Consider the following 72089-nt stretch of genomic DNA (forward strand, 5'->3'; position numbering starts at 1 on the left):
TCTGTGAAAATTGTTGTATGGGAAGCAGAATCGGTGAGTTTCCCCTCTGGTGTAAGAGGACGAAACAGATATTAGAGCTTGTGCACAGTGATGTGTTTGGACTTGTGAAGGTTCCATCACTGGTAAGTCTGTGTACTATGTATCATTCATAGATGACTTCTCAAGGAATACATGGATATATTTCCTTAAGAAGAAATCTGAAGTCTTTGACAGTTTAAAGAATTTAAGGCTCTGGTGGAAAATCAGACGGAGAAGAAGATAAAGGTACTGAGGACAGATAATGGTGGAGAATTTTGCAGCAAGGAATTTGAATTATTTTGTAAGAAGTGTGGTATAGCACGGCAGAAGACTACTCCATATACACCTCAGCAAAATGGAGTCGCAGAAAGAATGAAGAAGACGTTGATGGAAAGGGCAAGAAGCATGCTCAGTGGTGCCAAGTTAGGACAGGAATTCCGGGCAGAGGCGGTGGATACTGCATGTTACCTGATCAACAGATCACCTTCATCAGCGTTGGAGGATAAGACTCCACAAGAAGTATGGACTGGTAAGAATCCCTCTCTTTCACATCTAAGGGTATTTGGATGTGATGCATATGTACATGTTCCAAAGGAGAAACGAACCAAGTTGGATAGTAAATCTGAAAAGTGCATCTTTATTGGGTATAAGGATGGTTTAAAGGGTTATAAGCTTTGGAACCCAGTCACACGGAAGGTTGTGTACAGCCGAGATGTGTTGTTCAGAGAGGTAAAAGATGTTATTCAACATGAAGTCCAACCAAAGGAACCTGAGAAGATAGAGTTTGAGCCAAAGGAGGAAGAATCAGACTCTGCAGCAGAGGAGGAATCAGAAGATGAAGAGCCACAAACTCCGGCTGTGAGAAGATCAGTTCAAGAAAGAAGGCAGCCAGAAAGGTATAGTCCATCTGCTTTCAGTTCAAATTTTGCTTTGTCTGTTACTGATGATGATCCCAGAACTGTGAAGGAAGCAGTGGATTCAGAGGATGGAAAACTCTGGAAAAAGGCCATGGTCGATGAAATGGCATCTTTGCACAAAAATGAGGCTTGGGATCTGGTGGAGTTGCTGGCCGGAAGGAAACCCATTGGCAGCAAATGGGTGTTCAAGAAGAAGACAAATGCAGAAGGAAAGGTGGAGAAATACAAAGCTCGGCTGGTAGAAAAAGGTTATTCCTAGGTGTCGGGAATTGATTTTGGTGATATTTTTTCTCCTGTTGCCAAGGTAACTTCTATTAGATTACTTTTATCTGTTGTTGCTGCTTTTGATTTTGAGGTAGAACAGATGGATGTGAAGACAACATTTCTTCACGGGGATTTGGAAGAGGAAATCTACATGAAGCAACCTGAAGTCTTTGCGGTGAAGGGTAAGAAAGAACTGGTATGCAAGTTAAAGAAGTCTCTGTATGGGTTAAAACAGTCACCAAGGATGTGGTATCAGAAATTTGATACATTTATACGGGGACTTGGCTTCACCAGAAGCAAATCAGATCATTGTGTGTATTTTAAATTAATTGGTGACCGTGTTATTTATCTGGTCTTGTATGTGGATGATATGTTGCTGGTTGGAAATGACAAAGAAATTATCCAGGATTTGAAGACCCAATTGTCCTCCAAATTCGACATGAAAGATCTTGGTGCTGCAAACTATATTTTGGGCATGGAAATTAAAAGAGATCGGTCAAAGAGGAAGCTCTGGTTAAACCAGAGGAAGTATGTCGAGACAATACTCCAGAGGTTTAATATGCAGGATAGTAAACCGGTGAAGGTTCCTATTCCTGTAGGTGTGAGGTTATCTGCTGAACAGTGTCCCAAGACACAAGAAGAGGAAGAGGACATGTCTCGTGTTCCATATGCAAGTGCAGTGGGTAGCCTAATGTATGCAATGGTCTGTACTAGACCAGACATTGCACATGCAGTGGGAGTATTGAGCAGGTTTATGTCAAAACCTGGGAAGGAGCACTGGACAACAGTGAAGCGGGTTTTCAGGTATTTGCGTGGCACTAGTGATTATGGTTTGTGCTAGCAAGGAACACCAGGATTAGACAGAGTGTTGGATATTCATGGCTTTGCTGATGCAGACTGGGCTAGAGATCTGGATCAGAGAACATCTACAAGTGGGTATGTATTTAACCTATTTGGAGGTGCAGTCAATTGGATGAGTAAGAAACAATCTGTAGTGGCACTATCAACTACAGAGGCAGAATACATGGCAGCCACTCATGCAAGCAAGGAAGCAGTTTGGTTGCCGAGATTGTGTTCAAGTATGGGGTTAGTACAGGGAGCTATAAGAATAGACTGTGACAGCCAAAGTGCAATTTTCTTGGCAAAGAACCCTGCTTATCATTCAAAGACAAAGTACATTGATGTTCAGTATCACTTTGTGAGGGATATGATAGAAGACAGAAAGGTGTTGCTGGTAAAGGTGGACACTTTGAAGAATACTACAGATACATTGACAAAATCTGTGAGCTCTGAGAAGTTCTCTTGGTGTAGAGAAGCAATGGGAATCTCAGGGCTGAAAAAATGACTAAGCTCTCTTGTCGCCCCCTGTGGAAAGAAAACAACAAGTGGGAGATTGTTGGGTTGCGTTATATTATTTCCATGTAATTAATAGGGGGTTTGAAGGACACCCGTAACCCCACTTTATGGGGTCCAAGGCAGCGCCCCGGAAAATTTTGGTTTTGGACCATATGTTAGGTTGGGCGGACCCACCTATGGTTTTGTGCATGATTTTCGCACATGTTTTTTGGACACGATGGTTTTTCGGTCCATGCTATTAGACGCGATGGTTTTCGGTCCATGGTATTGGATGCTTCGGCATGTATAAATATGTATTGTAACATTGAAAGGAATGTAATGAAAAATCAAGCTGGTAGTCCCAGTTTTGGGATCCAGGGAAAAATCTCTGTGCATATGTGTTTTATGGGTTATGCTCTCGCATTTTTTATTTTCTTTGTCTAAGAATTCGTATGCAAGTAATTTATGTACAGGGTTAAAACCTACATTTTTCTTATTATATCATTCATAGAATAATCATACTTTTTATCATCATTACATTTTTTCTTTCAATTTTCAAGGAAAAATTCCTTACCCTATTCCCATGATGGTTCACAACCAACGATATTGCCTTTTGGTGCCATCATAATTTCATGATATCTATAAGCCATAACCAATCATTTTCAATTACTTCAACTCACCACATTCACAACAAATATTATCTTTGTCCCTTGTTCAAGTGGACTTGGTCCTTTTCCACATTAGTTATCCATCAATCATTTAATTCAGTTGGTTTTCTTTATCTTATTATTTTCCTTCTAAACTTTCCCAAGTAGACCATCAAAGCTAGACGCACATGGTGATATTAAAATAATTCATTGTGACTATTCAACGGCATAGTCTGGTTTAGTATGGGCATAATTAAAATAAACAAAAGATAATATGAAATTTACATCACCAATATTACAGTAGTACTTCTCTGACATGCCTCACTCATGAGTTTCTCTCAACTCTCTTCTTGTATTTTACATCCCCTTCTATTTGTCACATTGCAGTTAAGGTGTCTAGAGATTACATAACGGATTTTTCTCTTTCATCATGATGAACTAGTACTTATCACTCGATTCCTGAATATACAATTAGGAATTCTTATAATTCATAATTAACATACATTCCATGCATCTATCACTTTTTATCTTAGGGCTTCTAATTCTTCCACAACTATTATTATATTATCTTTTCACTTCTTCCAGAATCATAAGAATCAAACCACTAATTATTACATTTATATAAATTTTATAAGACAAGTTTAATCTTCAACCTTTTTATGTTAAGTTCTCTTCCCAGAATAAATTTTGACATAAGCTCGTCATTTAGATCGCACAAATCATCTTCTCTTCATGATTTTCCATATTACTTCCACAAGATTAACTATCAGTAGGGTTACTCTGTACTCCTACAACCAACTGATTCCTCACCCAGATTATATTGATATAATAATTGATATATATATATATATATATATATATATATATATATATATATATATATATATATATATATATATATATATATATAACTAATGACAACAATGTTCCTTCCTTCGTGGGCTCAAAAAACCTTATGTCGTTCACATAACTTGGTGCTTGGATCTTTGGTTGAATAAACCTTTTAGTTATGTAGGATTCCATCTTGCATTCTTTCATATTCTCTTAACTAGGCATTTACCTACAAGAATAATTTTGATATGTTATACTAATGCTATTGTTTCTAATACATTCCAAGCCTCAACAAGGGCTTTCTTTTGATATGTACACAAAATTGTAAAAAGGAATGGCCTTATTATTATTAAGGAGAATACACCTTTTTGTTCCATCACCCTCTCTTCCTGGATGTGAGTATAGTAACCTTTTTTGGAAGCCCCTTTATTGTTGGTTACTTCTAGCAATTTTGCTATAGGAGATGACACTTCATCCCCTAAGTGCACTCATATATAATCTCTTCCCTTAGGGGTATAACAAGCTATTTTTCCTTTACTGCGTTCTTCATCTCATTATTATATGTAATATCAATACTAACTTATTAAACTTTTCAACTCTAGGTTACCCCTTAGGTCTCAGAGGTGAACCTATAGCTCTGATACCACCTGTAACATACCCCAAAAAAAATTAGTTTTTTTTAATAGATGTGGGAATTCACTTTCTAATAGGTGTCATTCTTTAATTATTTACCTATTAATTATATATATTCTTACCCATTTGAGTTTTAGTTTCATTAATTTCCCAAGCACATGATCTAGGCTTGTATGCGACATGAATTATGTGTCAATGGTGAATGAAGGCCACCATTACAACATTGAATTTAAATTTTGGCAAACACACATGCACACACACATATAGATAAAGGAATTAGTCTCAATAATACTTTGAGCCATCATGAAGATCTTCCAGATGCAATCCATTGAGGTTAGATCACGTTGGAAAGTGCACGATTCCAAATATACAACTCTTAGGTCCTAAGGTTTCACTGATGGTCTGATGACGAAAAAGGTAGTTTTTGTAATACCCTCACACTCTAGTGCATTTGGTTAGTCATTCTCTCTTGGCTTGTAGCTGAAAATAACATTGCAAAGCATTGGGTGATCTGGATTTGAAATTTCTCTTTCTAATGTTGTTCATTGCACATACAAGTGATTATTGTGGGCCCTCTTCTTTGTTTTGAACCCCCTATTACTATGAGTCACTTGAATGACCTTTATCTTTTTTGCTATGGATGTTTTAGATTTAGTGTTAGCGTTTTCGACAGCTAATGTTATCACAATATTTATGTAACTTCATTCAATCTTTCCAAAACTAGGGCTAGTCTTGGGATCTACCTCTATAATAGGAAAATTGACAACCTTTTAGTATAAGGTTCTATATAATTTATAATAATTCATTCTCGGAACATTTTGTCAGACATGGATTGTAATGACTGGAGTCTTGCAAGAGTACTTGGGGTTTGATGTTGGCATACCGACAGTTAGGCTCGCCTCTATCGTGGCTTCGAACCTTCCTTTCTATGCTTTGGTTCACAAACGTATTGCTATAAAATTGTCTTTTTCATAGCTAATTTCATGGTTGCAACATTTTTTGTCTTAACCCTTACAATTAATCTTTCTTATAACCTAAACAAGGTTTTGTCCCAGGGATGTTGATTCAAGGGCGATCAGAATGAGAGAGCAATTTCCAGTTCAATTTTTCTTAATGATTCATATTTATATTTACTGACATTTTGTTTTGAGACTTAGCTCACTATCCGAACTTTCCCCTTTATTTATATGTTAGTTATAACTCCCTTTTTCTTTCTTCTGCAATCTTCTTCAAAGGATTCGATAGCTTATCCTCCTAGGTTCCTATTAACATTTTTATCCTTTGCTCATTGCAAATGTGGCCAAAATTTATTGTTGAAATTTTATTTACGGTTCATTGAATTTCCATGCCAGTCAAAGGTTTAAGTCTTAAACCCTTCAGGGTTAGGGTTATTTAAATTTATATATACACAAGTTTAGGATTGGTGTTAATTAAACTGGCATATAGCCATATTTGGTCTTACTTAGGGTTATACAATGTAATTCTTATATGTTACTATCGTTAAGTTGGGTACTTAAATTTTGCGTCTTAATCCCCAAAGTACTTTTTTTAAATCTATTTGATATGGGTTTGTAACCCTAAAAAAAACCAAATACATTTTGGATTATTCTCAAAAGGGTTGTTTGTTGTAATCCTATGCTTTCGTTTATAGTATTCAATAATCAATTCTCTCTTTCTTAAGTCCCCATGTTATTGTGTAAATATATATTTAACTGTATGTATGTATTGCGGATGTCATGTTTTAGACAAACAAGTTGTTGAATGTGTTCCCTTTTCCGATTTCATTGTTTATGGTAGAGAAGTGTATGTAACTATGGCTAAAAAAATTTCCCGTATTTGATCAGACTCATTTCTTTAATACTAGTTTCTTTTGCACATATTTATATTTGATTGTAGAATCTATGTTACATGTACAACGCTGAAATTTCTAACGATAGATATTACCCTAGGATATTTATATAGTTTGTTTCAATTTTCCTTGTACATTCCTACTCACTTCCACAAGGTGTTAGTGTTCATTGCTATAATCTTCCTAAGTCCATAACATTGTTTTTTCCTATCCATGATTTATATTTTAAATGTATATAACATTCGATATCTATCTAGTAATGTAGGGACTGGTCTTAGGCTGTTGGCTCATGATGAAAATTGATTTTATTGTTATCAAATGTAAATGCATAAATCAACACTATATTCCTTTGATGGTTACATAGGTATACCAATTACGGTTTACTTTGTGCATGAGATGATTCTGATGTTTAACTTTAGTGTATATATATATATATTCTTTGTTATTTACGAGATGCGCTTGGAAGTTTAACTTGTTTAATTGTTGCAGTTCTTTTATGTTCTTCATATATAATTATTATCTTCATGGGAGGTTCAAGAGGGGCTTGCACCAAGCCTATCTTACTCCATAGGATTTTATTAATAGGCTTAGAATTGTTCCTGATTTTTGGTTCCCACTAGCTAGGCCATGGGTCTAATATGGTCCTCTAGTCTCAAATACTATAACCAATTAATATTATTTTAATTTATACTCACAACTGAAGCTTATTTTCCCATAATTATGATAACTCTTCCAAACCATTTGTTATGTCATCTACAATATTCAACCACACTTCTAACGTTTTCATAGAAATAATTTATTGAATTGGTTATAGAAATAATAAGAAATAAAAATTACAGAAAGACATGATCTATAGGAAATATCAACCAAACTCACACATAAATACTTATTTGTTTCAAAAAAAGTTAGGTTGCCATAAGAAATCACTAAGGTAGGGAGAATATTCCTCACAACCATTGATCATGATATTCCACTATAACTCTTCTCGAGCCTGTTCTCCTTCTGAGTAGTCTTTCTTTGATAAGACCACACAGGTTTGCAAAGAAATTCCACTTTCTCCAACCATCTCAAGAATTTCTTTTTCATAACTTTCTTAGACTAATAGTTTTGTATAGAAATTCCACTGGCCAAAATCAGCTCAAGAAATTCTCTGTGGAAATGTCCTACCTTACCTCAACATCATCCTATCTAAGATAATGATTTTTCTTCTACTCTTTTTTGATTGCCTTAGGTTCCTCCTCTACCCTCTTGGTTCTCTTTTCCCAACTGAAATATTTATCTCTAGGGAGAGGAGTAATTATCCATTAACTACCTAATAGGTGAAATATTCATTTAACACTTTCCTCATTCTTGTAATTCCTTGGTTGACCATAAATAATCCTTTTAATTTAATTAAAAAAAATATTAATGTCTAACATTATATCATGACTTCTATTGGCCCATATTTTGCCTAGTTAGTTTTAGTAAAAGCAAATTATTTTGTTTTTACTATTCACTAAGGAGTATTATAGATTTGTACTTTACTAATCTATGTTTTAATTTGAAGAAGTTTATTTTGAGGAGATTTTATTGTGTAGAAGGCACTTCGTCCACACCTTTGCACTCTGCATTGGTTTAACTCATATTTAGATTGGCTTACCTCAGACGATATTAAATTCTCATTGGTATAGAATGTGGAATGTGGAGGTGCGAAGGAGGCTTCCTAAGCTCTACAAAATGAAAGTTTCGCACAAGGAAAGCTTTGCACTATGAAACATTGACTATTGTATAGAAAAATTAATAAACAATGAAATGTCAAAATATTTCATAAAAGTTTAACCCATTGAACTAGAACCACCAATTGTAAAATTTGAAGAAGTGCATAGTGCGGAGTGTGAATGTGGATTTCATTATGGGAAGTGTAGAGGTGTGAAATAACTTCTATGAAGGTGGCTTTCATTGTGTGAAGTTTAGAGATTTAGAGGAAGCATGTGCAGAGGTAGAAATAATGACAAACTGCAAAAATGATTGCAAAAATGGAGCATTCTTGAATAATGACAAAATTTGAACCTCGTAAAAAGAGGTAGCGACAAAATGAAACCATTATTACTTGTGCAGAAGAAGAATCAGGGCATAAGACTATGTGGGGAGATCAAGTAATTGCTAAATTTGTTCTATAAATCAAAACATTTTGCCTTAATTAATTTTTTAATATGCACTAATCTCTGGTGTGATAAGTTGATTTTGTTTATTTTACATTTCATGAAAATGTTTTTGTAGAGCAAAAAAAATATGTCTATCAAATAACATGAAAATTGATGATTTGTAATGTGTAGAAAAATTGTACAGAAAGGGGATATGTGCACAAATGAAATATTCACAAAAAGCGCAACCAAATAACTATTGTATAATCATGTTTAAAAGTATTCTTGTGTGAAATTGAAATGTGTGCAAGAAGTTTGGAGGGGAAAATGTGTTCTCATGTGCGAAAGTGGAATAGACATATGCACTTTCCACATCCCAGACAAGAGTTTTTGGAATTCGACTAAATATTTTATACAAATATCTTTGATTATTGACCCAACAACCTAGAGACCCTCATATGCCCTACAAAGTAAAAATAGTATTATAGTCATTTCTCAAGTAAGGGATGTGCAAAGAGAGAGCCTATGTGGACATATGGATGTGGGTGGATAAAGTTTCTCCCTCACATATTCCTCTTCTTCACATCGTTTCAATCTACTAGAATAATACTAACTATGGAACTTGATGAACCAATGAACATTACACAATGTTTTAGAGTAAATGCTATGAATCATTTGAGCGATATTGTCTTTATGTCAAAACTAATTATTAATTCATTAATATTTATTTTACAGTAATGTATGTAAAGGCACTCAATATTTCTAAAGAAATTTTATGTTCCTTGCTCTGAACACTTGTTCTCTCGCACAACATTTCTTCCTTGTATGCCTTAAAAAGACACTTCATTTAATATAACTATTCAATTGAAAAATGTGAAAGCACAAATGGACTTGGTATTCGATAAACTCAAATAATGAGCATGCGGACATAATAGTGGGGATAGCTAATCGTCGACCCTTGTTTTGTACCATATATATACGTAACCCAAACTTTTCAGACCCCAAAAGTTAATTTCTCAATCAACTAGGTAATTGATTAATATGTAGGGTGCAAAAAGGTGTATGTAAATGCAAAACATTGTGAAAATAATTATGTTCCTTGGTCCGCACACCCATTTTCCTACACAAAACTTCCTCCTCACATGCATTTGTAAGCCAAAACTACTAATTAATTAATTGGTTAATTTGTTTCCCAAAAAATGTTTAAAACTTAAACACTTCATCTTAATGCTCGATGCATTTCGTTCCAGGGGTTTTCAATGCATTTTTGTGTGCGTGAGACTTATGTCCTTATATTGATGTTTCATAGTTTAATTCTCCATGCGTGGAGACTAATACAACACACCTCCTGTTTTAGAAACTTCGAACATTTATAAGGTCAAATATTTACATTAATCAATAATATGTAGTCGATGAGTATGCCTAAACCGAGACTTTGATTTCCCATAATTGTATATGTTGATTCCATAGGTAATCTCATGTTGATAATTTTGGGAACAGTATGGAATCTATTTCCTACATAATTTTTCATCCTTCCCACTGGCAACATCAAATGGACTTCCTTGCCATTGAGATATATTCTTGGGACTATGAAATCCTACCAAGGTACATAGAAAAGCTAAGCCATGAGGCTAATAAGCTCTATTTTGGTGTGTGAAGAAAAGTTACGTGGGGAGTGTCGTGGAAAATATGTATGGAGAATGTAGGTGCGGAGTAAGGTAAAAAATTGCGTACGAATTTTTCACTATCGAGAATGCAGAAGTGCAAGCTATGGTAAAATTTTGTGTATAATTAAAATAAAAATAAAAAATGGGAAGATGGAAGAAGTTCTCAATGTGCTTTAGCTGCAACTTCGCATTCCCACATAAATTCATCAACCTTTGACAATTTTTTTAAACCACATTTTATTGAATGAGTAACATTCCATTTGGTTCTTTTACCATGTTATCTCACTAAATTATTAAAGGAAAAAATATTGTGATATTCTTCCTACATGTTGTTCAAATTTGATAAGCCATATCAAGTATGAATGATTGTCTATTAGCGTTATTAATAGGGAGAAGATGTCGTCCTGTTATTCAAATTCGATAAGCCCTATCAAATATGAATGATTGTCTATTAGCGTTATTAATAGGGAGAAGATGCCATCCTGTTATTCAAATTTGATAAGCCATATCAAATATGAATGATTGTCTATTCGCATTCTTAATATGGATAAGATGTCATTTCTAGTGTGTAGGCACAAAGGTGCTTCTCTGCAATTCTCCGCACCTTTGCATTCGTCGTCGCTTGAATGGTATGAAAATGGTTGTGACGTGAGCTAACTTCAGGGTTATATGAACACAAATTTTGTAAGTCAAGACTTGTGTTTTGATGGGGATTACTCTCCAGCATTGATGCCCGATGTTCCAAATGTAGGTTGCATGAAACCTAAATTGGGAAGGTCTCTCTTATCCGCTCATGCCTGGGTTGTGAGCACTTAGTGCTTGTCTGAATCGAAAAACTCAAACAAATCAAGCTACATATGGTAAGAAGGAAACACTATCATGACACTAGATAAATGTCCTGAGTAGATCTAAAAAGGAGATTGTGAAAATAAAAAACAATCTAAATAAAATGATAAAGTTCGAGTGGGAGATAAATATTGGACGAACATGTGATAATGACGAAAGGAAGAAGAGATGAACATAGAGGACAATGTTATCCTTAAGGGGGGAGAATTTAATATCCCAATTTTAGTTAAAAAAAGATAGGTTACCTCTAAGAAATAGTTAAAAAATTGTTGTAACTAAACTATTCATCAGAAAAGATCTAGAGGGATACCCAATAAGTACAGGGGCTTGTATTCTTGATGTAGGGTTTGATCCATGTCATTGTCTTGGATAAAGTTAGAGTGAATGACTATTTTATTTTTTTGGAGATTTTTTCATTTTCTTTAAACACTTCACATCCTATTCCAAAATTCATTTGAAATTTTGTGATTTAGTCATTTATGAGAATGATCTCGTAAGGAAGTTTTCAAAATTCAATTGTTTATGGATAAAGAAATCCTAGAGTTGTAATTTCTTAGATTCAATAATTAATGGGAATGATTTTTTCCTAAACTTCTTAAAACAATTATTTGCGGGCACAAATTCACCCTAAAATTTTAGAAGCGAGGTTATACATGCATTATTTCACCCTAGAACTGGGGTTTCATAGATGATGAACCTTTTTCTTTCATAATGAAGGGACATAAAGATTTGTAGAAAACTTTGATGTGGGTGGAAGTGAATAATTGTGATCAATTTAAGCAAGTAGAGTCTTGTTGCCAAAATTAGTAGTGGAAGAAAAAGGAGAAAAGGGAAGACTATTCAAGAGAAAGGTAAGTTTAATATTTGTTAATTTCTTGAAAATATTGCAATGTTTTTGTGCATAAAAAGATAAAGAATATATACTATTTTCTTGAAAAATATTTTCATACACATCTTTTGCATTAAAGGATAAAAATCTATATTATTTTTCTTGAAAAAAAATCATTTGAATCTTGTGAATAAAAAGATAAAGAATCCATGCTATTTTCTTGAAAAATATTGCATACAAATATTTTGCATAAAAGGATAAAAAAAAAGGTGTTGTATGATTCTTATGCATAAAAAGATATTTTAATTATGTTATTTTCTCGAAAATACTTGAATGATTCTTATACATAAGTGATAGGTTAATCATGCCATTTTTTGAAAAGGTTTGGAGGATTCTTAAGCATAAAAAAGATAGGTTAATCATGCTATTTTATTGAAAAGATCTTTATTATTCATATATATAAAAAAAGATATGTTAATCATGCTATTTTCTTCAAAAGAATTTCATCATTATTATTCATAAAAGAGATGTGTTAATCATGATATTTTCTTGAAAATATTTTCATGATTTTTATGCAAAAAAAAAACAAGTTAATCGTGATATTTTCTTGAAAAGGTTGCATGAATTTTTATGCATAAAAAGATAAGTTAACAATGTTATTTTCTTGGAAAGTTTTCATGGTTGTTGTATGCACAGAGCTATGGTTAACCATGCTATTTTTCTTTAAATTGATTTTTCCAAAGAAAAAAAATTCATGAATTCATGTTATCTATGTTTATTTTCCCAAAAATATTGCATGGTTATGTGTGTAGAACGATAAATTTACTGTGTTAATCTCTTTGAAAATATTTTATATAGTTCTTGTGTTGAAAAATATTTCAAAGATAAGTTAGCTACGTTCTTATGTATAGAAATATAATTTTAGCATGGTGATTTATTGAATAGACGAGGTTTTGTAATTGCATGCACATCATTTATTCACATTCAAGCTAATATAAGCATGGTTGCATTTGAGAGACATATAAAAGCCATGGCTTTAGAATTGCATGCACATGCATATTGCAAGTAATTATTATATAGCTAAAAGTGGTATTGTAGTTGGAATAAGGATGGATAGGGGAGATTTTATGCGTTCAACTAATGCATATGAATATGCATGCTTGATGTATTTGGTGTATATGTGATATTAATAAAACATGTTTTTATAATTATATGTATTTTAAAGTATGTGAAATTTGAATAGAAACACATACTTTATATGTTTATGCATTTATTTCATGTAAGATAAGTAGGTGTGATTTTTATATGCATTGGAAATATAAAAAATCAAATATGCATTGTAAGTATGTGCTTTAGAATAAAAACAACAAGATTTTAGTTGTATTTTCTATTATTAACTAATTTTATTATATTGGTACAAACAAGAATGGTTTTGTACTTGATGATTCATGTCAAAGTAAAAAATTAAAGATAACTTTTAACATTATTTATGCATTTGCAAGGAAGTGGTCTTGCACTTGGATATGTGTGTAAAAGTAAAATATTAAGCATGATTTTTTAATGGTATTATGCATATGCAAGAAAGTGAAAGTGAGAAGATGTATAACACGTAGAAGGTTATTAGTGATAACTGGTACAAATTGATTAGTTGGATTTTGATAAATGACTATTTTACCTAATCATGATGTTAGAGTTGTTGATGATAGAAATTCCAGGAAAGAATCATGACTCATACAAAGAATGGATTGATTGTAGCAACCAAAAGATGGATGATAAATAACACTATGGCAGACAATGAGGTCATTAAGTTTGACTATTGATTTTTGTAGAGTTAAGGATTGCAAAACGCGGTTTACAAGGGGTAACTTACTATAGGGAACAACCATGCCACAAAGATACTATGCTTGTGAAATGTGGGGTAAAGTGTTTGAAGAAACATGACATCATGTTGAATGTATTGACCTATAGATAATCATGTTTTAGTTTAAAGATTATATTTCCTTCTAAAATTTCAACAATGGACAAGGGATGGACTCCCTTGCTTCCATTGAGTGCGGGGTGAACTTCATCACAAAATGTTTAATAAAATAAATGTTTATTTGTTTTTCCTTTTCGGTTTCCAGGATATTTCAGTGTCCATATATGTGTTTTCCTATTCGTATTATTTTATTTGATGATATTTCTACCTTGCATCATGTTGAAACTTACATAATCATCAATGTGTTATTAATTAGCTTAATTAAACATAACAATGTTAATGATGAAAAAATGTAGCAAGATGCATTATGTTAATAAGTTAAAATCATGGTTGTTACTACATAAAATTCGTTATTCATTTTTTAAGGTTACTTCACTTAGTGATCATGATTATATCATTTGATTATTGGTTAAAGAATATGAGATAGGTCATTTTATACAAATATCTTTGATTATTGACCCAACAACCTAGAGACTGTGGTCTACCCTACAAAGTAAAAATAATATTATAGTCATTTCTCAAGTAAGGGATGTGCAGAGAGATAGCCTATGGAGAGATATGGTTGTGGGTGAAGAAAGTTTCTCTAATGAACATCACACAATGTTTTAGAGTAAATTCTATGAATCATTTGAGCGATACTGTCTTTATGTCAAAACTAATTAATAATTCGTTAATAATTTTTTTATAGTAATGTATGCAAAGGCACTCAATATTTCTAAAGAAATTTTATGTTCCTTGCTCTAAACACTCATTCTCCCACACAAAATTTCTTCCTTGTATGCCTTAAAAAGACACCTCATTTAATATAACTATTCAATTGACAAATGTGAAATCACAAATGGACTTGGTATTTGATAAACTCAAAAAAATTGAGTAACATAAAAATTGGGATAGCTAATCATCGACCCTTGTTTCGTACCAGATATATACGTAACCCAAAACATTCAGACCCCAAAATTTAATTTCTCAATCCACTAGATAATTGATTAATATGTGAAATGCAAAACATTGTGAAAAAATTATGTTCCTTGGTCCGCACACCAATTTTCCTACACAAAACTTCTTCCTCACATGCCTCAGTAAGCCAAAATTACTAATTCATTCATTAATTAATTTGTTTCCCAAAAAATGTTTAAAACTTAAACACTTCATTTTAGTGCTCGATGAATTTCGTTCCAGGGTTGTTCAATGCATTTTTTTGTGCCTGAGACTTATGTGCTTATGTTGATGTTTCATAGTTTAATTCTCCATGCGTGGGGACTAATACAACACACCTCCTCAGAAACTTCGAACATTTATAAGGTAAAATATTTACATTAATCAATAATATGGAGTCACTAAGTATGCCCAAACCGGGACTTTGATTTCCCATAATTGTATATATTAATTCTATAGGTAAGCTTGTCTTGATAATTTTGGGATCAGGATGGAATCTATTTCCTACATAATTTTTCACCCTTCCCACTAGCAACATCAAATGGACTTCCTTGCCATTGAGATATATTCTTGGGACTATGAACTCCTACCGAGGTACATAAAAAAGCTAAGCCATCAGGATAATAAGCTCTATTTTGGTGTGTGAAGAAAAGTTACGTGGGGAGTGCAGTGGAAAATATGTATGGGGAATGCAGGTGGGGAGTAAGGTAAAACATGCTTAGGAAGTTTTCACTATGGAGAATGCAGAAGTGCAAGCTATGGTAAAATTTGGTGGAAAAATATAATTAAAATAAAAATAACAAATGGGAATATGGAAGAAATTTTCGTTGTGCTTCAGTCGCAACTTCGCATTCCCGCATGAATTCATCAACCTTTGACAAAAATTTTAAACCGCAATTTTGTTGAAAGAGTAACATTGCATTTGGTTCTTTTACCATGTTATCTCACTGAATTATTAAAGGAAAAAATATTGTGATATTCTTCCTACCTGTTGTCCAAATTCGATAAGCCATATCAACTATGAATGGTTGTCTATTAGCGTTCTTAATAGGAGAAGATGCAATCCTGTTGTTCAAATTCGATAAGCCATATCAAATCTGAATGATTGTCTATTAGCATTCTTAATACGGAGAAGATTTCATTTCTAGTGTCTAGGCACAGAGGTGATTCTCTGCAATTCATTGCACCTTTGCATTCTAAGCCATATCAAATATGAATGATTGTCTATTAGCATTCTTAATAGGGTGAAGATGTCATTTCTAGTGTGTAGGGACAGAGGTGCTTCTCTGCAATTCTCCGCACTTTTTCATTCATCATCAGTAGAATGGTAGGAAAATGGTTGTGATATGAGCTAACTTCAGGGTTATATGAACAAAGAATTTGTAAGTGAAGACTTGTGTTTTGATGGGGATTACTCTCTAGCATTGATGCTCGATGTTCCAAATGTAGGGTGCATGAAACCTAAAGGAGGAAGGTCTCTCTTATCCACTCGTGCCTGGGTTGCGAGCACTTAGTGCCTGTCTGAATCAACAAATTCAAACAAATCAAGCTACATATGGTAAGAAGGAAAGACTCTCTCATGTAATAAGGTGACTTATGTGTCAAAATAACTCTAAGGATGTGAGAGAATTGAAAACTAAGATAATATATGTATGTATTAATTTGAAATTAAAGAGGTAAAAATATATGCACTAATATATTGTACAATTTTAGAAAGGTGATTATTTTAAAAAATGGTATTAGTAATTTAGAGAATTTTTTTATTCACTTGGCTTAAACAGATTTCAATTTTGAATTTCATGATTTAGATATTAGTTTATAATATTATAATAATAATCAAAACCAAAAAATATTTCATTTTAATTGATTTATGTTAATAAGTTCTTTATATAATAAATAATAATAATAATAATCTCTATTTAATTAAAAAATAATAAATCAAATCAATTTAATTTAATTTAATTTACTTGTGTTTGTATTTATATAATTATAAACAATATTTAAAAAAAAAGGAAGAATACTTCCAAAAAAATCATAATATAAATATCACATTAAAAAAATAATAATAAATAATAGTATAATTAAAAACAAAAATATATTTAGATATACAATTATTATATACACTCGGATACACACCTCGGCCATACATAGTAGATCAGTTAGGGCAAACCCCAGCCCTAAATGTTGATCCCACAGGGTTGGATAACTATGTTGAGACATATGAATCGCAGGCCCTAATATGCCGATTCAACAGCTTTTGGCCAACACCTACGAAGCTATTTCATTGGATTTTTGTCAATTGGACCATGGAATGCGAGATACACCTATGCTCCAAAGGTTTCTTCATAGTCAGATTTGCATCCAGGGAAGCCAGAGATACAATCCTCAATGCTGGGCCTTGGTTTTGGGGAACGGCGGGGCTGTTCATGACCCCATGGTTTACAGATTTCGATCCAAACAAAATGACAGTCTCCAAAATGCCGGTCTGGGTCCGTTTACACAACCTTCCCCTACACTTCTGGAGCGAACGAGTATTAGAAGGAATCGGGAACAACATAGGGAAATACATCAAAACAGATACGGAAAGGATTGATGAAAGGATTTTCACTTATGCACGAATTTGTGTGGAAGTGGATCTAAGTAAAGGGCTACCGGACAACATAAGGCTGATCTACAAACAACAAAACTGGCTGCAAACATTAGACTACGAAAATACTGCTTTTAGGTGCAGACTCTGTAGACAAACAGGGCACCTGCAAAGCACATGTCCAGAAGCTAAAAAAGTAAACAGCAAAAGGAAGCAGAAAGGAAAACAGAAGAAAGGATGGCTCTTTTCCCCTCCGGTCTCAGAAGATGAAGAATCAGAAGCCGAAGAGGAAGATACCACCACAGAAAAAGGGGAGGTCTCCCAAGAAATGGGAAATCAGAAGGGAACCACACCAGACAACAAGACATCACAGCTTTATCCAAATCAGGCAGAGAAGACTACTGACGACCAGATCATGGGAGGGATAAAGCGGCACCATCAATCAGACACATCAGATTCAGACAAGGAATTAGGCACACAGAAAGTAGAAACACAGCTAGTCATAGCCTCGATCGAGCCCACTCAAGGAGAGTGGCGCAAGGTCGAAAAGAAAAAAGGAAGGAAAACCTGAAGTGATTCTTAGTTTTCCTTTACTTTCACTCCTCTCCTCTCTCTCTCTCTTCTTTTCTCATCATTTTTTGCTCGTTAGTTCTATAACGTTGCGAAGGGTGCCATGGCACTTGAGCCCACTGGGCAGCTTACGGAAATGCATCATGCATCTGCAATTGTAACTTTTCATTTTTTAATAAAAGGTTACAGATTTTTTCTTTGGAAAAAAAAATACAATTATTATATACACTAAATTAAATTAGGTTAGATTTAACCCTATAAAATAAAATAATTATTCATTTAACCATTAAAATTCTTCCAAATAGCAACTATGTCTGTCCTATCGTTCGTAATATTTCACAATTCTTCCAAATAGCAACTATGTTTGTCCTATCGTTCGTAATATTATGCATTCGTAATATTTCACATAATAGTGTACATCAGCAAAGCTTGTAACTATATCAAGAAAAAGTAGGGATTGACCAAAGGTATTTATAATTGTATTTTTGAATGATAAATAGAGTATAGATAGGACCAAATAAAAGTTTTAACCATAAAAAACTAAATTTTTTCAGCATATATACAATTTTTTTTTAATGATATATAATATATATTTAATTTACATTAAAATATTTTACATCACATGTACATGGAGACATTTTAGCACGCAAATTAAAATGATTTTTTATTATTAATATATTTTTATGTGTGAATATTAATTCTTATTAAAATATTTTATCAATAACCCATATTGAATATTTTTTATATACAACATTAAAATGTTTTATTTGAACAATTTTTTTCTATATATAAATATATAGGAAATTGATATAAACATAAATTAGTTAACATACATCAAATAGTTTATTTATCTTTAGTTGAAATATTTTTGAAAGGTATAAGATTTAAACATCTTACTCATACATCTTTTTTATATCTATTCATTTTATTTTATTATAGTTAACAGTATTTTTCTATTTAGAATATAATTTTTATTTTTTATTTTTATTTTAAAGGGGAAGAGACTTATGAACAAACTTACACGATAAAAAATAAATTTGGAAAACATAATGCAAAAATGAAATAGAGTAATATGGTAATTAAAATGTCGCTTCAAATTGAAATATTTAGAATGTCATCTTCATACGATGAAGAATTTTGTGGAATTATTTTGTCAAATTTTTTTCCACTTTTAAAATTTTAATAAAGAGCTATTAAAAAAAAAATCATTTTTTAATCTTAATACATATTCTTTGTATATCATTAGGAAGCAGGGAAGTACTCTTCATAATATTCAATTGTTTATTTGTAATAGATGGACAACAAATTGGATATGGATGATCCATCTATCTTTATAGATATCAAGTTGAGAACATATATTAGTAGCTCATAGAGCAAGGATGGCTATACTCGGAAAACTCCGAGACTGATATGAAGCGAATGGAGACAAGTTATGCCTGAGAGCATTTGCTGAAATATGTTTGTGAGTCCTTCCATCTCTTTTATGGCTCTCTCATCATGTTAGGCCCGTGGGATTGACAGAGAGGGTAGGGATGGCTTTACTGGGAAACTCTAAGCTGAGCTTATATAAAGAAAATAGAGACAAGTTATGCCTAGAGATGATGTTGAATCAGCCTTGTCCAGAAAGGGGCAAGGAAGTACTCTTCATAATATTTAATTATTTATTTGTAATAAGACTAGATTTACTTAAATAGCCTTTTATCTATTTTTTATTCAACTAATTATTAAGAAATCACTTCATAACACCTTTGATATATTCTTTATTAAGAAATTATTTTATAATATACTATTAAGAAACAATCTTATTAATTACCATTTATTGGTTGACCAACTACAAATTAGGGTTTGAGACTTGTCTATCCTTTCTTGTTCAAAAAGAAAGAGTTTTTTTCCCATTCACCTCAATTGAGGATGGGTTCCTTTACTAACAGCTATGTTGATAAACAACATCTACTTACTATTCCATAATTATGGAATTCTGATTATAGTTATGTTTAAACAACATCTACTTACTATTCAATAATTATCAAGTTCTGATTATAACTATGTTCCTAAACAACATCTACTTATTATTCAATAATTATCCAGTTCTGATTCATGTGGTATTAGCTATATTCATTAACAACATCCACTTATTATTCAATAGTTACTTAGTTCTGATTCGATAAAGAAAAAATCAACTAAATTCAATATGGAAAAAAATGGGGAGTATCCATCTGATCATTACAGACAAATTACAGATTAATATAGTGAACTAACACTATTCACCACCGCGATTCAACTAACGCTCGCCCTCTATCGACCTCTAATCTTTATACAGTGAACATCCTCAAAGATAAGTCTGGCCCGGACACTGCACGGAGAGGGGCCGGCTCTCCTCAGGATTCCTCCGAGCCGACTGGGACCATGTTCAAGATCCACCATCTAAACCCAGATCAATACTTTCTGCTCCATTTTTGGTGCCAATGCTATGTATCATCATCACCATCTCTTCCTGCAGCGAATATCACGGCTATCTAGTTCCCACACGTTTCTTAACGACAGATTAGGCGGAGGATGAGCAAATGACTTGACATTGGATTTTGGGTGATATAACCTCTGAGATCACAAAGTGTAGTGGCCCCATCGATACATGGGCACCATCTATCAGTCTCACCACGATCATCTTGCTCACAAGCAGAATCTTTGATTTCTAAAGCAAATTTCAATAAAATGCAGATCTGACAATATTACCTTTTCCTTAAAATACAGGTCTCACAATACTAGCCAGAGTTAATATATCTTTATAGTATGGCCACAAGGGATGATGGAGACAATAGTATAAATGTCCAGCCCTTTATACTCGTGTTTCCATCAATCACTTCAGGTTAGATGTCACAGTTTCTTTGCACTTTGCAGTCGTGTTTAATATTCTACCATCGGGTGTTCAGTATTGTCTTGATTGTCAGTAATCAATACTGTGACAAATTCAAGTATAGCTCTAACCACTCTGCATTCTAGGACAAGGTATCTAGCGTTTTCGCCAATTGATTCCGTTCATCATTACCATGTACGAAAGCATAATTCCTGACATGGTCCCATCATTTGCCTTCTCGTTCCCAGTATAAGTCCAGTTCATACGAGCTGGCGGAAGTAGATCGCCATCCATTTTCATCAATTCGGTCCAGCGAGTTAAGTGAGTGTTTCTCCACAATTAGGTTGCCTTGCCCAGGTTTAATAGGAAAGGGGCACGTTGAGCTCTCTGGGCGTAATTAAGCCTAAAGCTTTTTTTATTGTGAGGTAATACTGTATAGATGTATTTTTATTGTGAGGTTTTATGAGCTAACACGGTATAAATGTATTTTTATTGTAAAACTTTATAAATTAATATCGTTAAACTTTTAACTAACACTGTAAAGATATACAGATATATTTTTATTGTGAAATTCTACAAATTAATACTACGGAGGTTAATAAAGACTCTATCAGCATTCCCGTGCACCTTTGCACCCTAATGTGCAAATACTAGTATATCTATATCTATATATATATAACGACGAAGTGGTTTCCTGTATTGTAGGTATCGTAAACAGGTAAGCTATTTAAATTAATAAGAATTAAAAGATTAATGCCTTTGTGTTATTATTTGTTGGAGTTTCACGTTAAATACCGCGTTATTATAGAATTTAAAGTTAAGTTCCATGTTATTATCATAACACCATTTCTTATCTCACATTTTTTCTTCTCATTTTTTATACAAAAGAGTGAATTCTTATGCTAATTTATCTCATATATGAAAAAATGATATATTCCTTAAAGAGACACATCAAATATCAATAGAATTTACAAAATACAAGATAAAAAACATTTAAAACCATCTTGTGAAAAGCATGGTTTATAAATTCAGTGGAAATTGATATTTCTTGCTAATAAATTTAAAATTTGATTCTATATGTGTAGCCTGTGCTTCTCAAAAGTAAACCATGTTATTTTATTTGTTTTATCAAGATGATCCAATCTATCTTTTCTCCACATAATGTGATTATATTTGTTTTCAACAGCTTAATTTAAAATCAACATTATATATAATACGACATCCCTAGCTATGCTATATGAATATATTCACGCTTCACATATTTCGTTTTTAAATAGATTTGTCTTTTGTTGAGATTTTATGTATATATCTTAATATACTGAAGAAGCATCAAACCAACAATGACATCATTGGCATTGAGCCGACGATATTCAGTAGCTTGTTGAATGGGTACTGTTTCGACCGGATTTTGTTTTGGACTTTACTATGTAAATAGCAATTATTTTCATTGTTGGCAATTAACATTAAGGGCAAGCAAATAGCAAAATTACCTATAATTTATTGCAAAACAATCTGGAACATGACCTACAAAAATGACATGCAATTTCCTGGAATGAAATCTAATTTGATGTATGGAGAATCCCAATAATAGAGAACTAACCACTGTCATATACGATACATCGTCAAACTACGGGATATCAATTGACGCCTTTCAAAAGCCAGTTCCTCTAACTATGTTTGTGGGGAGGGGGAGCGCTCACCAGATTTCTGTTGCTAAGGATGAATAAAGCCATAATATGAATTTCCATAAACAAAACAATGAGCAAAATGATACTATGATTCTTTCTCAATTGAATGCATTACACAATTCTGATACAATACCCTAATCGAAAGGTGAAACAATAAATATTAGTCGTGGTTGTTAACAATTATTTTATAATTCAAAATCCATATTCGCAAATTTTTTATATTAAGTGGAAAACATATTTCTTCATTCCCGTGAACTGTAGGATGTATAAGAAAGAGTGTAAATATTGATGCTCTCTTACAACGTTGTAATGTCCATGCATGAGATCTAAAATTGTAAAGCCAGTGAGTAAATGGGACAAGAGCGGCAGTATATAACGTTTGGACGACCTGGATTCCCCACCTTGAAGTACCCCTGTGCAAATATAAATATGGTATTACGACACTTAATCTAATATAATTCAACTCTGAGATATTCGTTAATATTTTAGGCAATGGTTTAAGAAACTCATTAATATTTTAGACAATGCTTGATTTAAGAAACTATGAGTAATCAAAGTGAAGCAAAGTGTAATCTTTAAGGCTTAAATTATGAGTAATGGTTTAATCAAACTGAAGCTATGAGAAATCGTTAAGGCTTAAACTCTACATTTTACATCCCCATTCTGGCTTTCCCAGCACGTAGCACTTGACTGAGTGCGCTTCCCTGCCACACTATCGGATCGACAATTTCCCACCATGAAATCTCTTTATTGTGCAATCCATGTTTAACAGATGAATGTAAAAGAATATACAATCCACTGCGACTTTTACCTAAGATCTCTTTATTGTGCCATCCATGTTTAACAGATGAATGTAAAAGAATATACAATCCGCTGCGACTTTTACCTAATGATAGATGAGATTTGTACAATCTCTTCAAGTGGCCAAAAACCTCCAATGAAAATAGTTGCAACTTAAAGTAGTAACAATAGTGGTCGTGGCTTCCTCAACCTCTATAGCCTGTAGGTGTTATGTGATGACGGCGTAAGCTGACAATACCCACTTTATGCAAATGAAATTGCATGTCACTGGGCCCGGCCCTTAATCACCTGATTTATGGTGAAGATCTTCACAAATTAAGGTTTAGGCTCCTAATTAAGTTTATGCAGAAACGTTACCTTTTCGCCAATCCACTAAATTTGCACATTTTCCGATGCTCACCTTTATCCGTTCAATCTTCCACCATCGATTTCACTTCCTCAGATCAACAGCTGCTTCGCAATTTCCATTCATCCTTTGGAACTCAAATAAACTTCACTCCAGTCCATAAACTTCTCGGGGTTGCTCTTTCCCAAGCTTTATCAGCTTCAATCTTCGCGTTTGATTTTCTACCCAATCCGATGGTCGATGTTACACCCGATCAACAAAACTAAGTGTTGATCCTTTAATCATCGCAAATTGCAAATCACATTTTCTTAAGGCCAAGTTCATTCCCTCATGAAATATTGCGATGTGAAACTAATCGGCAATTCCCCACCGTTTGATCAAAGCACACTTGATCCAATGGTCAACAACGATATCAGACGGACCACTTGCCCGACGTTTACCTGACCTTATGGAGCTGATAAGGAATATAAATCCTTGATCTATAAATGTTCAGGTCTAGTTTTAAAATTAAAGTTCGATCACTTTATGACTCGATATCCGTTGGATATACGAGGCCATCAAATCTACGAGTTTGTGGGTCTTCACACAAATTAAAAAATAGCTTAACCTCCACATTTGACTGTGACGTAAGATGTTGAATATGAGATTGACAACTAGGAGTGTGTGTAGGACTTCAAACATGATCAAGGAAATCTGTACTATCCTACCTCATAGTTGTTGATCACCGTCAATCTAACAGATCTGTCGATCTGATGATCCAAATCTATTCCTCTGCCATTCTTCTTCCACTAACACTTAAATTAATTTCCTCCATTCATTTCTTTTACTTTATGTTGTGCGAGTTAATCTTGATCACCCATCTCCTTCAACATTGTTCATTGATCTCATAGATCCAACGACTCCTATGCATGTTTACTCCCTTCCTTCATGCCTTTACTTTCTTTGGTTTTATGTCATTGCTTCAGTGTTCTTCTGTGGTTTCATGTTTCTTCGAGGTTTCTGGTTTTTAGTTGTTCTACAACACAGCGCAATCCCGAGCTTAGCTTTGGGTACTCTTATTCACTACCATCCTTGAAATTCACTTGGATCCTTTGATCGGATTCATCGATCAAACCCCGATCGTACATACTCCCCTTCTTCTCTGTGTTCTGCTCGAACTTCACCTGCATAAATATACTATGCAGAAACTTCTAATTCACACACAATTCATAACTCCAATAATCAATACACACCACACCATTCAGAATCGAATTCTTTGTATTGATAAATAAACATTTACATAAGAATATCTTTCTCTCTCTGGCTTGATATTCTAATCAATGGCCTCTGTTTTCCTACCTGCTCATAGGCTTACAGTCAAACCTCTAACTCACAACCTTTAACTAGCTAACCAGCTAACTATCTAACTTGACTAACTCTTTTTATGCCTTTTAGACTTACATTTATACAAAAGAAGTATATAACCAATTTCTTGTTCAGATCCTTAATAATTTCAACTAAAACCTAAGAATCCTCCCAACCCTATAAATCATCAACTAATTCCTAATTCAAAATCTACAATTAATTTCCAAAGATATCAATCCCTATGAACTCTTAACTATCTTGATTCTCTCATGTTCCCCTTCATTCGAGAACATTTCAATATGCCTCACAATACTTAATTAATTCCTATTTTCATTAAAATCACTCAAAATCCTAAATAATTACATTAATTTGACACTTGGGAAACCAACTTCCATAAAATACAAGACCCCCCTATGTCTACTAAAATACAATGATTCTTCTGAGCTGAATGCTTCTGCATCAGACTCCCAAAGTAGAAAATATTCATGATCTCCTAATCATGTGCCTTCATATGCTGATAGAAAACCTCCAGGGTCCCAAACTTTATTTTGTAACTTCCAAAATGCCTTGCACTTTTGTTGTTGTTGTAGGTCTGTTGTCTTCTATTTCATCTTCCTCTCCTTGTCAATCAGGTTAAAGTTATGATTGATCATTCTTCCTACTGTCGTTTACCTAGACTGTTTCGTTATCAACTACCATAGTTCTTCAATCTCCATTTCCAGCACATCCTTGGGCTTGTCCATACTTTGCCATTTACTGCTATCTCTATCTCTTTGCTTCAGGTCATTGTTGTTGTCCACTAACTTCAACACCTTCACATTCTGCATCTCACTGTACATTGTCCATTCATATTCAAACTGCCAATTACTTTCCTAGACCTTTTCTACTTCAGCTTCTATTATTACTCTTGATATTGCTTCAAGTATTGCTGTAGATATTGCTTCCACCCAAGCTTCCTAAATATCCTTGAAGATATCTCCCTCTGCAACATATAATTTATGCTCCTTGTCTACAACAAAACCTGTAATCATAAAACAATTGTTAAAATAAAAATCATAAGGCTTGTGTTCCTTTTCTTCCTTTGGCAACAATTTAGCTTGCTGCTCTAATTCTTCCTCCTCTGTCAGCACATCAGTATGTTGTTCTGAATTCTCAAAAGAATTCACGAGATTGTCAGCTAGTCTCTTCTCCACACCATCTGTTTCAATGTTGTCTTCCTATCCTTGTCCACTGTAGTGAACTTCTTCATATTCATTCAGTTCTGATTTTACAACCTGAACACTTACTTTTTGGTTTTCTAGCCTTTTCTCCAAAAGACTTAACTTATGCCATAAATTTGCCATCTCACTTGGAATTTCTCCTAAAATCTCTGTACAATCCTAGCTATCTTCTTCTTTGTCACAAGTATAACTTCTAGTTGACACTACTTCTTTATTCTGATCCTCCATCTTCGTGATAGTTTTAGATGTGTGTCCATCACTCCCCCTTTGGCCATTCAAGAAAATCAATTCCTCATTGGTCTTACCAATAGAAAATTTCTTATCATAAGGCATAATTGTCTCATCTCTACTGAAGATATTTCCTCCACTAAGAAAGGAATTTATGAACTCCTTATGCTATAATAACTCAACTTGATCTTCATTTGAAAGGCAGTCATCATCATACTTTACTTGGCAACTTTCAGCTTCATTCAAGACAATTCCATAAGATGGTTTGTCTTCTGCAATACTTGCATTCACACACAACTTGTCAGTTGTAAAACCACAAGACCTCATGATCTCATTTGATGACTCAATCAGCAAGTCCTCCCATTGTTCCAAGTTCTTTACATGACTCAGAAATATTTCAATAGTCTTCTCGTCAATCTCATCAAGTCCTTCACTTGATTGCTAGATATCCTTCTCTACTTCTTCTTGCTTTTGGCCATCCTCATGAGTCCAACTTCCTCTGCTTTCAGTCCTTGCAATATGCTGAAAAGTAAAACCTTTTCCCAACTATGTACAGGTATTTATATGAGACCTATCTATCTTATCTTCTTTCATAATAGAATTTAGATTTTGTCTTTCTTCTTCCTCCTTTTTGTCAATATCAGCAAATTGTCCTTCTTCACATGTTTCACCTACAAACATAGATAAATTATCAGATTTAAAATCATGTGACCCTTTGGTCTCACTTGAAGTTTCAGTCTTAAAGCCTTCATCTTCACCCAGAACTTCACCCTGTTCTGGTTCACAAATGGACACTTCCATTTCCAACTCATCTTCTCTGAGTTCTTCCACCAGGCTCTTCACTTGCCTCTACTATAGCCTTCTCTGTAACTTATCCCACTTTACTAGCTTTTTCTTCAAGGCCCAACTTAGTCTTTGGCTTTCCTCAAGTATCATCATTAATATATTGAGTTGTTCCTTCATCTCAACAATATCTTTGTCAATTTCCTCTTGACTCATTCTCTTGCCATTTAACTTGGCATTCTCTTTCTTCACCATTCTTTTGTTGTGGTCTTCCTCAGAACCTCTGCTATGACTATCAATAGCCATCTTCTTCTCCACCTCTATGAGTTCTTCACTCACTCACCATGAGCTACATTAAAGCCTCTGCAACAACAAGTCCTCGTTGCTGCCACTTACCTCACCAAGATTTCCTCTATACTTGGTCTTTTGGAAAGCACTTGGTTCTCTATCTCTGGAACCTCTTTTGAGCACTTCCCTCTACTCCTTCTACGCTTCGATTCATCTACATCTTCTAAGAACACAATTGTTCTCTTGTATTTCAATCACAATGAAACACTTGGTTCTGACCACCTCTTCTTTCACTTAGAAATTCTTATTAGTTTCCTTCATTACTTAGCAATTCTACCCACATCCTCTGTGGAATTTCCTTTGTGAGCTGCAACATTACCTCTACCGTAACAAGTTTCCTTCTTGCTACATATGCCTCACTAAGCTTCTCTCCTCTAAGCTCAGCCTTTTAGCATTTCTCCTGTTCTTTCCTCTGGAACCAATTTAGCACTCCTTGCTCTAGGTTGCTATAGTCTTCTCACCTTCTTATGCTGCTATCTTCAAGATCTCTGCATGATCTTGTTCTACCATTCTCCTACACTTTGAATGGATTGTTCTCTGTTTCTTGCATCTGTAAATTCTACTACACATTATCTTTGTGTGCCTACTACTTTTCAGATTAAAATATGATCTCATCTTTCCTGCATACACATCTTAAAATATAACTCTATTCTGAATTCCTCAAAGACATTTTACACATAATTTCCTTATTCTTCTCTGATACCAAATGATGCCAACCTAAGTCAACAATACCCACATTATGCAAGTAAAATTGCATGTCACTGGTCCTAGGCCTTAATCACCTGATCTATGGTGAAAATATTCACAAATTAAGGTTTAGGCTCTTAATTAAGTTTATGCGGAAACGTTACCTTTTCGCCAATCCACGACCTTTGCACATTTTCCAATTTTCACCTTTATCTGTTTTATCTTCCACCATCGATTTCACTTCCTCAGATCAATGGCTGCTACGTGATTTCCATTCATTCTCTGGAACTCAAATAAACTTCAATCCAATCCATAAACTTTTTGGGTCCGATCTTTCCCAAGATTTATTAGCTTCAATCTCCGCCTTTGATTTTCTACCCAATTCGATGGTTGATGTTACACCTAATCAACGAAACTAATTGTTGATCCTCTAATCGTCGCACATCGCAAATCAATTTTTTTTAAGGCAAATTTCATTCACTCATGAAATATTGTGATGCAAAACTAATTGGCAATTCCCCACCATTTGATCAAAGCACACTTGATCCAACAGTCAACAACAATATTGGATGGACCACTTGCATGACGTTTACTCGAACTTACGAAGCCGATAAGGAATATAAATCCTTGATCTATAAATGTTCGGGTCGAGTTTTAAAATTAAAGTTTGATCACTTTATGAGCTGATATCCGTTGGATATACAAGGCCATCAAATCTATGAGTTTGCGGGTCTTCAACTAGCACACGGATTAAAAACAGCTTAACCTCCATAGTTGACTGTGACGTAAGATGCTGAATATGAGATCGAAGGTTGGGAGTGAGTGCGGGACTTCAACCACGATCAAGGAAATTCATACCCTCCTATCCCGTAGTTGCTGATCACCATCGTTCTAACAGATCTGTCGATCAGACGATCCAAATCTATTCCTCTACCATTCTTCTTCCGCTAAAACTTAAGTTAATCTCCGCCATTCATTTCTTTTACTTTATGCTGCGCGACTTTATATTGATCACCTATCTCCTTCAATCTCGTTCATTGATCTCATAGATCCAACGACTCCTGTGCATGTTTACTTTCTTCCTTCGTGCCTTTACGTTCTTTGGTTTTATGCCATTGCTTCAGTGTTCTTATGTGGTTTCGGGTTTCTCGAAGGTTTCTGGTTTTTAGTTGTTCTGCAACATAACTCCTTCCTGAGCTTAATTCCGTGTACACTGCTATTCTTGAACTTCACTTTGATCCTTTGATCAGAGTCATTGATCAAACCCCGATCCTACATACTCCCCTTCTTCTATGTGTTCTGCTCGAACTTCACCTGCATATATATACTATGCAGAAACTTCTAATTCTCACACAATTCATAACTCCATTAATCAATACACACCACACAATTTAGAATTGAATTCTCTGTATTGATAAATAAATATTTACATAAGAGTATCTTTCTCTCTCTGGCCTAATATTATAATCAGTGGCCTCTGTTTTCCTACCAGCCTGTAGGCTTACAGTCAAACCTCTAACTATCTAACTTGACTAACTCTTTTTATGGCTTTTAGACTTACATTTATACAAAAGGAGTCTATAACCAATTTTTGGTTCAAATCCTTAATAATTTCAGCTAAAACCTAAAAACTCTTTCAACCCTATAAATCATGAACTAATTCATAATTCAAGATCTACAATTAATTTCCAAAGATATCAATCCCTATGAACTCTTAACTATCCTGATTCTCTCATGTTCCCCTTCATTTGAGAACATTTAGAATATGCCTCACAATACTTAATTAATTCCTATTTTCATTAAAATCACTCAAAATCCTAAATAATTACATTAATTTGACACTTGGAAAACCAACTTCCTTAAAATACAAGACCCATATGTCTACTAAAATACAATGATTCTTCTGAATGCTCTTGCATCATTATGGTAGTCGACATTCCAACAATGAAACTCTATGTCAGAGACAAAGGGAAACACCCCCACCTTTTTTATTGTGATACTTCCCCTTTTAGAGAAAAAATATTTACAAAATATTTATATTAATTAAAAAGAAAAGAAATATTAACTAAAAAATTATCTAAATATTAATTAAAAAGAGAAGAAATATTTAGAAAACATTTATATATTTGTTTCATACAAAATATTAAATAACTAATATAACTTGTTATATACACTAATAACTCATTATTATAAAAATGTTTTGAAGCACCCCAAAACAAATATTTATTACATAAAGGATGTTTTAAGTCCAAAACAAAGTGGATTAAAATAGCTTTGTGATAATACAATATGAAAATTGTTTATATATATATATATATATATAAATATAAGTAAAAGATAATATATTTTAAAATATAAATTTTTAGATTAGTTTAATTTTTTTTATTATTTATGGTAATTAATATTTAATTATGTTAATACTTGTGTTTATTTTGAAATAGGGTTTTTTAAATATACTTTAATTATAATAATTATTAGGTGGAATTTAATCTCAAAAAATATTTTAGCATATTGTTATTAGTATTCACAAATAAAAATTTTAAACTTATCTCCAAAGTAGTATCATATTTTTTTTTAAATTAGATTCATTAATTAAAAAAAATCCATAATTGATTTTTAGAGAATATGGTATTAATAGGTCATAGTTGAAGCATGGTATTATAACAAAGTTTGTTAGTCTCTCTTAAGACATGACTCTAGCAATTGATTTTCCTAGTGACCATTATTAATTTAACACTGACCAATACCACTTATAATGTTTAACATTGAAAAATAAACATTTATTTTTGAATATGATTAAAAAAAAAAACTTAGGTTTGAAAAGGAAATATCTATTATGGAGTGTGTGTGTGTATATATATATATATATATATATATATATATATATATATATATATATATATCGAAATTTTGATTGGACCATAACTTGAAGGTCTTATTGCAATCTTTGCACAATATAATGCAATGTGGAAAAATTCCTCACATATTTTATGCCATAATTAATGACTTGGTTGCAATATTCATGCATGATTTTTATAGATTTGTGTAGTGACTCTTTATTTTTAGGCTTTGAAGAAAGCTCATCCAAAACAAAATCCCTTAAAATAGCTCATACCATGGAAAATAACATATCAATTAAATCACGCCCTAATTTAAGCAAGTCTATACATACAAAATGGCTAGGAATAAGATGCAAATAAATATCCTCACAAGGACTTACTTCCCACCCTTATTTAAGTTTTCCTTAGCACTTACGGAGGAGTAAAATTGTAAATGTGTAGAATTATTATAGTAGTTACTACCAACCAAATTTTATACAAGTCCTTGTGCCTCAACAAGCATTTACTTTTTCCACTTCACATCCCAAATTATTAGTTCTTGCAAAAGAAAGACTATAGAATTTGATTTTCCTATTGACAATTATTAATTCAGCATTGAAATATAATTTTTTAGGGAATCTTTTCAATAGTAGAATTTCCAACTTGAGCGGTAGGGACCAAGGTGCTCCACTACACTTGTTTAGAGATTAAAACTATCAATGATTAAAAATATTGTTACATGTTTTTTTAAAATGTATATATATTTAATTTATACATTATTATTTTTAATTGCCCCTCCACTCATGTTCTATTCTCCGAAGACATGTTAGGGGCAAAAATTTGTACAAGTTGAATATTAGTATGGAGAAAAAAACCTATAAACTCCAAAGGGCAAGATCTTTGAATATCTAGAAATTGATGTTGAAAGAAGAAAAACATTGAATATCTTGAAATTCTTGAAATTGATGTAAATAATGACAACTCGTTTGATTTGATCCTAATCCTTATCTAGGTTAATCCTCCAAAATTATGAACTCACCTCTTAATATTAAAAGAAAGTAATAATAATTTAAATTAATATATAATTTAATTAACTTTTATAAAAACTTTAATTATAACAAAATAAGTTGTATTATAAAACAAATATTTTTACACTTATTATTAATGGATACCTATGAAATCTTGACTAATGATGATAAATTTGAATTTAATCAATATACTTTTACCAATCAAAAACACGTTAATAATTTTATTAATAGTTTCAAATCATATTAAATATGATATATTTTTCCTTAAATCAAGAGAGCCTATCAAACATAAAAAATTATGATGTCAATAATCTATGTTTCAACGAGAGTAAAACTCTGCATTTTAAGAAACTAGACAATAAAGTGGATGCGAAATTACGTTTAAGGAAAGTAGATAATAATGTGGGTGCGAAATTGATAGAGTTCTACTCTCGGGAGAACATATGAAAACAAAATGAGACAGTGAAACGTTGCCAGCCAGTGTACGTAAATTTGACAGTAGCGGCAATGACAACGTACTGGAGTTCCTCAAAAGAAAAGGCATTGAGAAAAGCAAAAGCTCATCGCCATTGATTCATTAAAGTCTTAATCACAAATTTGAACAAATTGTTTCTCATTTTAATCTGTCAATTATTGCCATTGATTCACTAAAGTATTAATCCAAAGCCTCAATCATAAAGTTGAGCAAATTGTTTCTCATTTTAATATGTCAATATGAGAGTTAAAAAAAAATGGTTCAAACTCGATGGATTTTTTTAGTGACTCTTTATTTTTAAGCTTTGAAGAAAGCTTAGCCAAAACAAAGTTCTTTAAAATAGTTCATATTCTGGAAATAACATATCAATTACTTCCCACCCTAATTTAAGCAAGTCTAGACATACAAAATGGATAGGAATAAGATGCAAATAAATATCCTTACAACGACTTACTTCCCACCATTATTTATGTTTTCCTTAACACTTATGTAGGACTAAAATTGTAAATGTGCAGGCTTATTATAGTAGTTACTACCAACCAAATTTTATACAAGTCCATGTGCCTCAATAAGAATTTAGTTTATCCATTTCACATCCCAAATGATTAGTTCTTTCAAAAGAAAGACTATAGAATTTGATTTTCCTATTGACCACTATTAATTTAGCATTGACATATAATCTTTTAGGCAATTTTTTCAATATTAGAATTTTCAGCTTGAGTGGTAGGGACTAAGGTGTTCCACTGCACTTGTTTAGAGATTAAAATTGTCAATGATTAAGAATCTTGTTACATGTTTTTTTCAAAATATATATATGTTTAATTTATACATTATTATTTTTAATTGCCCCTTCACTTAGGTTATATTCTCCAAAGACATGTTAGGGAAAAAATTGTACAAATTGAGCAATCTTCATAAAATTGAACATTAGCTATAAGAAAAAATACTATAAATTCGAAAGGGCAAGATCTTTGAATATCTAGAAATTGACGTTGAAGTTAAAAAGCTTTGAATATCTTGAAATTTTCGAAATTGACGTAAACAGTGGAAACTCGTGTGGCTTGATGCTAGGCGTTGTTCAAAATAATGCTCCAAATATATGGACTCACCTCTTAGTATTAAAAAAAAAATTAAACTAAATATATAATTTAGTTCATTTTTATAAAAAAAAAATTAACTATAACAAAATAATTATATTATAAAACAAATATTTTTACACTTACGGTTAATTGATACCTATCAAATCTTTACCAATAATGATAAATTTGAATTTAATCAATATACATTTACCAATCAAAAACACATTAATAATTTTATTAATAATTTCGAATCATATTAAATATAATATGCTTTTCCTTAAATCAAGAAAGCCTATTAAGCATAAAAATTTATGATGTCAATAATCTATGTTTCAACGAGAGTAAAACTCTGCATTTTAAGAAAGTAGACAATAAGGTGGATGCGAAATTGCATTTAAGAAAGTAGATAATAAAGTGGGTGCGAAATTGATATAGTTCTACTCCATGGAGAACATATCAAAACAAAATGAGACAGTGAAACGTTACTAGCCAGTGTACATAAATTTGACAATAGCGGCAATGACAACGTACTGGAGTTCCTCAAAAGACAGGACATTGAGAAAAGCAAAAGGTCATCGCCATTGATTCATTAAAGTCGTAATCCAAAACCTCAATCACAAAGTTGAACAAATTGTTTCTCATTTTAATATGTCAATTTGAGACGATGATCATGGGACAACTTTGATTCATTAAAATTAAAAAAAAAAAAAATGTTTAAACTTCGTCAAGTTTGTGGTATTGTTATTAGCCCGAATTTAATAACGTTTGTATCCGACATCATCTACAAGAAACAAAAAACCCCTAAAAATTTGAGATGTTGTTAAGAGGGATTGTGCTTGAAAGAATGTTCCTCAAGGATTAAGCGTCAGACTGGGACATGACCTGCTCTGCAGCTTTACTTCTGTCCGATTACCAATAAGTAAATGGAATCTACAAGGACAAGAAAAAGATGAGAACAACGAAAACTTCGAGAATTTTGATTTTTTCTTGGTCCATTGTCTTGTCTAATCTGTCGGACCTATCTCCACTCTCGGCAATAATTCATCACCCCACAAAATACTATTATCAATCTAATTCATCACCCCACGAAATATTATTATCAATCTAGCTGTGTGCATATATGAATGTCACATACATTTGCAAACATTTGCGACAATATCTAATTCCGCACTCAGATGCAGATGGCCCACTCTTCTAAATTCCTGATATAACGAAGACTGCATTCGCCAAAGTTGACTGTAACCGGAGAGAGACGAAGAATAGATACACAACTAACGTCCACCAAACAAGTCATTTATTTTGCCCATAAAGACAGAAGATGGCTAATTACTAATCTATGATTGAAGAAGATTACAGGGCTATGTTCAGTTCAAAGTCTAAGGATAAATAGTGATTCATTCCTTGCATAAAGAAAAATTTAAAAGTTAATTACTTTTTTATAAAAAAAATATTTTTTTTTGAAATATCATTACAATTAGGTTACATTATTGTCGGTGAAATCATAATTTTACATGGTAACGTAATTATTGTGTGTGAAATCATAATTTTACATGGTTCAAAATACATATCTCAATGTAAGAATTTTTGGTGAAATTGTAATTTTTGATAAAAATCCGTACTTAAATGTTTACAATAATATATTTTATATGAGCTTAACATGTCACTTGTCTTTGTAAAGGATAATAGTTGTTCCTCTCAATCACTCAAGATAAATCTAGCACATATTGATTTTTCATTTCATCTCTCAAACCATGAAAAGATAGATGATAAATAGGATGTTAGAGTACAATCCTTAATCCATAGATCTACTGATTCCTTAGGGATTTAGTGAAATTGTAAATATGAAAATATGAGATATATGAACCATTAGAATAGGAAGAGACATTTGGTATTGGAAGTTGAAAGCAAAGGGAACTGTCTCTTGTATGCATATGTATGCTTGTTTAATGGAAAACCATTTATGTTAAGGAAGTTATGTCACCTAACCTGACATGGTATCAAAGCCAAATTTTCCAATTTTTATCTTCTTTGTAACTACTTACTGTTAATTCAATGTCACCACAAGTCAAAGACCTACACCTAGTAGATTCCCTACCATCATTGTGCACATATCCAGGTTCCTCACTATGTGCCTTTCCATTTAATATTCCCTCTCTCAATGGGTTCATCGGGATCAAATCTTGATTTGTATTCATTTCTTGGTGTCGGAACTATCTATGTGCTTCTTTGGTATCATATCTCTACTGTTTGAGCTACATCTTCAGTTTTGGGAAGACAACCCCCAATTTCCTTAGCGCCACATAATGCCATTCCCATATCATTAACCATATAATATGAATATCCCATTTGGCACAAAACCTTGCTCCAAATAGGTTTATAACCTTTGGCCCACAGAGTTACCAAGCAAGGAGAAAAACCTTTGATCTGCTCTCTCTCACTACGATTACTCTTATTTATTTCTACTCAAAATGGTGAAAATGATGTGAAGTGAGTTCCCTTGGCAAGCTATATGAGTACACTCCCATTCTCATTTTCCATAATTGTGGTGGCGTGGACATGTTGCATATGAATGTCCCTTTGGCGGTTTGATGATGTGAGACATGTGCATGCATTGATGTTGAAATTTCTAGGTTACTTGCCTTTTCAAATTATCTCTACAGAAGTGCATTTGCTACTCATGCCATAAAGATTCCAATTGTGACAAATTTAATCTAACTTTAGAAGTGTTTTTTTAAGAAGTTAATTCGGTAATCTTGTCAAAATAATTAGTATACAGTCCTATTACACTTTATTATTTTTTGATTTCATGAATATGTAAAGAAATGAGTATGGTAGTGGGTTCATGTTTAGTGTTCATGTGTAAATGTTCATCAATCGATCTCTCTCTATATGGTTATATGATATCTCATTTTCTTTTGTTTATTATCTAGCTCCATTTATTTACTAAATGGAATTATCAAATGAATTGATTTCTCATTTTATTTTTTCTATTATCTAGTTCCATTTACTTACTAATTGGATTTATTAGATGGACTAATGTCTCACTTTTTATTTCCTATTATCTAGCTCCATTTATTTACTAAATGGATTTACTAAAAGAATTATTTTCGGCGTAAGGGAACCATGTGATACTTAACCCCAGCTGGTAACCATTGCCATTGTATGAGAGTTATTGGTAGAGAGCTTTGTTGAAAATGAATTATCTCATCCCTATAGTTGGATTAGTACTACTTGGCAAAGAGAATTACAAAGAATGATCAAGAAGATGAGGAATACCCTCATTTTTAATGGCTTTTAGAAAGACATCTACAAACGAGAGGACAAAAATTCACTTATGAAGCCCACATCATATAAAGAGCTAGTCATTTGGGAGAACAAAGACAAAAAATCCTTTTACTTGATTGTTTACATTGTAAGTGAAGAGATGAGTCCTCATATAATTTCAATTACAAAACCTTATCATGCATTGAATAAATTGAAGGATCTATATTACTCACACTAAGAATTGAAGATTGTTTAATTGATGGTAAGTGTAACAGTCCAAAAAAAAAAAATATCTAATTTAACATTAATTTAAATGAGAGTGGCGCTTACCTAGCCCAATAAACATGTAATTAATTAACTAAATTCAAATTGAATGAATAGTGCTTACCTGTTTACCTGTGGTCGAAGTAGGCTTACCGCAACAAGGTTTTGGGGACGACTCTCCACCCAACCGTAGGCTCAATTGTGAAACGTCTTGCTACAACTGGCCACCCCCGAGCCCTCAATCAACGTACTACTGCCAGTGACTCATAGGTCTTAGTATACCATTCTCCCAAGAGAATGAAAGACAGAATCTCGGAAAGATGGAATGCAGCCCTCTCATCTTCCTCGCCATCTATTAAATAGAACAAACATTGGACGAGGAACCACATGCACACACTCCATGTATCGCATGCAACTTTCTTTTGATTTCTTTCTTTTTGATAGTTTCCTTTTCTTGTTTTATTTCCTTCTTTTTGATAGTTTCCTTTTCTTGTTTTATTTCCTTCTTTTTGATAGTTTCCTTATTCTTATCTAGAGCTTTAGTATGGTTATTACTATTTTTATTTTTATTATTTATTTCTTTTTATATAATTTTTAATATCATTTATTATTTAACATTTATTATTTATTATTTTTATTATTATTAAGTGATTTATTTATTATTATTTATAATTTATATTATTAATTATTATTTTTGTATTATTTATTATTTATTATTATTTTTATTTATTATTAAGGGGAGGGATATTACAGTAAGACTCTTTAACCTTAATTTCAAAGAAAATGACCTCCTGGTCATAGCCTCTGAAATTATATCCTTGAAGAAAGGAAGGCTTCTAGTAGCTTGTGTGCAATATGGCCAAAGGGTTTTTTAAATCTAGGAGAATCAACTTATTGAAAAATTGTAAGTTATTATCCTTCCAATTGTTTTTAACATTATTAATATGTATTATCTCGTGAGTAGGTGAATCAAGGGTTTACGGAAGCAAAGGGTTGTAGAAATCTAAAAGGATCAATTAATTCCAAATATAGTAAGTTACTGTCCTCGTGAGTTTTCTTATCATTATTTTTATTTTTCAAGAGATGGGGGGAAACTTTGGTTAAAATATGTGTTGGCATTACGATGCATGTGTTGTACTTGATGGCAACTCACTTGTAGTATAACAAATCACTTGTATATGGCAACTAGATGAATCTACAGGAGAGATATCAGATGTGATAGAATGCATGGAAGTTGTGTTTACAAATGTGACAAAATGCATGACATTTTAAAGGAATCATTTCATAAGTAATATGGAAAATTAGAGTGTAACAGGTCTATTTAGAGGTAACAGGGCATTGGTACAGAATAACAGGAAGATGGAACTAAGGTCTACTGATCATAAAGAGGAAGGTAAAGGAAAAGGTTGATGTAAAGCAGCTTAAGAAGTATACATAGGTCCACTTAGTCAAAACAATGTATACACACTGGTCCATAGAACAAAAAGAGCGTATACGTATACATGCACTCCCACAAGAGGAAACGTGCGTACATGTTGGAAAACCAAGGTTTTGGTCTGAGGTATTTGATCCAAGGTATTGGTCCAAGGTATATAGTCCAAGGTATTTGGTCCGAGGTATTGACACTAGGTATTTGGTCCAAGGTATTTTTCCTAAGTGGTTTTGGTCCAAGGTATAGACAAAGGATCTAAGTATATAAGGAGGAGAAGATGAAAGGGCTAAGTTCACAAGTAATGAATATCTTATGAAGTGTTAGATGAAAAGAAAATATGCATCTTATGGGTTTCTTATGCTTTGCTTGATCTAGACTAAGTATGCACCTGAGTGTTTGATGATGGATGAGATCTAATGATGGATCAGGATGATAATGACTTATTGTTATGAGATTTGATAATGGATAGGCTAGATTTGATTGCTAATGCACATTTTGTCCTTTATAAGTGATGATCTAGGTTTGTCTGAAGTCTGGAGGTGCAGCGAAGTTATGAAGTAAGGATTTGCAGATCTGTATGCTGGTTCACTTTGGTGAAGGTGCGTATACACGTTGTTTTGGCTCTTCCAAGTAGTGTATGCAAAAGAAAAGATTGATGTTCAAGGATGACTGATCTATCAGATTAGTGTTGCTAATTTACTATTGTCTTTAAATGAAGTCTTCTTAGATATGAATGTTAAACTAAATGAATAAGGAGTTCGATATTTGATAGATTGATTGTATAAGTGAGAAGAAGTGATCTCTATTGCTGCCTATGTAAAGCTCTGTAAGTTGACAGTAGATGTTTAGAATGTCACTGATTGGTACATTTTGTGGTTCAAAGGTTTTATGATTCAGTATATTTAGAACTGTATGGAGGTTGGGAAAATGGAAGTAGTGTATACACACAGGTTTTCCTCATTAAAGGAGCGTACACATTCAGACACATGCCTTTTGAGGTTACAATTAGTTCTGGTTGTTGATGTAGTATTCTTGGTTTAGATCTGTGTACTGGTTACAGTAATCTGTCTGTTCCAGTTGATTGGTTGTATTTGATTAAGTTTGAATGAATGGTTGATCCAGTTGTGTGATAGGTTCAATTATTGTTTGATTCAGAGGTTCAGAGGTTGTTAGTGATTGATTGATTCAGTTGTGGTTGATTCAGAGAGTGATGATTGAGTTTTAGTGATTAGTTGATGTAGATGTATTTGATAGTTGTATTATAGTTATGATTTTGAGCTTCAATGTTGTTGATGGGTCCAATATGAAAATTGGATGAAACGTGGCCTTCAGATTTTGGTGTTGTGTTCCAGGAGTATCCAGACTGAAAATTTATGAAACATGGTCCCTGGAGGAAGAGAGAAGTTCGTAGCCTTCTATAGGCTGACGCCTATGTACTGGTAAACATATAGGCCAGTACAAGAGCCAGGGGGTTGGAGCTCCCTTCTCGTAGCAGCTGGAAAATGGCTGAAGGTTGGAGCCTTCTATAGGTCGGCGCCTACGTACTATTAAATAGATCGGCTAGTACAAGAGCTAGGGGGTCGTAGCTCCCTTGCAATAGAAGATGGAGAACGAGAGAACATTGTAGCCTTCTGCAGGTGGGTGCCTGTGTACTGGTATCAGTCTGCACCAGTACAATATTGTAAATAGGTTTTTCTTATATTAAAAGAAGACAACAGCAAGTGGTTTTTGTCCCACATTGGATTTCCACCTTAAATCTTGGTGTTCATGTGTGTTTCTTATGTGTGATGGATTGTTCTATTATTACTGCACATGGTTACTGTTTATATGGTTAATGAAGTACTGATGCACTAATCAACATATGATGAATTAACTGAATCATAAGTTTGCTGGATATACGTTGGTTTCCTTAAATACAATTGCATGTACACGCGAGTTACCTTCATTGAAGTAGCATATATAAATCAGAATATGAAAATAAAAAGTTATTAATCTGACTAATACTGATTCACCCCCCTCCCCCCTCTCAGTATTATTTCCAACAATATGTATTTAACATATTCCTTAAGTTTCCATGAATGTTTATTGGTAACTTGTGCACAAGTTTGTTTAGGGTTTAAGATCTAAGGCAATAAATTTATTGTAAAAACCTATAAGCTATTCTCGTTGTCATTTTTTCATCGTTGTCATTTTTTCGTTGTATTTCATGTTTTCAGGGCACAATTTAGTTGCATTATGGCTTTGGAATATACCTTCAACATCTATGAATTATATATAATAGACATTGTAGCATATAAATCAACAACCTATAATCCAAAAATTAGCATTCGTCGCATTAAATATTGTAAGCCATAAATTAATATTGGAAAAGATAATGGAAATCCTTCTTGATTCTTTCATAATGGAACTTTTATCACAACTTGTTCATAGCCCTCTTTCTTACCATTTCTTATACTACAAAATTTTGGTACATCCTTCTATATCAACTTATAGAATACAATAACCTTATAGAAATATTTTATGGTGTTCACATCAACCTCACCTTAGTGAGCATCCTTATACTTCAACCTTTGTATAAGCATAATACATGGGTGTTCAAATATTTGATTATTATGAGTGTCCATGATTTTATAAGAACATATATGGATACACAATGGTTACCCTACCATATATGGGATTTTCTTTAAATTTTCCAAATAAATCATCCACAAAGCCATTTGAAATGTATGTTTGAATACATGAAATTTAAGTTTTTCTCTACTATCCCTTATATGGTGAAGCTTTTGAATCTTTACGCTCCCTAGCATGAAATATAATTCCCATTACTCAAATATATATCTAATGTTATAAATCCATTCTTATGAGTAATGCATACAAATATATCTTTTTATCATTTTATTGTTATGATAATGTACCAATGGAATTGCGTTCTTTTGCTTGATACATAAAGCTTGAGTAAATTTTTGAGACAATAAAATATGTGTCTAATTATGAAGCTTTTAGAAAAATAAGAAATCATTGTATTTAATTTAGATGGAAATCAAATTCCAACAATATTTTATTTAATTCTAAATTTGATCCTTGAATCGAAAATTTGTTGACATATTTTTGTGCCCCACCACCATCACTTTGTATTATATTCCATATCCTAATAATATTTTAATTAATCATTTTCTTTCATACATTATGTGTGGGAACATCCTGTTAGAGTCGGTCTAGTAGCCCTCCATCAGCGATCAAAGCTCTTTGCATTTGAATAAGTAGGTGTCTCATCAGTGTCTTGCATTCCATTAAGCATGCCATAACCCTGATGGAGGAGCTGGTATTTTATTCCCCTCTTGGCACTGTTGGATCAAGTTGTTTCAGTCATTAAACTGTTCAAGGTTACTGGTCTTTGTCTTTAGGTCAAAATTTTTAGGTCTAGGGTTGAGGTCAAATTTGTCTTCAAGGTTATGTCTCTGAAGGTCAATAAGTGCCCAACAAGTTAGAGGGATGATTTTCAAAGTGTTTCTTCGAAAAATTTCATCTTGTACAGTTAATTTTCACCTTGGATTTAAAAACCCTGTTTTTAAAGCCAAGGTCATTTCTCAAAATTTTGTAAAAATTGTAAAAATTCAAAATGATTCAAAGGACTGGCTCCCTTGTCAAGATCCCTCAGATGCTATCCCTGAAAAAATTATCAAAGAAAAGCATCAAATCAATCAATTTCAGGACAAAAGGAAACCAAAAAAGTCAATTTTATAAAGTGTCATGGAAAAACATTATAAAGTGGGTTATGACATGAAATTAATTCAAATAAGGCTATAAAAGCCCTAATCTCCCTCCATCAAGCCTCATTGTGCATTCAAGTGATAGAGTAATTGTTTCCAAGAGAGTTTGAGCGAATTGTGTGAGTTGGGAAGGCGCGTGACCCGTTGAACCAGGTGCGCGACCCGTCAGGCGCCCTGTGCCAGTGTTAAGTTATAACGCGCGCGACCCGTTGGGTGAGGCGCGCGACCCATCAGCGCTCTCTCTGCAAAACCGCGAACAAATTTGCCAAGGAGCCACAAATTGTTAAATTGTGCAAGCATTTTAATCAGCTGTTTGCAAAGCAGAAACAGCAGTACATTTCAGCCACTTTGCTCCGAAAACAATGTCAGAAACCGAAACCAATTATGAGCAAAGTGATGACCATGCATCAGCTTCAGAGTTTGAGGAACAGAGGAGGCCTCACAAGGGCGGAAAGGGCGGTCATCATAGGAGAGAGGAGCCCACCTCTTTGACCGATTTGCAGGCTTGTCCAATGGCAGTATCATGTTTCCATTATATGTCTTGTTATGAGTTTTGTGAGAGGATCTCTCGGATTCAGCATCACAGGGAGTTGGCTCGCTTATTTGTTTTGCATTTGCATGATGGACATGTGAACCTTGCCGGGGTGGATTTTACATTGACACCCGAGATGATTGCTCAAGCCACAGGGATACCTAATGTCGGAGAGGTGTGGAATAAGCGCAAGATGTTGGACAGTGTTCAGTATGAGCCTTTCATTAGACCTGCATTCATGAGACACTTGACGGGTGTGTTTCCCTTCAGATTTCTGAGGAGTGAGTATGCCCCCATGATGAAAGTTATCATGCTCTATTTCACCTGTGAGGGTAGATTTTCACAGGTATATTCGTACCATATTCGCCTGTTGATGCATTTCACACGGGTACGGATGATGAACATCCCTGTTTTCATGTGCCAGAACATCGAGAGGATGGTGCCCTTGATGCAGAGGAAGAGCCCAGCACAGCAATATAGGAGCCTCTATCATTACGGTTTGATTCAGCTTGTGGTCAGACATCAGTTGGCTCAGCAGGGCATCACATGGGAGGAGTTCATCTCTCGTGAGTTCTTTACAGCACCACCACCACATCCGGAGATTGTTCATGAGGAGGGAGGACCATCACAGCAGCATGATATCCCCGGGACTAGCCATGTCAGCTCTTCTCCATTGGTCACTTATCAGAGAGGCCACAGGGCCTTATTTGCAGCAGCTAGGCGAGTATTTTCTCCACATCAGGTGGAAGGGGTCTCGCCTTCTTCATCAGCACCACGAGTGTTATCTCCACACCAGGTGGAAGGGGCCTCGTCTCCGACAGCAGCATAGGTATCAGAGAGGGGCAAACAACCCAGGATTAATGAGGGGCCATCAGGTGTTCCAGATATAGAGCTTGTTGATCTTGATGTCAGTTCTCCTAGCCTAGAGTCAAAGGAGATCATTCAGCACCTTAGAGATGAAAATGATGCATTGCAGAAGAGATTAAAAGGGGCACAATGGACAATCTCATATCTAGAACAACGCAACAAGCAGTTGGAGGATGAGCAAACTCTTGATGAGTTGTGGAGGATTCGTAGTGACCGCAACTTGAATCGAAGAAGACCCGGTGATTTAGTACCCGTTGAGCGAGAGTCTATGCTTATCCGGCTCAATGCTCATTTGGAGAGGCTGTTGGCCAAGGCCAACCAAGATAAGAAATTGCTTAGAAACATGAAGAATCATTTTGGATTTGAGAGATCTGTGGTTTTTATCTTTTGAATTGATTGGAGAATCCACAGTATAAACATTTTTGAACCAACGTTTCGAATCCCAAGTGGGATCCATCATCAGGGTTGAAGAATGATGATAAGAGAAGAGCAAGCAGGGAGAATAAATACTAACGAGGCCAAACCTATCTAAGGATGAATAAACAGTCGGCTAGAACCCTAATTTTATTTTAATTTATTATTATTAATCTTATTTTTATTTCATTTTAATTATTATTAATACTTATCATTTAAATAAATTAATATAATAATAACTTATACATTAATTAATATAATATTAATATTAATAAATAATTATTATATAATATAATAAATAATTATCTATTACTAAATCATAATAATTAAACTAAAATTTTTATAATACCAATTATTAATTAATAACTTAAATTAATAAGACCAAAACATATTCTTAAATGATTAATAATCACAGTTAACCTAAATAATAAATTTTTAATTCAAATTTATTGATTAATATATTAATTTATTTATAATAACTTATACATTAATTTATTTATAATAACTTATACATTAATATATTAATTTATTTATACATTAATTATATTATTTATACACTAATATATTAATTTATTTATACATTAAGTAAATGTTATATTAATAATAATTATTAATAAATTATAAAACTAATGTCTTATAAATTATAATAAAATTTTTATTAATATACTAATAAATTAATAATAACTTATACATTAATAATCACTTATACATTAATATATTAATTTATTTATACATTAATTATATTATTTATACATTAATATATTAATTTATTTATACATTAATTAAATGTTATATTAATAATTATTATTAATAAATTATAAAACTGATGTCTTATAAATTATAAATTTTTTTTTTTTTTTATTTAATATATTAATATTAATATATTAAATAAAAATAAAAATAAATAAAAATAAAAAAAATAAAAAAAATAAAAAATTATAATTTATAAGACATCAGTTTTATAATTTATTAATAATAATTATTAATATAACATTTAATTAATGTATAAATAAATTAATATATTAATGTATAAATAATATAATTAATGTATAAGTTATTATTAATTTATTAGTATATTAATAAAAATTTTATTATAATTTATAAGACATTAGTTTTATAATTTATTAATAATAATTATTAATATAACATTTACTTAATGTATAAATAAATTAATATATTAGTGTATAAATAATATAATTAATGTATAAATAAATTAATGTATAAGTTATTATAAATAAATTAATATATTAATCAATAAATTTGAATTAAAAATTTATTATTTAGGTTAACTGTGATTATTAATCATTTAAGAATATGTTTTGGTCTTATTAATTTAAGTTATTAATTAATAATTGGTATTATAAAAATTTTAGTTTAATTATTATGATTTAGTAATAGATAATTATTTATTATATTATATAATAATTATTTATTAATATTAATATTATATTAATTAATGTATAAGTTATTATTATATTAATTTATTTAAATGATAAGTATTAATAATAATTAAAATGAAATAAAAATAAGATTAATAATAATAAATTAAAATAAAATTAGGGTTCTAGCCGACTGTTTATTCATCCTTAGATAGGTTTGGCCTCGTTAGTATTTATTCTCCCTGCTTGCTCTTCTCTTATCATCATTCTTCAACCCTGATGATGGATCCCACTTGGGATTCGAAACGTTGGTTCAAAAATGTTTATACTGTGGATTCTCCGATCAATTCAAATGAAGAATCATTATTGGGCACGGATGCACGTGTGCAAGGCGAAGATGAAAGTGCTCCAAAGGCGGTTGGCCAAAACACAAAAACGAAGAAAAAGGTCCGACCCCCTCCACATCTTGGCCGAGGCTTCCTTGAAGGAGCATGGCACTAAATAGCTCAGCCCCAGCACAAATTCCAAGAAATTTTGAGCATTTTGGGTCATTTTTGGTTTTTTTAGGCAAAAAACAGGTTTTGTCCCCTCAACGGGTCTCACCCCCCGCACGACCCTTTCATTTGGCTACTCCGTTCCGGAAAAACTCAGCATTTCTGGATTTTTCATGAAAATTTACACATGCTCACCCATTGCCAAGAGATTTTATGAAGTTTTGGGCCTCTAGAAAGTCAAAAAACAAGCAAAAAATGACTTTCTGCCACATTTTTGACACACAGAAAGCAGTCTTGGGAGATTGCAATTTTGGAGGGGTAAATGACCACCAAATTCAGAAATTCTACTTGGGTTGGAAAGTAGACATCCAGACCTTTCCAACAAGCCTACTCTTGCCCCATTTGGACACTTGAAAGTGCCCCAAACGTTCTCTCAAAGGCGCGCGAACCGTCAGGATTTGGCGCGCGACCCGTCAGGCAAATTGCTCAGGATTTCAGCCTACAGCTCAGCAAAACGCAGTTTTGACTGTGTTTGACTTTTTGGAGTTGATTTTTATCCTTCTTGTTGTAAATGATGTAAATTTATGACACTTTTACACTTATGTATCTCTTCTGGAAGATTCATTCATGAGATAGGTGAAAATTAAATGAATGAATTGGTTTCCTAGTTTATAGAGGCAAGTTGTTTTGACTGCCTAGTTTTCAGTGCTTAGTTTAGAATTGGTTGAAACAGCTCCTAGGATAGTGAGCTCGACCCCTAGAGGCAGGGAAAGATGTTAGATGATCTATATTATGTACTCTCTTGCTCATTTTCATGGTTGGACTCTTGAGGGAGAAGCTCTTATTGTATTATTCACTGTATCTCTGCAATTTTTGGCAAAGGAATACCAGGGTTTTGCAGTCCTTTTTGGGATTCTTGTGGTCACATGTATTGATGGTGTGTTTCTCTTTGTACTTGTAAGTGTGTTATGTGAATCATTTCCTTACTTTTCCTTCTGCAAATTATGGAAATGAAGTGTTAAAGTAGAATTCATGACTGTCATGCTCTGCTTTTAAGTTTGCTTAATATCAATGTTTTCAACTGTTTAAGGGGAATTCAAGGTTATTGCTTGCTCTCCTTAACTCCTCACCAGTCATTCTCATCCATCCATCTCTATCAAAGGCATCAATATTGTTTCCTACCTCGCCCCAAAGAACTCCCTGCGAAAACTGTGTCCAATCCCCGCACCCGAAATTGCCATTCCCCAATTTTCCACCAAAACTTTAAAAATCCCAAATTTAAACCTCTTGATCAGTTTACTAGCCTAAAATCAGTTTTTCCCTATTGGTCATCTCGCCCATTGAAGATCTTTACTGAGATAGACCGGAGAGAGCCCTCTCCTGCCCCGTAGGGCTAGCTACGAGGCTAAGTGGTTTGATGTTGCCTTGAAGTTTACCTTTCTCAGCCTGAGGTGAAATTTCAAGCGCTAACATATTGGCGACCATACTGGGGAGAACAAACTTGTTTGTGGGTTGATGTGTTTGTCTCATAAGTCTTAGATGGAGCCTGAAGTTACGCCAGGTAGCCTTCGAAAACGCTCTTGCTTTGCATCAGCGCAAGTAAATAAACGCTGCTTCAGTCAATCTCCGTGGGCTTGTGAATACAGCACTTCATTTGCATTTTACCCCAGTACATGTATCAAGTTCAGATCTGATTGTTGATAGTGGACAACGATCAGACACTTGAAATGCTGAAATCATTCACTTGGCGACTCTAAATTAGTTTTTGAGATCAGAGCCAAAGACTCCACTGGAGGATGATCCTGACCAGCAGAAACATGAAAGGACAACATGGACAGATCAGGTACTCAAGTTGGAATTTCATCCAAGACATTTTGTTCTTTGTCATAAATTATTTCTTCTCTTTTCCCAAGAATGTCAAGAAGGCTTTGCAAAGTATATTGTGTTTGAGAAGAGATCCTCGGCCTGCAGTTGATTCTTTCCCTTTGAAGATTGTGAATACCAAGGATTTGCATACCTTTGAGCTTGATCAGGATCCTTTTTCCAAATTTTGTGATGACCATCTTCAAATTGATGAGCCCCAAGAAACCAAGACTGATTCTATACCTACTGTACATACCCCTACACCTTGTAAAATTCCAGAATTTTGAGAATTTTCTAGATCTTTTTGAAGTTGATGAAGAAGATGTTAGTATAAGGCTTTTTGCTCTTTCTTTGCAAGCCAAAGTGAAGAGTTGGTTCAAAGCCCTGCCTGATGCGAGCATCTCAGATTTTCAGCAGTTCGTCAAAGTTTTTCTCGATAGGTGGATGATTGGGCAGAACCTTTTCTTGATTATAGAAGAGTATAACCAGCTGAAAAGATTGCCAGGGGAGACAGTACAACAGTTTTCTGCCAGATTTAACCAAGTTTATTATTCGATGCCAGTCGATATAAGGCCTACTCCTAAATCTGCTCTCTTGCACTATCCGGGTGCCTTTGTTCCGGAGATGGAGTTTCAGCTGAGAGAAAGGGATATTGCAACGCTTCATGAGATGCAAAACAGTGCAGTAAATGTAGAGGCTCATCTGCTGATCCGAAGGGCAAGGTTGAAGGAAGAAGAAATGAAAAACATAGATCCGAAAAAATCGGCATCTCTAGAGGTAAAGCTTGACATTTTGGTAAGTGCAGTAGAAGAGATGATGCAGAAGGTCACCACAAGAAATGATTATGATATTCAAGGCTCGCTGATTGAAGAAGAACAAGTTGCTGATCCAAAACATTTTGTTTCTTATCCTAGTTGTCATAGATATGATGATGATTGTCTTATTAATCATTGTGAAGAAGAGAGAGTTGTTGATATGATGTGTATGTTTGATGATGAATTGCCTCAGTTTGATGAGTATGATGATGATTATGTTCTCCAAACAAAAGCTAATCTTACAGACAAATCAGCGACTAGTTTGCGGGAGCAGAAAGTTCACTTACAGCAGCTTGAATACAATGTTCAACCATCACATATCAGCTATGACATTGACGAGGAAAGTGCAGCAAAGTTTGAAGTAAGTGAAGGATCTTTGCCTTTTTGTTTTGATTCGTTTCAGTTCATCAGAGAGAACTACCATGCAATCAGAAATCAAATGTCAACAAGTCTTGATTTGAACCATTTTGAGAGCAATGAAAATTTTGTTCAAGACTTCTCATATTCAGATTTGCAACCCCCGAAATCCATTGATTGTCAAGTTTTAGTTGAAGACTTGGAAGTGGACACACATGATCTAATGATTCAAGGTGACTCCATACCATTCTGTTTTGAATCATTTCAGTTTTTGAAGGGTAGATTGCATAGTAAATCTTTAAATGGACAGCCTATGACAAATCAGCAATCTCTCCGTGTTAATGTTAAGGATGAGACAGATAATAAAATTCTTGAGCAACCTGTAGCATCAGATTTGCAGCCACCAAATGAAATTGAAGGGCAGATTACAGATGAAGTTGTGAAAGACGAAATACATGATTTGATGATGCAGGAAGATTCTATACCCTTTTGTTTCGAAACATTTCAGTTTATAAGGAAGAATCTTCGTAAAATCTCTCAAGAAAAAGATGAACAGCTAGAAGGATGTCATACATTTTCAATGGATACATTACAGCAATCTTTTCAAGTTTTTAATGATCCAATAGCTGATGTTTTGGATGAGGTTTGCAGTCAAAGTCTTTCTCCATTAACATGTGAGCTTGAAACATGTGCTGATATGAATTTGATCCGGTAGCCAATTTCTTTGTCATTTTCAGCAGAGGTCTCGTCACAAGGCTCAGCTCAAAATTTGCATTCATGGTATGAGGAAACGAGAAGTAATCCATTGGATGAGCTAAGCTCCAGTGTGCTTGAATTTCAAGATCCTTATGCAGTGTTTTTGGAGGAGGAGAGAGAATTCATATCATTCTATGGATCTGTTTCTAAGTTGTCATGGGCGTTGCCTTTCAGTAGTTCTCTCTTGTTGTTCATAAGCGAGCACTTGCGGAGAATTCGAACAGCAGATGGGATACTTACTTGGTTGCATTGGTTGTTTCATTTCACTTGATCAGGTGATGAATGAAACTGTTAGAGTAGGTTTTGATGAATAAGATCCACTTTGAGCATCATTTTCAGTTTGTCGGTTGTGTTTAAGTATTGAGTCATTTTTTAGTTGAGTGAGAGTCAATTTGTGTTGTCAAGTCATCAGTTTTCAATCATGCATTTCCGCTTGAGTTTTTGACTCCATTGCCCAACGATTATAAGGCACGGGTCCGCTCTCCCAGAGGTCTGAGGTTCTTGGCACCTCCAAGGAGCTACCATCCCCATTGGAGCCAATGTTAGAGTCGGTCTAGTAGCCCTCCATCAGCGATCAAAGCTCTTTGCATTTCCATAAGTAGGTGTCTCATCAGTGTCTTGCATTCCATTAAGCATGCCATAACCCTGATGGAGGAGCTGGTATTTTATTCCCCTCTTGGCACTGCTGGATCAAGTTGTTTGAGTCATTAAACTGTTCAAGGTTACTTGTCTTTGTCTTTAGGTCAAAATTTTTAGGTCTAGGGTTGAGGTCAAATTTATCTTCAAGGTCATGTCTCTGAAGGTCAATAAGTTCCCAGCAAGTTAGAGGGATGATTTTCAAAGTGTTTCTTCGAAAAATTTCATCTTGTACAGTTAATTTTCACCTTGGATTTAAAAACCCTGTTTTTAAAGCCAAGGTCATTTCTCAAAATTTTGTAAAAATTGTAAAAATTCAAAATGATTCAAAGGACAGCATGTAACCCTGGCTCCCTTGTCAAGATCCCTCAGATGCTATCCCTACAAAAATTATCAAAGAAAAGCATCAAATCAATCAATTTCAGGACAAAAGGAAACCAAAAAAGTCAAGTTTATAAAGTGTCATGGAAAAACATTATAAAGTGGGTTATGACATGAAATTAATTCAAATAAGGCTATAAAAGCCCTAATCTCCCTCCATCAAGCCTCATTTTGCATTCAAGTGATAGAGCAATTGTTTCCAAGAGAGTTTGAGCGAATTGTGTGAGTTGGGAAGGCGCGCGACCCGTTGGGTGAGGCGCGCGACCCATCAACGCTCTCTCTGCAAAACCGCCAGCAAATTTGCCAAGGAGCCACAAATTGCTAAATTGTGCAAGCATTTTAATCAGCAGTTTGCAAAGCAGAAACAACAGTACATTTCAGCCACTTTGCTCCTAAAACAATGTCAGAAACCGAAACCAATTATGAGCAAAGTGATGACCATGCATCAGCTTCAGAGTTTGAGGAACAGAGGAGGCCTCACAAGGGTGGAAAGGGCGGTCATCATAGGAGAGAGGAGCCCACCTCTTTGACTGATTTGCAGGCTTGTCCAATGGCAGTATCATGTTTCCGTTATATGTCTTGTTATGAGTTTTGCGAGAGGATCTCTCGGATTCAGCATCACAGGGAGTTGGCTCGCTTATTTGTTTTGCATTTGCATGATGGACATGTGAACCTTGCCAGGGTGGATTTTACATTGACACCCGAGATGATTGCTCAAGCCACAGGGATACCTAATGTCGAAGAGGCGTGGAATAAGCGCAAGATGTTGGACAGTGTTCAGTATGAGCCTTTCATTAGACCTGCATTCATGAGACACTTGACGGGTGTATTTCCCTTCAGATTTCTGAGGAGTGAGTATGCCCCCATGATGAAAGTTATCATGCTCTATTTCACCTGTGAGGGCAGATTTTCACAGGTATATTCGTACCATATTCGCCTGTTGATGCATTTCACACGGGTACGGATGATGAACATCCCTGTTTCATGTGCCAGAACATTAAGAGGATGGTGCCCTTGATGCAGAGGAAGAGCCCAGCACAGCAGTATAGGAGCCTCTATCATTACGGTTTGATTCAGCTTGTGGTCAGACATCAGTTGGCTCAGCAGGGCATCACATGGGAGGAGTTCATCTCTCATGAGTTCTTTACAGCACCACCACCACATCCGGAGATTGTTCATGAGGAGGGAGGACCATCACAGCAGCATGATATCCCCGGGACTAGCCATGTCAGCTCTTCTCCATTGGTCACTTATCAGAGAGGCCACAGGGCCTTATTTGCAGCAGCTAGGCGAGTATTTTCTCCACATCAGGTGGAAGGGGTCTCGCCTTCTTCATCAGCACCACGAGTGTTATCTCCACACCAGGTGGAAGGGGCCTCGTCTCCGACAGCAGCATAGGTATCAGAGAGGGGCAAACAACGCAGGATTGATGAGGGGCCATCAGGTGTTCCAGATATAGAGCTTGTTGATCTTGATGTCAGTTCTCCTAGCCTAGAGTCAAAGGAGATCATTCAGCACCTTAGAGCTGAAAATGATGCATTGCAGAAGAGATTAAAAGGGGCACAATGGACAATCTCATATCTAGAACAGCGGAACAAGCAGTTGGAGGATGAGCAAACTCTTGATGAGTTGTGGAGGATTCGTAGTGATCGCAACTTGAATCGAAGAAGACCCGGTGATTTAGTACCCGTTGAGCGAGAGTCTATGCTTATCCGGCTCAATGCTCATTTGGAGAGGCTGTTGGCCAAGGCCAACCAAGATAAGAAATTGCTTAGAAACATGAAGAATCATTATTGGGCACGGATGCACGTGTGCAAGGCGAAGATGAAAGTGCTCCAAAGGCGGTTGGCCAAAACACAAAAACGAAGAAAAAGGTCCGACCCCATCCACATCTTGGCCGAGGCTTCCTTGAAGGAGCATGGCACTAAATAGCTCAGCCCTGGCACAAATTCCAAGAAATTTTGAGCATTTTGGGTCATTTTTGGTTTTTTCAGGCAAAAAACAGGTTTTGTCTCCTCAACGGGTCTCACCCCCCGCACGACCCTTTCATCTGGCTACTCCATTCCAGAAAAACTCAGCATTTCTAGATTTTTCATGAAAATTTACACATGTTCACCCATTTCCAAGAGATTTTATGAAGTTTTGGGCCTCCAGAAAGTCAAAAAACAAGCAAAAAATGACTTTCTGCCACATTTTTGACACACAGAAAGCAGTCTTGGGAGATTGCAGTTTTGGAGGGGTAAATGACCACCAAATTCAGAAATCTTACTTGGGTTGGAAAGTAGACATCCAGACCTTTCCAACAAGCCTACGCTTGCCCCATTTGGACACCTGAAAGTGCCCCAAAAGTTCTCTCAAAGCCGCACGACCCGTCAGGCAAATTGCTCAGGATTTCAGCCTACAGCTCAGCAAAACGCAGTTTTGACTGTGTTTGACAATTTGGAGTTGATTTTTATCCTTCTTGTTGTAAATGATGTAAATTTATGACACTTTTACACTTATGTATCTCTTCTGGAAGATTCATTCATGAGATAGGTGAAAATTAAATGAATGAATTGGTTTCCTAGTTTATAGAGGCAAGTTGTTTTGATTGCCTAGTTTTCAGTGCTTAGTTTAGAATTGGTTGAAACAGCTCCTAGGATAGTGAGCTCGACCCCTAGAGGCAGGGAAAGATGTTAGATGATCTATATTATGTACTCCCTTGCTCATTTTCATGGTTGGACTCTTGAGGGAGAAGCTCTTATTGTATTATTCGTTGTATCTCTGCAATTTTTGGAAAAGGAAGACCAGGGTTTTGCAGTCCTTTTTGGGATTCTTGTGTTCACATGTATTGATGGTGTGTTTCTCTTTGTACTTGTAAGTGTGTTATGTGAATCATTTCCTTACTTTTCCTTCTGCAAATTAGGCAAATGAAGTGTTAAAGTAGAATTCATGACTGTCATGCTCTGCTTTTAAGTTTGCTTAATATCAATGTTTTCAACTGTTTAAGGGGAATTCAAGGTTATTGCTTGCTCTCCTTAACTCCTCACCAGTCATTCTCATCCATCCATCTCTATCAAAGGCATCAATACTGTTTCCTACCTCGCCCCAAAGAACTCCCTGCGAAAACTGTGTCCAATCCCCGCACCCGAAATTGCCATTCCCCAATTTTCCACCAAAACTTTAAAAATCCCAAATTTAAACCTCTTGATCAGTTTACTAGCCTAAAATTAGTGTTTCCCTATTGGTCATCTCGCCCATTGAAGATCTTTACTGAGATAGACCGGAGAGAGCCCTCTCCTGCCCCGTAGGGCTAGCTACAAGGCTAAGTGGTTTGATGTTGCCTTGAAGTTTACCTTTCTTAGCCTGAGGTGAAATTTCAAGAGATAACACTTCCCACTACTCCAAACTCTTGACATACTTCTTTTCGAACACTCCTTCCCTAAGCCTCATGCACATTCATTTTAATGTGTGTGAAAGAACTACATAACTTAATCCTCCATTTAACTCTCACCCCATGCATCCATTTGTTCCACACAATTCAAATTTCTATATATCATTTTCTTTGAGCAAGAAATCTCCTAAATATATCAAAGGTTCGTACATGATAAACCATAAATGTCACTTTGTAGCCTTTATTTCATACATAGTGGAAATCAGTCATTTGCACATTTTGAGGTTAATTGAAAGCTCATTTGAGAAAGTTCAATCCTTGAGGTAAAAAGATGTTCTTAATATTGTATTACATGAATTATTTTCTAGAACACCCTTTATAGACTTGTAACTTATTAACTTCTCTTCATCATTCTCACATGGCTTGAAGAAGGTGGTACATGAAGAAGTAACGTCCTACTAAATGCTACCATAAAATCAGGATTTAATAGCGAATAGTTCCACAAAAGCCTCATTTATCTATCATGTATTCCTCAGTACATTGAGTAAATAAGTAAAATGGTGATGAAAAGGAAAAATGATACAATTTACGAGGATGCAACTAACTCAATGACTTGTTAGGAAAATCAATTCCACTTTTCAACTCGATATTAGTGGTATTTAATTATGGCCCTAGAGGAGAAGAGGAATAAAAATATTTGGAGCATTTGTTACCTAATAATTAATGTGTCCTATTGGATGAATTAATTATCTTTTAATAAAACCAATTAATTGCACACACATAAATTTTCAACCAAGGTCGGTCATTTGATTTCAAGATTATTATGCCATATATGTAACACCCTCCTCCCACTTCTACCCAAGTAACCGGCCAACTAGGGTAAACATGTGATGAGAAGTTACTATGATATGATTCGACTCCCTAAATGTTAGTTAAGGAAGTGGAATCGATGGAACACATGACACAAAACTTCCACTTCAGGAACATAACTCCTAGGAGCCATCCCAACCACACAGGTCACTAACGCCTGAGACCAACTTAAGTTCTAGACAATTAAACCCTTGAGCACTCCCTTGATATGGGCAAGAATGCATCCAGGAGGCTCCAGACTCTCCCACAACATGGGTATGCATGCGTCTAGGGACTTTTCTGCCCAGTGTTGTACCTGTGTCTCTGAGATTTGAGCCACCTTTTTAGGCCCAGAGCCCAAGTCACAGCCCAAAACTCAATGGCACCTTTAGAAATTAAATATCACAGCGGAATAGTCAAACATATGCAATTACTTGAACATGGACTTGACTAGAACCATACTATCCATGACAGGCATTTCGTCAACATATCACAAATATGTAATCTACAAATTTAAACAACAAATATGAGCATAGGGGTCTCATACTCATCTGAGAATCACTAAGAATTATTGATGCCTCAACACATTAGTTTCAGGTTCATCCATTAGGCAATAGATACATTCTTCATTCATTTATAAGTAAAAACATGATGAAATCCATGCTTAGTCGTTGTCATAATACATGTTCATAACTAGCAAAATAGCAATAGAAATAGCAAGGAAATAGCATCGATATAATCCACATATAAACAAGTATAATACTAATGAAATAACGAGGACAAATAACCTCATATTAATGATGCAAATTCCAACCAGTTGTTGGACTTACATGAACCACCCGAACGTAGACATAGCAGAGCCAAATCTCACTTCATCCAGTCACCCCCATGCCATATTCCAAGCATGAATGTGGGATCTCATGAAACACATCAATCAAAACCATCTAGGGCTTCGAGAGGCCAAACCACCTCAAGCCATCAAATAGTGATTCCACCTCATGGTCAGGCATCACAAAACCATCATTAGATTGGTCTCTACCCAAGCCTTCTAGGGCTCGAGAGTAGTTGTTCCAACCAAGGCTTCCAGGACTAGTAACTTAACCCACAGTTGTCTCCGAGCTTCCTGAGAATTTGTGCAACCAGGGCTTCCAGGATTACTAACTAAAACCACCAAGGGGTTCCAGAGAATTTGTCCAACCAAGGCTTCCAGGACAAGTAACTCAACCTAAGTTGTTATATGGCTTCCAGAGTGTTTGTCTAATCAGGGCTTCTAGGAACTAGTAACTCAAACCAAGCTAAAGGAAACATGAGAACCAACTAGAAAAACAAATAAATGAACCCACAAGACCATGGATATCTAGGAAATGGAAAGGTTAGGCAAATCCACTGTCGATCCAGGAAATTCTCCATGCCAATGAAAAATCATGACCAATAAACCACATGCATATGCCATGAATGCCAAAACTGGTGAGGAAAACATACATGGAACTTGGTACCTGCAAGAAAAACCTCTTGTAGTTGTTGATATCGATGTCCTCTTACACATTACTTCTCTTCCTTTTCCTTCTTTCTCCAAAATTCTAAGTATGCCACACTCCTCCAAGAATGCTCCAAGAAAAATCGAGTGTCCAAGAGTATGAGAGAGAGAGAGAGAGCTCCAAAAATGAACTGAAAAAGTTTGTGAACTAATCCTCAAAAACCTTTTTATTAATGAGGCCTCTATTTTCTTCATTTTCCATTAGTTTCCTTCATTTTCTTCCTCACATGAAACCTGTGACCTTTCGCCTCCATTTTCTCCTAGTTTCCATTATATCATAAATAAATGTGCCAAAATGTCATTTTTCCTTTCCAAAGCCTTTGCCATTGCCTTTGTCAATTTCCTTAGTCATTAATCAATCATTAGTGATTACCATCACTATGATTTTTCCTAACATTCATTTTGGAATAAGTGTCCCATCAACCGTGGTTATTATTTTTCCTTTATTATCTTTTATTACATGGAATTTTCACTGGGGCTGTTATAAAACCCTCCCCCTTGGGGGAACACCATCCTCAGTGTTCAACAACATCTACAACCAACAAGTTTTTGTAAGAAAATCATACTACCAATGGAGCTTTATAACTTAGCTCGTTGTGGTATTTACAATAATCATCTTGCTAAGAAGAAAATCGACATGACAACATAACAATTATAACATCATATTGACATGATACCCATACTACTTATTAGAGCTTTATAACATAGCTCATGGGGGTATTTACATGCCTGAACATATGTACATATACCAAATATCACCAAAACATGTACTAAAATCATATACCAAAACATCCACTCAATCAGCGAATAAGGAAGGATACATAACCCGCATCTGATCTGACATCTCCCATGTAGCTTCATCAGGCCCAAAGTGCTTCCATTGCACTTTAACCTACTCAATTTCTCAGTTTCAGAGCATGAGCATATTTCTCTATAATATACACTAAGGTTTCAGCTGGAATTGTCCTTCTGGCTACACCTGCAATACAAACTAGTCAATCACATGATCAACATATTTAACATACTTCTTAAGCAATGAAAAATGGAAAACGTCATATGGAATTTCATTGTTGAAGGCAGTGAAATTCGATAGGCTACTGGCCCAATCCTATCAATAATCCTAAAATTTCAACAAAATCGAGGTCCCAGCTTGGTGCATGATCCAATTCGCAAGGAGATCTTCTTCAGTTTGATGCGCAAGTACACATGTTCCCCAACTTGGAACTCCTTGAACAACCTATTCTAATCTAAATAACGCTTCTGCTTATCTTGTGCTACTTTCAAATTCTTCTTGATTACCTGCATTTACTGCTCCATGTCTACCAACAGGTCCAGTCCAATCAACACCCACTTAACTGGATTGCTCCGATTGATGGGAGTATTACGAATTTTCACAAACAATGCCTCAAACTGACTCATCCTCAAGGATTCCTAGTACCCATTGTTGTAAGTGAACTCTACCAGTGGAAGGTACTCTTCTCACTTCCACTATTGATGCATCACATAAATCCTCAACATGTCCTCCAATATCATGCTAACCCTCTCTAGATGTCCATCTATGTCCACATGATAAGTCATAACGAAGGCCAACTATGTACCTAATCCTGCAAACAAATCCTTCAAAAACTTGGAAGTGAACTTCGCATCCTGATCTTACGCAATCTTCTTTGGAACACCATGCAATCTGACCACGTCCCTGATGAGTACTTGTGCTACATCACTCGCTGAGAATGTATACTTCACTTGAATGAAGTGTTCTACCTTTGTCAATCTGTCCACCACTACCATGATGGAATCATATTGTCCCATTATCCTCGAAAAACCTATGATAAAATCCATAGAAATTACCTCCCTTTTCCATTCTGGAATTGCAATCGACTATAATAGTCCACCTAGATGCTTACATTCTGCCTTTACCTTGTGACAATCCAAACATCTAGTCACAAATTCTGCTACATCCTTCTTTATATTTGGCCAATATTAAAACTTCTTTAATTCGGTCAATGTCTTCTAATATCCTGGGTGACCTGAATATGGTTTTTCATGAAACTCCCTCAACATCACCTTATTGAGCTCACTTCTATCTGGCACATATATCAAGTCTCTAAATCTAACCAATCCATCTACCTTGACATGATAGTCCACATCCTGTGCACCTACATCTGTACCTATACCTATACCACTACCCGTACCTATACTTGTACCACTACATGTAACTATACTTGTATTCTGTTGCATCTTGTGCATAATGTCCATATACTTGTCATCTTGCTGACCTCCCGACAAGACCATATCCTGGAAATTTGTCCCGTAGGAGCTCATAGCTTATATGTGATTTATGTCTATCTGCCTGTTAAGAGAATATGCCACCCTATTCTCTTTACCTTTGATATACTTGATCTCAAAATAAAACTCATTGATCATGGTGAACCACTGAGCCTTCCTACCATTCAGATTTGGTTGGTCAAATAGATACTGGAAACCACTTGATCACTCATCAATACAAACCTCCTGCCAAGAAGATAGTGTCTCCACATCTTCAATGCATGTATGATTGCTGCCAACTCAAGATCATGTGTCAGGTAGTTTTTATTGTGCTCATCCAGTTTTCGTTAATCATAGCATACCACTTGTCCATCATGCATAAGGACTCCACCAAATCCTCTCTTGTAATCATTTGTACATACTAAAAACTCCCTTCCTGGATCTGCAATATTTAACACTAGTGAATGTGTCAACAACTACTTGAGCTTCTCAAAACTGGTTGCGCACTCCTTTGACCATTCAAACTTCTTACCTTTCCTCTGCAATGATGTGATAAGATAAGAAATCTACGAGAAGTTCTCGATGAACCTCCTATAATAACCTACTAACCCCATGAAATATCTCACCTCATCCACATTCCTGGGAGTTGCCCATTCCTTGATAGCTCTTACCTTTTATGGGTCCACTGTTATGCCATCCTTGTAAACCACACATCCCAGGTAGTGTACCTCAGTATGAAAGAAACTACACTTGTTGAGCTTAGCATACAACCAATCACTAATATCTAGCACATATATCCTATCTCCAAATCTAACGAATCCGTTTGTCGTGAGACGATAATCCACATCATGTGCACCTACATCTATACCTATACCTTTACCTGTACCTGTACCACTACCTGAACTCTGTTGCAACCTATGCACAATCTCCATATACGTGACATGCTGTTGATTTTCCTGCAAGATCTTATCCTGTAGATCTGTCCCATAGAAACTCATAACTGCTATATGATTTACTTGTATCCATCTCGTAAGAGAATATCCCACCCTTTTCTCTTTACCTTTGATATACTCGATCTCAAAATCGAACACACTGATTGTGGCCAACGACCAAGCCTGCCTGCCATTCAGATTCAATTGGTCAAATAGGTACAACAAACCATTGTGATCACTCATCAATAAAAGCCTCCTTCCCAAAAGATAGTGCCTCCACAGCTTCAATGCATGTATGATCACTGCCAACTCAATATCATGTGTGGGTTAGTTCATCTCGTGCACATTTAGTTTATGTGACTCATAGCATAGCACATGTCCATCCTACACAAGGACTCCACAAAGTCCTCTCTTGGAAGCATATGTTCATACTACAAACTCTTTTTCTCGATCTGCAATATTGAACACTGGTGCATGTGTCAACAATTGCTTGAGCTGCTCAAAATTGGCCTCACACTCCTCTATCCATTCAAACTTCTTACCTTTCATCTACCATGATGTAATAGGATAAGAAATATGCAAGAACTTCCTGATGAACCTCCTATGATAGCCTTACAACCCCATGAAATACCTCACCTAGTCCACATTCCCGGGAGATGCCCACTCCATGATATCTCTTATCTTCTCTAGATCCACTGCTATGCCATCCTTGGAAACCACATGTCCCATGTAGTGTACCTCATACTGAAAGAAGTTGCACTTGTTGAGCTTAGCATACAACGGATGCTCTTTCAACAATATCAACACTGCTACTAAATGTTTGACATGCTCTTCTTAATTTTTTAGAATATACCAATATATCATCAATGAACATAATAAAAAACTTTTACAAATTTGGATGCAACACACTATTCATCAAGCACATAAAGGTAGCTCGAGCGTTAGTCAAACCAAATGGAACTAAAACAAACTCATAATGGCCATACCTAGTCCAGAAAGTTGCCTTGTATATGCCCTCTCCTTTAATGCATACCTGATGATATCTAGATCTCAGATCAATCTTCCAGAACATTGGTGCTCCCTTAAACTGATCGAACAATTCATCAATCCCTAGTAAATAATACATGTTTTTTATGGTTACTTTGTTCAATTGTCTGTAATCGATACACAACCTGAGACTACCATCCTTCTTATCCACAGATAGTACCGGTGCACCCCATGGTGATACACTTGACCTAATGTATCCCATGTCCAACATTTCCTTCAACTACAACTCTAACTCTACCAACTCATGTGTACTCATCCTATAAGGTTCCTTTGATGTCGGAGTTTCCCCTAACACAAACTCAATAGAAAAGTCTACTTCCCTGTGAGGTGGAAACTCTAAAACATATGTAGGAAATACATCTTGAAACTATTGTAGAACCGAGCACATACTCAAAACATCTACATTCTCCACTTCCTTACCTTTGTCACTAGAGATATGCACTGGAAATAAAACATGCCCTTTTCTACGACTACGCATGGCCTACATAATTGTCACCACCTAATTGATGTTGCTTTCTTCTTACCCCAAAAACTCTTTGTTCCCCATTTTCATCCAATCACTCAATGGATTTGTCATAACAATCTACCTTGGTTCTATGAAGGTACAACCAATCCATGCCCAACAACATATTGTATGATCCCAATGGTAATATATTCAAATGTGTTGTGGTATGCATACCATTCAAATGAAATGCATAAGATATTACCCAATGATGATCTCACTTCTTTGTACCTGTAGCTAAATGAACTAACCAAGATTTTGCATGCACTTCTTTATTCAAACCATACTTATCCACCAGGTCAGGATTAACATAAGTATAATTAGATCCAGGGTCAATCAAAATAGAAACAACTTGATCAGAATGCTTACCATCCATCTCGATAATAGCCACCTAGTGATATGCCTGTCTACTATCCAACGCTGCATAGAAATTAGGAATACTCTGCCCAACATCTCCCACTCTCTATCCCTCCTCAGCATTCTAGATCTACGATCTACCACCCTGATGCTGCGAACAGTCTCTCCTGTGATGATATTTTTCACATGTCCAACACTCTATAGACTTCCACCCTGCATCCTTATTTTTTTCGTTAGATCGAATTCCCTGACCTCTGTCAGATGCATTGAACTTCTCAAACGACATTGCATTCTATTTATTACCTATATCCTGAGGTCTAGCTTGCTTCTTGTCCCATTTTCCTTTATTCTTATCATTACCCTTCCAATCTGGCTTAGTCTCAAATTTGTGCTTCGATTTTTCATAGAAATGCTTTAACATTTGGATGGCCTCCTCCAATGATCTAGGCTCATCAAACTCAATCATATCATTGAATTAAATTCTTAATCCACTAATGAATATTTAAATCTTACCCTTCTCCTCCTTGGAGGGAGGTTGCATGCAACCCCCTCCACCCCCCACCCTCATGGTCCAGCTTGCCCACTGGGTGAGGGTCGATTATGAGAATTGGCCCTCAACCCCTGGGAAGGCTGGGCTGTGGGGGTGGGTACCGTGGACGATCATGCCTGCCCACAAGCACACAATTTATTGGCGAGCGTGCCTAGTCATGGGTGTGCCTACCCTGGGAAAAACACAAAATGACCACCTGAGTTGGCAAGCCAAGGGTCGATTCATAAAATCAGCTCCCTGGCCAGCCAAGGGCTATTCCCAGAATCGGTCGCGGAAAGCTAGGGGGGAAGTTCTAGGAATTAGCCCCTTGGCCTATGGGGGGATGATTCCTAGAATCACCCCCTGGCTTAGCGGGGGCCGATTCTGGGAATCACCCCACTGGTGTGTTGGGGGCTGATTCTAGGAATCACCCCACTGGCTTGCCAGGAGTCGATTCTCAGAATTTCCCCACTAGCTTGCTGAGGGTCGATTCCTAGAATTAGCCCCTAGCAGGCCAGGGGGGAGATTATGGGCAAGCCAGGGGGCAAATTCCCAGAATCACCCCCAACAAGTTAGGGGGATGATTCCCAGAATCGGTCCTCGACAGGCCAGGGGGGTGATTATGGGAATCGGTTGCGTAGTAGGCCAGGTTTCATTTTTTCCCTGGGCGGGCACGCCCATGGCTAGGCGTGCTCGCCCACACGCACAAGCATAACACGACACTAAGGCACAGCGGGCTGCTAGTAGGTAGGGGGATGATTTTGATAAGCGCATATGCAAGGAGCCAATTCTCATAATTATTCCCCTGGAAGGCAGGGGGCAATTCCCAAAATCGGCCCCTTTTCTGCTAAGGGACTAAGGACAAATGAAAAGAAAAATAAAAAATTTGAAGGAATGGAATTTTTTCCCTATATGAACCTAACATCCAACTTGTTATGGGGGTTATATTTTGTTTCTTTACTTAAGATATTGGTTTTGTTTTTTATGATTTAATTATTTATATATGTGTATATTTTTTGCAGGGAAATAGTATCAAGGAAGATTTATGTGATGGACCAAAGACTACTAAAACTATAGGTGTATCATAAAACAATGATACTGAATGATCCTGGCCTAAGATAATAACTACAAATCTAGAAAGTGCCTAAAAGGATAAGAAGTTGATTTCTTACTGGAAGAAATTTCAAGAAGTGAAGCATACTGAACTTATATGGTTTGTGAAAAGTACAGAAGGCGTACACCCTCTACATATATATCTATATGTTGATATTCCTAATGATAGTGGAAGTTATGAGGTGTTGGGAAAAGTACTAGGCATGTGTTTGATAATGGATACTAAAGTTGTTTATCTACTTACAAAACCTCTCAAGTCACATGACAAGATTATATATCAGTTTGCATTTTCAATGTATGACACGACAAATGATTCTACAAAGATGTGTAAACAAATCGTAAATGAGATTGCACAAGATATCATAAGTATTGTTATTTATATTTATGTGTTTTGTGTTATTGTAATTGTATTATTATATCTTTTATAACATAATTTTTATTAACATATGATAATTTTTTGACAAAATTTTATTGAAAAACTTTCAATTATGTTGGGAAGAATTTATTTTATAGAGAAATATATTACGAATGTTGTCTGTAGTTTCTACTCATGGTCAAAAGAAGTTATGGAAAACAAGCACAAAAAAGTAATTCATGATGCTACAAAACTACATCCAAGGGATCAACAAAGAATGTCTATAGTGGATAAATCTAGCAAAGCTAGACATGTTACTTTTGAAGAGGAGGAAGTTGTAATTGAAGTTGAAGAATATGTTGCAATTATTGAGGATGAGATTAGAACTGATGTTAGAAAAGAGAAGAGCCATAAAAGACCAAAAGAAAAAATGTCCAAGAATGTATATGTTCTAGTTGATGAGGAGGATGTTACTTATCTATAAGAAAAGAGGAGGAAGAAAATAAAAGTTGATCATTCTCAAAAAGTCATGGCTAGTAGTGAAGATCCTAGTGAAAATTCAAAAGAAAGCATGGAAATCATTACACGAGGAGTTGATTTAGAGGATGACATTATTAAAACAAAACAAAATTCCATTCGACATCACTTGACAAAGACAACTTAATTGAGGGTGGTCATACATTTCATCTTAATGTGAGCCAAATCTATAAGCCAAATGAAGGAAAATTTAAATATAAAATTATAAAGCCACACCACCTGCATGTTCACAACTTGAAGACATTGATGAGGTACAATCCATATGCTCATGTGGTTGATTATGTGCTTCTTGTTGATCTAGTTCAATTTCCCATCAAAGAAGCATTTGATAAGTCAAAATGTTTTGAATATAATTATTATGTGCTTGGGGGAACCATTTTGTAGAAGTTCAAAGGTAATTGATGGAAGAATATCCCAATAACCCACATTTTGAAACAATGAAATGTATAACTAACATTGGTTTATCAGATACAGAAGCAAATTTATTGTAATGGGATCATAATACAAATAATGAGTATAGGATGTCTATGACTTTCATCCAAAGGGTTAGATTTATTCATAATGAATTTGAAGAAAAATTTGGTGGGGATAAGATAAATGTTAGTCTAGCATTTCGAAAGGAATGTTGTATGGAAATAGACTATCAAATTGAGGAAAAAATCAATTCAAAGGGTAGCAAAGTAAATTATGATATATTCAGAGGTATGCATAACATAGTCTAGTTGGCATTTAGAACTGGAGAGGCATGGGAAGTGATTAATGATATTTTTAGCATGTGGGAGAACATTGGCATTAAAAACTAGAAGGCCAAAAAGTCTAAACCATTGATATCTACTAGTAGTAAATAAGGTCCTGGAATGAAGCCGCTTGTAAAAGATATGACTATCACACGTTGGAGAGAATTGCAAGGAGTGAAGGATGAAAAATTTGTCAAAACAATATTATCTCGTGTGAAGTAAAGGGAATTATCATTGGAAAAAATGTGTGAGGAATTTCAAAAGTAAGTTTGTTCAATTATTTTTACATATTTCTAGATTATAATTTTCTTTTAAATATAACATATTGTTGTTGGTAGTATTTTTTATACATATCATTATATTAATTTTTTTTTGCTTTATCTATTCTATCAGAAGTTTTACATGAAAATACAAAAACAAATTGTTAAATTGTTGAATGAATATAGTTGAGATGATGTTGTATGCAACTACCGAGATTCAAGTTCTAGACCAACACTAAAATAATTTTATCTTGCATTTAAAAAGGTATGTTGATTTATACATTCATTTTTATTCATCTGTATACTATTTTTATTTTATAACTTATACATATTTGCTTATTTTATTAAATATGAAGAAGGATGCAAATGGAGCACCAGATAGTTTCAGAAGATTTATTGAAAAAATTAAGATGGAAATACTCAGAAAGCAATGTCTTAGTAATGTTGAACTTGGTCCAATTCTTACTCATTTAATTTGGAATAGGCTTGAGACTATTCAATATCAAATAATACAAGGTGATTGTGAAGACATTGCTAAAAAAATTGTGATTATTATTATTTTTTGACATCAAATTTATAAATAAATAAAAAAACCTATTATTTAACCATTTTTTGTTAAGTGCTTCCTATAAAAATTGTGAGTTTGACATCATTTCTAGCAAAAATGTCTCAAAATGTGTAATTTTTTTGTTATATTTATATTCAAAATGTTTATTTTTATGTCAATTGTTAAAAATTATTGTTTTTTTAGAGACAATTATTTGATGTGCATTGAAAAATTAATTAATGATATATAAATATGTAGGTTATCGAAACATTAAAATATCGACCTTTTTCTTTAACTATGCAAAAAAATAAAGATTACACTACAAAAAAATAAAAAATAAAAGAAAAAATAAATATGAAGAATAAGATTAATAAATAATTATTCACATTTAATACATTAGAAAATTTAAAGTAAAAAAACAAGTTTTCTAAAAAAGCACTTAAGGTTGCATCGAGACTTTTTAAAATCAGTTTGCAAATCACTAACATTTTAAAGATAATGTACATAAAAAAATTTAAAGTGTAAAAACCTATGCTAATATATATATATATATATATATATATATATATATATATATATATATAATGAATCAACACTTTTCAAAATTGGTTAATTTTTTTGTTACCTCAAAAAAACAAGTAGTCGTATCAGTTCCTGTTTCAATGTTTACATTATTACTTATCTTGTTTAATGTGTATTGTATTTTCATATATGTTCATTGTGGCTATGTGAAGTATTTTGCTACATAACTAATGAATCTTTCCTTGCTCTCATTTGTCTCTCTTAGGATAGTACTATTACTTTCCTTCTTTTATATATATATATATATATATATATATATATATATATATATATATATTATGAATCAACACTTTTCAAAATTGGTTAATTTTTTTGTTACCTCAAAAAAACAAGTAATCGTATTAGTTCCTGTTTCATTGTTTACATTATTACTTATCTTGTTTAATGTGTATTGTATTTTCATAAATGTTCATTGTGTCTATGTGAAATATTTTGCTACATAACTAATGAATCTTTCCTTACTCTCATTTGTCTCTCTTAGGATAGTACTATTACTTTCCTTCTAGAGACTCACTCTTACTTCCCTCTTGTGAAAGTCTTGTTTTACACATTACAATTGGTGTTTCATAGTGTCAACTTAGTTGATAATTTCAAAGGATATGTGCATAATATCTTATGTTATTTATTGCATCCAATCCAAACCTTAGAGTTCTAGTAGTCAGGGTGATACTCTGGATGGGGCTCCTACTCCAAACAGTGTGAGGTCTAATTCAGACTTACATCAGGGAGACCCCCTTGGTTAATATATTTTTGACACCGTCAATAGAATCCTCTAACCATAGTGGAAAAAAACCTACTATTAGCAGTTTGTTTCCTCCATTACTCATTGTTTACTTGTTTTACAAATTAGCCAATAGTAGCCACTAAATCTCTTTCCTGTCATAGTCTACTATGATCCTCAATGAGCCCAATAGCTTTAATAATACCCTAATATTCCCCTTGGATGAATCTTTATTATTCTACTTTTACATCTCATATTCAAACTTATCATACTTTATCATAATCTAAAATAGATCTCAAGCGTATCTCTCACCATCTCACCACAAAAAACAATCCATGGGACACAAAATGTAATTAAGTCTTTGATTATGTTGCATCATCATACAATAACAACAACTACTTCTCCTACAAGTCATTGCGCATGCATTTTATTTTCATAGATAAGAAGATTCTTCTACCTAACAATAGGTAATATGCAAATTTCTCTTAAATGGTACGATATTAGAAATAATCTTATTTTATTTTATTCTTTCATCATCTGACACACTTATCTCTTTGGCTTCAAGCACAATGAAATTATCTTGTATGACATAGTGCATGAAGTAAATTAAAATCCTACATACTATGTGATGTTGTGATGGAAAATTATTGGATATGTATTCACAAGTTCTAAAGCATCCTAAGACTTTATGTCTAGAATAACATCAAATAATATATATTTAGTAATGTGGAATCTACTTCATATCATATTTCCTAACATTCCTTCTTCAAAGAAAGTCATTATTCTCATTTATATTGCAAATATATGCATGGTAAACACTAGAAATGCATTAAATTATGTCAATATCCAACAGTCAGCTTAATTGCATCAATATTTAGTGGATTATCCAATGATCTCAACAATTGGTTCGAAAAGATTCCTTCATAACTTCATCTCTCACATGCTATTTTATAAACACATTGATCATAAATTATGATCTTTGATATTAATTTATGCCTTCGTTAATTAGAGGAAAGCGCATAAAAACAAATATGAAAGAAGAAACTAGGATTTTACAATCAAGAAGCTCTCAAATTGGAATATCTATTAAATTAAATCATTCTTGTGTGTATTTCTACTATACAATTGGTTCCTTTACATGACTATAGGTGACATAATAAGTATATCATAATGAGATGTTTAACTTAACCATATTCCTAACTATCTCTAACAATATCTCCTTAATATTTCCATAAATATCTACATTGATATTCATCCCTAACATATCCCTTTTCTCCTTATCTATGAACATTATGTACACTTCTATACTTGGTACACTTCATCAACATATTCAAAATATTCATTAAGCATCATGAGTATGATTTAATCCTTGATTTGTAACATTTGGATATTTTCAAGACATCACTCATGTTGGACAAAAATTATTTGTAGGAATTATTATACATCAATATATATTTGCATCACTTTGACAAAAACCACCGAAATGTGCCACTAGACACAATTTTAAAGTTGAAAGAAACCATTGTTACAGATTACTCATCAATTGAAACTATGTTGTTAAAATCACTCATAAAAAAATAAGCAACAAATAGATGAAACATGAGTTTCATTTCATTAATAGAATATACATAATTAATAAAATTCACTGAACCTTGGTTTTCATCTTCTGAGAGGTCTCTTGGACTTCTATGACCATTGGAATTCCTCAACACCAACCCTGATGGATTAGGTGTCCTACATTCCCCCTAAATCTGAAGTGACGTATATGAGTCCAAGAAGAGAGTTGAAATACAAAAGTGTATGGAAACCAATGGTTGGATGTGATCTCTAAAAGTGTGGATTAAGGAAGAGCAAAAACCAAATGACATAGAAGAACTTGAATTCTTCTACCAGTGGTGGTTTAAAGTTAATCATTGGAATGTTGCTCGAAGCGGTTCTTGGAACAATTATAAATCTGGCTAGAAGTTGAAGTCTTCTATGAAGTAAAGGTGCTCTCTAATGATGGTTTAAATATGACCACAAACTGATGAAATGGGTAGTGGAAGATGAATTATCCTATAGATTGTAGTTTAAGGTTGGCCACCAAAAAATCATGCTCATGGATCATGAGTCTATCTCTAGATAGAAATCTAACTATGGCTTTAGGCTATGGAAATTATCTCTAGGTCAAGCTATGACTTAGGCTTGCTTGATATATCTTTGAAGACAGTAACTAACCATCAATCCCCCCCCTTGTCATATACAAGGTGACAAAATGAATGACTATCCACTGTAAGATATGTCAATATATGAACGATATATATTCTTGGTTGTTGAATACCATTTTTAAGAAGTGAACCGACCAAGGTGAATATTTCCTCTTCTAGGAGCCCTCTATCTAGAAAATTTATTTAAATGGTGACTATGTTTCCATAATTCACACAAGGTTGAGGATAAAAACATTGATATTCCACATGGACATTTACCTAATCACAATGTTGGAATTTCATTTGTAGTGGTTGTGGAAGAGGAGTAGGATGTGGAGTAAGTGAAGGTGAACTCCTAAAGAAACCCAACACTCTCAACCAGGTTGGTTTGGAATATTTTGGAATGTGAAAAGACAAATCCTTTTCATACCTAAGACTAGTTATGTTATTTTGTTGTCAAGTTCTTCCTAAAGTTTGATGATGGGCTTGGGAATTACAAGCTAAAAGTTTTCATCTTCATGTAAATATTCTCCCGAAATCGACTCATTGATCTGATCAAGTGTTGGTTGTTGATGGGAATCAATCTGAAGTAGAGAGATTTTTTGAAAAAGAATCAATTTAGAAATTTGAATCTTCTAGTGTAGTTCATATCGTTGGATCTAAGACTATAGAAAATAAATCATGTTTTGTGCATTTTGTAAATAGATTTGAATACTAGAGATAATGGTTTTGTTTATTTGGACTATACCATCAATGGTAGAGATTATTAAAGTGTTCCATAACTATCATAACTCACCAATTTAACCCATTTTCTAACAATTTAAGATGAATAAAAGAAATGATTTGGGTTCCTTTTTTCCCAAACGATGTAAATGATATTAGTTTCAAAGATCCAACCTATAAAACATGCTTCCTAGATTTACACCATCCACTCTATAAAACCCCATTGAAAAATATTTATTTAAATAATCAACAATGGTACAAAAGGGGTTCAACCCAAACCCTTATACATGCAGATACTTCCAATCAAAACCATTGATGATCAATATTGTCAACATTGCCATAATAATAAAAAATTTCAATGAGAAATATCCAAAATTATAGCCAATACATTGGACAAGAATACCAATTATGCATTAGGAGGTAGATAAAATTTCTATAGTCTGAGCAACAAAGGACAAGCACATGAAAATACCATGTAAACTGAAAAACCCTCACCTCAAGTCGATGTTTGTGCCATTGTTTCTAAGTTATGAATCTCCAAAATAGGATTCTCCTCCACTCGAATATGCTTGAGTACTATAAAATGTGAAAACCCATTCAAAATTGATATTTTGTTTTTTTTTTGCTGCCAAGATATGAAGGCAGAGCTCAGTTTCCATTCCAAGAGATTTTAAATTTTTTTTAGCAAATGAAAGAAACTCTACAACATATATTCCAATGGATAAAATTGGTCAGCCTCTTCTGGTGTTATTTCTTCAATAGGTGGTTCTAGTCTTAGTGTTGTAACTATACCATGTCATGGAGTATATGACCAATTTCTAATTCGCTCATCTAATTATAGAGCCACTAGAGGAATTGGGTTCATATATAGAGAGAGTTATGGAAGAGATATCCCATAGAGAAATGGACTTGGGAGAAAAATCAAAGGAGAGTAGTGGACACCATAGAAAACTGAAAAGAGGAAAAAATTGAGCACGTCAGCTGGAAGGTATCTCAAAATGATGGAAGAATACTTAACGTACATAGCATAGATGCCCTCATCCTCTATCATACCAAATAACACTTTCCATCAATGGATTTGGAGATTGGAGTTAAAGTGTGAGATTGGAGCCAGAGTTTCCGGTCGGCAGAAAGGGACTTAAGATATTTGTTGTTGCATAAAAACCAGAAAGTGTTAGTAAAGTTACCTAATTGGCAACTAGGATCCCCAGGGTGGAAATTATGGATTCCATAAAGGTGCGATGATTCCTCTAACACCCCCGCTCAAACATAGCTCGAGGGAATCAAACCTAGGTCTAATCTCTAATACCATGAAGAGGTTTACCATTACACCAAAACTAGCAAGCATTGGTAAACTTTCCAAACCAATAACTAGGATCCCCAGAGTGGAAATTATGGATTCCATAGAGGTATGGTGGTTCCTCCAACAATATTTCTAGCAATTAGTAACCTTGATGCTAATTAGTGCATGCATGAAATTTTTTTGAATCTTCACAACGTTGTGGAGATCTAAAGTATTATGGGTTGTTATTGTCAATGCATAATTTGTCATCTATAATTCTACAACCTAGCAGAAAAATAGACAGGTAGAGTTGATTAATTGCAACTTCTGAAGTCATATTTGTCTTTGAAACCCCAAATTGAACAATTTTTTCGTAGAATTCTAATAAACCAAACCTGCAATTCTAAAACATACACCAAGTCTTTTTTGTTTTTTTATAGATCTGACAATTCACTTTATAATAGTTGTCATTCTTTAATGATTTACCTATATATATATATATATATATATATATATATATATATATATATATATATATATATATATATATATATATATATATATATATATATATATATATATATATTATATATATATATATATATACTTGAGTTTCTTTAATCTCAAAAGTGCATGATCTATGGTTATATTCTACTTGAAATGTGTGTCAATGGTGAACGAAGGCCACCACAACTACAACC

This window comes from Pinus tabuliformis, chromosome 3_2 (assembly GCF_031772625.1).
Source record: "Pinus tabuliformis cultivar Carrire ecotype Pingquan chromosome 3_2, CPIR1, whole genome shotgun sequence".
Taxonomy (NCBI): domain Eukaryota; kingdom Viridiplantae; phylum Streptophyta; class Pinopsida; order Pinales; family Pinaceae; genus Pinus; species Pinus tabuliformis.